A 72,089-nucleotide genomic window follows, 5' to 3' on the forward strand; every position below is an offset into this window, starting at 1 on the left:
GAACATCTCATCAGGACACTGTTCAGAGGAGCTAGTTATAATAACATAGAACATCTCATCAGGACACTGTTCAGAGGAGCTAGTAATAATAATATAGAACATCTCATCAGGACACTGTTCAGAGGAGCTAGTTATAATAACATAGAACATCTCATCAGGACACTGTTCAGAGGAGCTAGTAATAATAACATAGAACATGTCTCATCAGGACACTGTTCAAAGGAGCTAGTAATAATAACATAGAACATCTCATCAGGACACTGTTCAAAGGAGCTAGTAATAATAACATAGAACATCTCATCAGGACACTGTTCAAAGGAGCTAGTAATAATAACATAGAACATCTCATCAGGACACTGTTCAGAGGAGCTAGTAATAATAACATAGAACATGTCTCATCAGGACACTGTTCAAAGGAGCTAGTAATAATAATATAGAACATCTCATCAGGACACTGTTCAAAGGAGCTAGTAATAATAACATAGAACATCTCATCAGGACACTGTTCAAAGGAGCTAGTAATAATAACATAGAACATCTCATCAGGACACTGTTCAAAGGAGCTAGTAATAATAACATAGAACATCTCATCAGGACACTGTTCAGAGGAGCTAGTAATAATAACATAGAACATCTCATCAGGACACTGTTCAGAGGAGCTAGTAATAATAACATAGAACATGTCTCATCAGGACACTGTTCAAAGGAGCTAGTAATAATAACATAGAACATCTCATCAGGACACTGTTCAAAGGAGCTAGTAATAATAACATAGAACATCTCATCAGGACACTGTTCAGAGGAGCTAGTAATAATAACATAGAACATGTCTCATCAGGACACTGTTCAGAGGAGCTAGTAATAATAACATAGAACATCTCATCAGGACACTGTTCAGAGGAGCTAGTTATAATAACATAGAACATCTCATCAGGACACTGTTCAGAGGAGCTAGTAATAATAACATAGAACATCTCATCAGGACACTGTTCAAAGGAGCTAGTAATAATAACATAGAACATCTCATCAGGACACTGTTCAGAGGAGCTAGTAATAATAATATAGAACATGTCTCATCAGGACACTGTTCAGAGGAGCTAGTAATAATAACATAGAACATGTCTCATCAGGACACTGTTCAGAGGAGCTAGTAATAATAACATAGAACATCTCATCAGGACACTGTTCAAAGGAGCTAGTAATAATAACATAGAACATCTCATCAGGACACTGTTCAGAGGAGCTAGTAATAATAACATAGAACATCTCATCAGGACACTGTTCAGAGGAGCTAGTTATAATAACATAGAACATCTCATCAGGACACTGTTCAGAGGAGCTAGTAATAATAACATAGAACATGTCTCATCAGGACACTGTTCAGAGGAGATAGTAATAATAACATAGAACATCTCATCAGGACACTGTTCAGAGGAGCTAGTAATAATAACATAGAACATCTCATCAGGACACTGGTCAAAGGAGCTAGTAATAATAACATAGAACATCTCATCAGGACACTGTTCAGAGGAGCTAGTTATAATAACATAGAACATCTCATCAGGACACTGTTCAGAGGAGCTAGTAATAATAACATAGAACATGTCTCATCAGGACACTGTTCAGAGGAGATAGTAATAATAACATAGAACATCTCATCAGGACACTGTTCAGAGGAGCTAGTAATAATAATATAGAACATGTCTCATCAGGACACTGTTCAAAGGAGCTAGTAATAATAACATAGAACATCTCATCAGGACACTGTTCAGAGGAGCTAGTAATAATAATATAGAACATGTCTCATCAGGACACTGTTCAGAGGAGCTAGTAATAATAACATAGAACATCTCATCAGGACACTGTTCAGAGGAGCTAGTAATAATAACATAGAACATCTCATCAGGACACTGTTCAGAGGAGCTAGTAATAATAATATAGAACATGTCTCATCAGGACACTGTTCAAAGGAGCTAGTAATAATAATATAGAACATCTCATCAGGACACTGTTCAGAGGAGCTAGTAATAATAACATAGAACATCTCATCAGGACACTGTTCAAAGGAGCTAGTTATAATAATATAGAACATCTCATCAGGACACTGTTCAGAGGAGCTAGTAATAATAACATAGAACATGTCTCATCAGGACACTGTTCAGAGGAGCTAGTAATAATAATATAGAACATCTCATCAGGACACTGTTCAGAGGAGCTAGTAATAATAATATAGAACATCTCATCAGGACACTGTTCAAAGGAGCTAGTAATAATAACATAGAACATCTCATCAGGACACTGTTCAAAGGAGCTAGTTATAATAATATAGAACATCTCATCAGGACACTGTTCAAAGGAGCTAGTTATAATAACATAGAACATCTCATCAGGACACTGTTCAAAGGAGCTAGTAATAATAACATAGAACATCTCATCAGGACACTGTTCAAAGGAGCTAGTTATAATAATATAGAACATCTCATCAGGACACTGTTCAAAGGAGCTAGTTATAATAACATAGAACATCTCATCAGGACACTGTTCAAAGGAGCTAGTTATAATAATATAACAATAACACAGCAACACAATAACTTCAAACTGAAGCAGGAAAGACTGCAAACAAGATGCACTTAGTTTCGTTTGACCTTTTTCAAATTTACATTTCTTTGTATATATATATATATCCATAAAAGTTATACCAGCTGATTAATGATTTTGACTGGCTGAGAAACGCTACCTGCCTCTCGTCCCGAGTCCCGACCCCGACACAAACAATGTTGCAAATGTCGGAGAGACGGACAGCAAGGTTTATTATAATCTCTGCTGTTGGAAACTAAATGTTAGTCTAAAAGGAATGAGAGATGATGTCTAGATGCTTTTTATAGTGGAGATCAAGTTTATAAATTGCCTGGCTGGGCTGATGAGACAGTGGATTGGGCAGGCAGATGGGACAGAGTAAACAGGCATTTCAACATCATAGATACAGATGTGTGATAATGTCTAGATGCTTTTCATAGTGTTATAAAGGCTGATGAGACAGTGGATTGTGCAGTCAGATGGAACAGAGTAAATAGGCATTTTAAAGTCATAGATTTAGCCGGTGGTAACTTGTGGAATAGACACCAGCTGGAATGCGGTTTTAACCAATCAGCATTCAGGATTAGACCCACCTGTTGTATACATTTCTCCAGTCCCATTCTTCAGTTTATTAGCAAAATGCTTTATCGTTTCAGCTGCAGATTCCTATCCGAGATTTAATCAGTAACAAAATGGCCGCTCTGACGCAAGGAATGTCCAGAATATTTGTAGACATCTAGTAGTAAGACAGTTATCCTCCATGTTGGATCTAATATCTCTAGTAATGAGACAGTTATCCTCCATGTTGGATCTAATATCTCTAGTAATGAGACAGTTATCCTCCATGTTGGATCTAATATCTCTAGTAGTAAGACAGTTATCCTCCATGTTGGATCTAATATCTCTAGTAGTAAGACAGTTATCCTCCATGTTGGATCTAATATCTCTAGTAGTAAGACAGTTATCCTCCATGTTGGATCTAATATCTCTAGTAGTGAGACAGTTATCCTCCATGTTGGATCTAATATCTCTAGTAGTGAGACAGTTATCCTCCATGTTGGATCTAATATCTCTAGTAGTAAGACAGTTATCCTCCATGTTGGATCTAATATCTCTAGTAATGAGACAGTTATCCTCCATGTTGGATCTAATATCTCTAGTAGTAAGACAGTTATCCTCCATGTTGGATCTAATATCTCTAGTAGTGAGACAGTTATCCTCCATGTTGGATCTAATATCTCTAGTAGTAAGACAGTTATCCTCCATGTTGGATCTAATATCTCTAGTAGTAAGACAGTTATCCTCCATGTTGGATCTAATATCTCTAGTAATGAGACAGTTATCCTCCATGTTGGATCTAATATCTCTAGTAGTGAGACAGTTATCCTCCATGTTGGATCTAATATCTCTAGTAGTAAGACAGTTATCCTCCATGTTGGATCTAATATCTCTAGTAATGAGACAGTTATCCTCCATGTTGGATCTAATATCTCTAGTAGTAAGACAGTTATCCTCCATGTTGGATCTAATATCTCTAGTGGTAAGACAGTTATCCTCCATGTTGGATCTAATATCTCTAGTAGTAAGACAGTTATCCTCCATGTTGGATCTAATATCTCTAGTAATGAGACAGTTATCCTCCATGTTGGATCTAATATCTCTAGTAGTAAGACAGTTATCCTCCATGTTGGATCTAATATCTCTAGTAATAAGACAGTTATCCTCCATGTTGGATCTAATATCTCTAGTAGTAAGACAGTTATCCTCCATGTTGGATCTAATATCTCTAGTAATAAGACAGTTATCCTCCATGTTGGATCTAATATCTCTAGTAATAAGACAGTTATCCTCCATGTTGGATCTAATATCTCTAGTAGTAAGACAGTTATCCTCCATGTTGGATCTAATATCTCTAGTAATGAGACAGTTATCCTCCATGTTGGATCTAATATCTCTAGTAGTAAGACAGTTATCCTCCATGTTGGATCTAATATCTCTAGTAGTAAGACAGTTATCCTCCATGTTGGATCTAATATCTCTAGTAGTGAGACAGTTATCCTCCATGTTGGATCTAATATCTCTAGTAATAAGACAGTTATCCTCCATGTTGGATCTAATATCTCTAGTAGTGAGACAGTTATCCTCCATGTTGGATCTAATATATCTAGTAATAAGACAGTTATCCTCCATGTTGGATCTAATATCTCTAGTAGTGAGACAGTTATCCTCCATGTTGGATCTAATATCTCTAGTAGTAAGACAGTTATCCTCCATGTTGGATCTAATATCTCTAGTAATAAGACAGTTATCCTCCATGTTGGATCTAATATCTCTAGTAATAAGACAGTTATCCTCCATGTTGGATCTAATATCTCTAGTAGTAAGACAGTTATCCTCCATGTTGGATCTAATATCTCTAGTAGTGAGACAGTTATCCTCCATGTTGGATCTAATATCTCTAGTAGTAAGACAGTTATCCTCCATGTTGGATCTAATATCTCTAGTAGTAAGACAGTTATCCTCCATGTTGGATCTAATATCTCTAGTAGTAAGACAGTTATCCTCCATGTTGGATCTAATATCTCTAGTAGTAAAACAGTTATCCTCCATGTTGGATCTAATATCTCTAGTAGTAAGACAGTTATCCTCCATGTTGGATCTAATATCTCTAGTAGTAAGACAGTTATCCTCCATGTTGGATCTAATATCTCTAGTAGTGAGACAGTTATCCTCCATGTTGGATCTAATATCTCTAGTAGTAAGACAGTTATCCTCCATGTTGGATCTAATATCTCTAGTAATAAGACAGTTATCCTCCATGTTGGATCTAATATCTCTAGTAGTAAGACAGTTATCCTCCATGTTGGATCTAATATCTCTAGTAGTAAGACAGTTATCCTCCATGTTGGATCTAATATCTCTAGTAGTAAGACAGTTATCCTCCATGTTGGATCTAATATCTCTAGTAGTAAGACAGTTATCCTCCATGTTGGATCTAATATCTCTAGTAGTAAGACAGTTATCCTCCATGTTGGATCTAATATCTCTAGTAGTAAGACAGTTATCCTCCATGTTGGATCTAATATCTCTAGTAGTAAGACAGTTATCCTCCATGTTGGATCTAATATCTCTAGTAGTAAGACAGTTATCCTCCATGTTGGATCTAATATCTCTAGTAGTGAGACAGTTATCCTCCATGTTGGATCTAATATCTCTAGTAATAAGACAGTTATCCTCCATGTTGGATCTAATATCTCTAGTAGTAAGACAGTTATCATCCATGTTGGATCTAATATCTCTAGTAGTAAGACAGTTATCCTCAATGTTGGATCTAATATCTCTAGTAGTAAGACAGTTATCCTCCATGTTGGATCTAATATCTCTAGTAGTAAAACAGTTATCCTCCATGTTGGATCTAATATCTCTAGTAGTAAAACAGTTATCCTCCATGTTGGATCTAATATCTCTAGTAATAAGACAGTTATGCTCCATGTTGGATCATCATCATCAGGATTATTGTTGACAATTAGATACTGTACGACTGTGGAGTTTAACAGCGGTGCCTAAAGACTCCATCTTTCATCTTTTTTCTTTATTAAGATGACAAGAGACCGAGGTCGCAATAGAAGGTCATGAGTTAACCTTTCTAGCCCGGGGTTCCGCTAGCGGAACATCCACAACATTCCACTGAAAAGGCAGCAAGCGAAATTCAAAAATATATATTTTTAAATATTTAACTTTCACACATTAACAAGTCCAATACAGCAAATGAAAGATAAACATCTTGTTAATCTACCCATGGTGTCCGATTTCAAAAATGATTTACAGTGAAAGCACAACATATGACTATGTTAGGTCAGAGCCAAGTCACAAACACACACAGCCATTTTTTCAGCCAACAATAGGAGTTAGAAAAAGCAGAAAAATAGTTAAAATGAATCACTAACCTTCGATTATCTTCATCAGATGACAGTCATAGGACATCATGTTATACATGTATTGTGTGTTTTGTTCGATAATGTGCATATGTATATTAAAACAAATCTCAGTTTACATTGTCGCGTTACGTGCAGTAATGTTTTGATTCCAAAATATCCTGTGATTTTGCAGAAATACTCATAATAAACATTGACAAAAGATGCAAGTGTTATTCACAACATTAAAGATAAACTTATCCTCTATGCAACCGCTGTGTCAGATTTCAAAATAAACTTTACGGAAAAAGATTAATCTGAGAACGGCACTCAGAGCACAATCCAGCCAAAGAAATAGTCGCCATTTTGGCGTCAACAAAAACACTATAAATATGCACTTACCTTCGAATAACTTCATCAGAAGGCACTCCCAGGATTCCCAGTTCGACAATAAAGCCCATCATTTAGCCACATGTTCAGCCCACAATCCATTTTCATGACGCACGAGCAATCCCTCCAGACAAAAACCCAAAAAGTTCCGTTACAGGTCGTAGAAACAAGTCAAATGATGTATGCAATCCATATTTAGGATGTGTTTTACATTAATCATCAATAAGGATCCAACCTGAGAATTTCATTGTCTGAAGAAAGAGCATTGGAACGAGAGCACTCTCTCTCGCGCGCAAAATGAGACTGAGATTTCTGAAGACCACTCACTAAAATAGCTCCTATGAGCCCCTCCTTTATAGTAGAATCATATAACCAAAATCTAAAGACGGTGACATCTAGTGGAAGCCCTAGGAAGTGTTTGCTTATCCATAACTATATGGGGTATTATTTGGCACTGTTTTGAAAATCGAGTTCTCACTTCCTGTGTGGAAGTCTTCTCAGGTTTTTGTCTGCCAAATGAGTTCTGTTCTACTTACAGACATAATTCAAACAGTTTTAGAAACTTCAGAGTGTTTTCTATACAATAGTAATAATAATATGCATGTATTACCTTCTGGGGCAGAGTAGGAGGAAATTCCGTTTGGGTACGCAATTCGTTCAAAGTGGAAACACTGCCCCCTGTCCATAACAGGTTTTAAACCGTCTGACTTTGTCGTTCACACAGGAGAGACATGTGACAATCGTGGATCCTCTGGGGAGCCTCAACGACATCATGATGCTGACGAGGCAGAGAAGAGTCTCTCCACATCAGAACACCTCAAGAAACACCAGCGGAGACCCACAAGGAAGAGAACTCACTGCTGCTCTGACTGTGGGAAAGGTTACAAATATTCATCAGCTCTTAAAAAACACCAGAGATTCCACACTGGAGAGACAATATACCACTGCTCAGACTGTGGGAGGAGGTTTACTTCCTCAGTCGGAATGCAATTACATCAGAGAACCCACACCGGAGAGAAACCATACCACTGCTCAGATTGTGGGATGGGTTTTACAACCTCATGTAGACTGGTATCACATCAGAGAATCCACACCGGAGAGAAACCATACCACTGCTCTGACTGTGGGATGAGTTTTACTACCTCAGGTGGAATGATATCACACCAGAGAGTACACACTGAGAAGAGTTTTGCTGCCCGGACAGCCCTGGCTACACACAAACGAATCCACACTAGGGAGAAACCGTTTCACTGCTCCGACTGTGAAATGAGCTATATTACCTTCAGCGGCCTGAAAACACACCAGTCTAAACATACCGGAGAGAAACCGTATAGCTGTGATGTATGTGGGGATAGTTTTTCTCTCTCCACAACCCTATCTATCCATAAACGAACACACACAGGTGAGAAACCTTACCACTGCTCTGACTGTGGAATTAGCTTTTCTGCCTCAAGCGGCCTGAGAAGACACCAGAGAAAACATACAGGAGAGAAGCCTTATCGCTGTGATCAGTGTGGGAAGAGCTTTCTTCGAGCAGATTCCCTGGCAAAACACAAGGCAAGAACCACAGAGTGTGGAATGATCTCCAACACCAGACCTGAGTAGTAGAACACAGAGTGTGGAATGATCTCCAACACCAGACCTGAGTAGTAGAACACAGAGTAGAATGATTTCCAACACCAGACCTGAGTAGTAGAACACAGAGTGTGGAATGATTTATTTGTGACTTTTGATGTGTTTGTGTTCAACTTGTTTCACATTAATGTATTTAAAAATCCTACCACTTTTGATTGATCGAATGTCAAATTATCACATTTTTAATTTTGTAAATGATGGAACATTTATAGAGAATGTTCTAGGAGCATCAGGACAATACATGTGATGTTTGGAGCTTTCACATTCCAGATGTTGCTGTATATAACCTGGGACCCTAACCCTGGGACCCTAACCCTGGGACCCTAACCCTGGAACCCTAACCCTGGGACCCTGGGACCCTAACCCTGGAACCCTAACCCTGGAACCCTAACCCTGGAACCCTAACCCTGGAACCCTAACCCTGGAACCCTAACCCTGGGACCCTAACCCTGGAACCCTAACCCTGGAACCCTAACCCTGGGACCCTAACCCAGGGACCCTAACCCTGGGACCCTAACCCTGGGACCCTGGGACCCTAACCCTGGAACCCTAACCCTGGAACCCTAACCCTGGAACCCTAACCCTGGAACCCTAACCCTGGGACCCTAACCCTGGAACCCTGACCCTGGGACCCTAACCCTGGAACCCTAACCCTGGAACCCTAACCCTGGGACCCTAACCCTGGAACCCTAACCCTGGGACCCTAACCCTGGGACCCTAACCCTGGAACCCTAACCCTGGGACCCTGACCCTGGGACCCTGACCCTGGGACCCTGACCCTGGGACCCTGACCCTGGGACCCTAACCCTGGGACCCTAACCCTGGAACCCTAACCCTGGGACCCTAACCCTGGAACCCTAACCCTGGGACCCTAACCCTGGGACCCTAACCCTGGAACCCTGACCCTGGAACCCTGACCCTGGGACCCTAACCCTGGAACCCTAACCCTGGAACCCTAACCATGGGACCCTAACCCTGGAACCCTAACCCTGGGACCCTAACCCTGGGACCCTAACCCTGGAACCCTAACCCTGGGACCCTGACCCTGGGACCCTGACCCTGGGACCCTAACCCTGGGACCCTGACCCTGGGACCCTGACCCTGGGACCCTAACCCTGGGACCCTAACCCTGGAACCCTAACCCTGGGACCCTAACCCTGGAACCCTAACCCTGGGACCCTAACCCTGGAACCCTAACCCTGGGATTGAGTCTTATTTTCCAGAACCCTAACCCTGGGACACTAACCCTGGGACCCTAACCCTGGGACCCTAACCCTGGAACCCTAACCCTGGAACCCTAACCCTGGAACCCTAACCCTGGAACCCTAACCCTGGAACCCTAACCCTGGGACCCTAACCCTGGAACCCTAACCCTGGAACCCTAACCCTGGGACCCTAACCCAGGGACCCTAACCCTGGGACCCTAACCCTGGAACCCTAACCCTGGAACCCTAACCCTGGAACCCTAACCCTGGGACCCTAACCCTGGGACCCTGACCCTGGAACCCTAACCCTGGAACCCTAACCCTGGGACCCTAACCCTGGAACCCTAACCCTGGGACCCTGACCCTGGGACCCTAACCCTGGAACCCTAACCCTGGAACCCTAACCCTGGGACCCTAACCCTGGAACCCTAACCCTGGGACCCTAACCCTGGGACCCTAACCCTGGAACCCTAACCCTGGAACCCTGACCCTGGGACCCTGACCCTGGGACCCTGACCCTGGGACCCTAACCCTGGGACCCTGACCCTGGGACCCTGACCCTGGGACCCTAACCCTGGGACCCTAACCCTGGAACCCTAACCCTGGGACCCTAACCCTGGAACCGTAACCCTGGGACCCTAACCCTGGGACCCTAACCCTGGAACCCTAACCCTGGGATTGAGTCTTATTTTCCAGAACCCTAACCCTGGGACACTAACCCTGGGACCCTAACCCTGGGACCCTAACCCTGGAACCCTAACCCTGGAACCCTAACCCTGGGACCCTAACCCTGGAACCCTAACCCTGGGATTGAGTCTTATTTTCCAGAACCCTAACCCTGGGACACTAACCCTGGGACCCTAACCCAGGGACCCTAACCCTGAGACCCTAACCCTGGGACCCTAACCCTGGGATTGAGTCTTATTTTCCAGAACCCTAACCCTGGGACCCTAACCCTGGAACCCTAACCCTGGGATTGAGTCTTATTTTCCAGAACCCTAACCCTGGGACCCTAACCCAGGGACCCTAACCCAGGGACCCTAACCCTGGGACCCTAACCCAGGGACCCTAACCCAGGGACCCTAACCCAGGGACCCTAACCCTGGGACACTGACCCTGGGACCCTAACCCTGGGACCCTGACCCTGGGACCCTAACCCTGGGACCCTGACCCCGGGACCCTAACCCTGGGACCCTAACCTTGAAACCCTAACCCTGGGACCCTAAACCCTGGGACCCTGGAACCCTAACCCTGGGACCCTAACCCTGGGACCCTGACCCTGGGACCCTGACCCTGGGACCCTAACCCTGGAACCCTAACCCTGGAACCCTAACCCTGGAACCCTAACCCTGGGACCCTAACCCTGGAACCCTAACCCTGGAACCCTGACCCTGGGACCCTAACCCTGGAACCCTAACCCTGGAACCCTAACCCTGGAACCCTAACCCTGGGACCCTAACCCTGGGACCCTAACCCTGGGACCCTAACCCTGGAACCCTAACCCTGGGACCCTGACCCTGGGACCCTGACCCTGGGACCCTAACCCTGGGACCCTGGGACCCTGACCCTGGGACCCTAACCCTGGGACCCTAACCCTGGAACCCTAACCCTGGGACCCTAACCCTGGAACCCTAACCCTGGGACCCTAACCCTGGGACCCTAACCCTGGAACCCTAACCCTGGGATTGAGTCTTATTTTCCAGAACCCTAACCCTGGGACCCTAACCCTGGGACCCTAACCCTGGAACCCTAACCCTGGAACCCTAACCCTGGAACCCTAACCCTGGGACCCTAACCCTGGGACCCTAACCCTGGAACCCTAACCCTGGGATTGAGTCTTATTTTCTAGAACCCTAACCCTGGGACACTAACCCTGGGACCCTAACCCAGGGACCCTAACCCTGAGACCCTAACCCTGGGACCCTAACCCTGGGATTGAGTCTTATTTTCCAGAACCCTAACCCTGGGACCCTAACCCTGGAACCCTAACCCTGGGATTGAGTCTTATTTTCCAGAACCCTAACCCTGGGACCCTAACCCAGGGACCCTAACCCTGGGACCCTAACCCAGGGACCCTAACCCAGGGACCCTAACCCAGGGACCCTAACCCTGGGACACTGACCCTGGGACCCTAACCCTGGGACCCTGACCCTGGGACCCTAACCCTGGGACCCTGACCCTGGGACCCTAACCCTGGAACCCTAACCCTGGGACCCTGACCCCGGGACCCTAACCCTGGGACCCTAACCTTGAAACCCTAACCCTGGGACCCTAACCCTGGGACCCTGACCCTGGGACCCTAACCCTGGGACCCTGACCCTGGGACCCTAACCCTGGGACCCTGACCCTGGGACCCTAACCCTGGGACCCTAACCCAGGGACCCTAACCCTGGGACACTGACCCTGGGACCCTAACCCTGGGACCCTGACCCTGGGACCCTGACCCTGGGACCCTAACCCTGGGACCCTAACCCTGGAACCCTAACCCTGGGACCCTGACCCCGGGACCCTAACCCTGGGACCCTAACCTTGAAACCCTAACCCTGGGACCCTAACCCTGGGACCCTGACCCTGGGACCCTAACCCTGGGACCCTGACCCTGGGACCCTGACCCTGGGACCCTAACCCTGGGACCCTGACCCTGGGACCCTGACCCTGGGACCCTGACCCTGGGACCCTAACCCTGGGACCCTAACCCTGGGACCCTGACCCTGGGACCCTAACCCTGGGACCCTGACCCTGGGACCCTAACCCTGAGATTGAGTCTTACTTTCCAATGGGGACAATGACACATTTAAATGCCAAACACACACCAGAATGTCTTTCCAATAGGTGTTGAGTGTTCCTGACTGGTCCAGTCTCAGTCCTGATTTATATCTACCTGAAAAGGTTTACATATTGAAGAGGTGTTGTGTGTTCCTGACTGGTCCAGTCTTAGTCCTGACTTATATCAGAGATCAGAGACCTGGTGTTGGATTCTGGGTAAACTCTGACCATTGTTATACGCAAAAGCATAGTAAATACAGGAGTGGAAGAGACTGGTTTTTATGTCAGAGGTTAATGGTTCTCTGTAGAAAGACAGATGGCTTTGGAATGTGTTGGCTGAACGGGAGGAGATCACAGGATTGCTTTAGGGGAAGCGGATGGACATCTGTGGATTAGGCGAAAAGAGGGGTTGAGGTCAGGTCAGATCCCCTGAAGGGAGAAATTATGGTTCATTATCCTATTAGCCTCTTCCTGTCGAACCAGAAGATGTAAGGATTGGAGAGGAGGAGTGTCCCAAGTGGTGTATATACTTGTGATGATGGAAACATGTTTTTGTCTGAATTACAGCTGTAACGACCCTTTGGGAAGAATTAAACCTGGTTCAGCTTCTCTAGTGTCCGTGAGTTATTTACTCTGAACAATGTGAACCTAACAGATGGTTTGAATGTTCCAGTCCATCCATGATTCCCAAAACAGATTTACTGAGCTTGAGCAATTGTCAGAAAAAACAATGAATACATGAGTTGTGCAAGTAGAGTCTTATTCAAAACCCAACCAACCAATCAAAAGAGACTCAGGAAACCTAAGCTCATGCCAGTGGCTTGTGACTATCAAGAATGAAGCAGTGACCAAAAGATTATCAGAGGGATTTTCAGGCTGAACTGATGGTGAGTCCATTTTGACGACAGCTGAGAAGTGATGCGATACCATAGATTTTTTCCCCCCTTCACAACAAATCAGAAGATTCGTAACTTTAGTTAGCTTGCTAGCCTAGCTGGGTAAGTTAGCTAGCTAGCCTGGCTGGGTAAGTTAGCTAGCTAGCCAGGCTGGGTTAGTTAGCTTGCTAACCTAGCTGGTCCTGTATTGAACTCTGATTGCCATCAGCTAAATCATACAGATATTTACACATATTTAATCAATTTCACTTACGCCACAGTACTGGTAGTCACTGCTAGACTGGTAGCTACCTTCCGCAGAGTAAACATGTTTGTTCATTCTATCTTTGACTGACGTTAGCTAAAGTAAGCTAGCTAATGTTAGCCATCTATTCCACCCTCGTCTGGAAAACACTCCGTTACTAAAAATTAAATTGTCTTTATAGCTACCTCACACTGTGTGTTGGTAGTGATGGGTTCTGACTTATAAACTTGAAACATCCTTAATCATGTCACAGAGGGAGAACGAGGAATGCAGGAATTGTACATACGGTCAGAATATGTTCTTGTTAGACATCAGGGATCCTATGGGAAGGAGCCACAGACCACAGACTGGTACAAGTCAACAGGACAGCACTGAGGTAGGAGAGGATTAAGGGAATTTGTGCCGAGGTCAGATGAAGTGAGAAAGAACAGTCATCACTAAAGTCCTGTCTAGCAGACTGTCGAGACGTGTGAGGAGGAGACTCAGCATAGGACGGTTTAAATACCAGGGCTTGTGTGAATATGTCTATTCAGCTGGTTGACCCTTTGGGTTTAATAAAGGTACCTGGTTTGAGCTTTTCTCAAGTAGTCCGTGCGTTCACAAACACAAACAGACCTCACAGAGCCCTCACCTACAGAGAGATGAACCTGGAGAAGAGTCCTCTCAGCCAGCTGGTTCTGGGGCTCTGTTCACAAATACAAACAGACCCCACAAAGCCCCAGGACAGCAACACAATTAGACCCAACCAAATCATGAGAAAACAAAAAGATAATTACTTGACACATTGGAAAGAATCAACAAAAAAACAGAGCAAACTAGAATGCTATTTGGCCCTAAACAGAGAGTACACAGTGGCAGAATACCTGACCACTGTGACTGACCCAAACTTAAGGAAAGCTTTGACTCTGTACAGACTCAGTGAGCATAGTCTTGCTATTTCCATAGGCAGACGTGGCTCTCGAGAGATGACCCACTGCCCACAAAATGAGGTGGAAACTGAGCTGCACTTCCTGACCTCCTGCCTCCTCCTGTATGACCACGTTAGAGACATATTTCCCACAGATCACAGAGAATTAGAAAACAAATCAAACATCAATAAACACCCATATCTGTGTGATCAAAATACAGTGGTGTAAAGTACTTAAGTAAAACTACTTTAAAGTACTACTTAAGTACTTTTTTAGGGGTATCTGTACTTTACTTTACTATTTATATTTTTTTCCCAACTTTTACTTTTACTTCACTACATTCCTAAAGTAAATAATGTACTTTTTACTACATACATTTTCCCTGAAACCCAAAAGTACTCGTTACATTTTGACAGGAAAATGGTCCAATTCACACACTTATCAAGAGAACATCCCGTAAGGGTAAGGGAACGTAAGGGTAATGGCGGACTGAAGGGATTTATGTAGAGCACCTCAAGATAAAACATAATATTCGAATTATCTGCTAAATTAGACTAAAATATTAGCACTAAATAATCTGGTGGGTGATAACCTTCAATCTGGACAATAACACAAAACAAATCCTAAAACTAGAGACATTTATCGACAAATATTACGAAAACAGGCAACAACCAAACATGACGGAGAGTAAGACAGGGGAACCGATTACAAAACGAAAACGTGACTCTTCTACAGACACTGATGATTTAATATTCTCACCAACGGGAATGGTAAAGGTCGAAACCGATCTGTTAAAATCAATAAATGACAAACTGGGTATACTTGAATTAGTTAGTAAGGATATAAAAGAGTTGAAGGCAAGCCTAGAGATGAGTGATGAAAAAGCTGCGACATTGGAGAAGGAAACACACAAGCTAAAAGGGACAGTCAATAAGATTGAAACCGAAATGAATGGAATTAAAAAGGAGAACACCGTTCTGAAGGAAGCCTTACTGGACATACAAACTAGATCCATGAGAGAGAATTTGGTACTTACAGGTATCCAAGAAAAAGAAGGAGAAGTTCCTGAATCTATAGTTAGAGAGTTCCTCCTTACAGCGCTTCAGATTCCACGCGAAGTTATCGACAAAATCCAACTTGAACGCGTTCACCGCTTCGGACAGAGAGGGCAGAGGTACGAACGCCCAATCGTTGCCAAATTTGCTTCATTTAAAGATAAAATAATGGTTAAAAGCCTGGGTAAAAGACTTGCTGGGACCAAAATTGGCATGAATGATCAGTTTCCGAAGGAAATTGCAGAACGGCGCAAAGTTCTGTATCCAATTTTCAAAGAAAATAGATTAAAAGCGAAACGAGTAGCTCTCGTCGTTGATAAACTATATATTGATAACCAGTTGTTCAGAGACACAAAGACGACTCCATGGTTATTTTAAAAATTACAAAGTTCTCATAGATGAGGAAAATAAACACAATTCAAGCCCGGTTACTGATTGTAACAATACAATAAAAAATATAGCTTTTCTATAAATCTTCACATATAAGTAATTGAACACACAAGCACTAATTCAACATAGTGAAGATAAAAACTAAGTAAACAGAAGGCACAGTATGTGTGGATGGTATGGTTTGTGTTTATTTTTTATTTTATTTGTTATGTTTGGAAAGTTGAGTGAGTGAGTAATGAAATGGTTGCATATCCCAGAGCCAATGTATTGCTGTGAGCCGGGTATGAGAGGGCTTTCAATGTTGTTCAGATGATGGATATACTTTTATAATGAATTATACGTCTTATTTATTTATTGTCCTATCATGGAGAACTACATTTTTTTAATTTTTTAAAATAAATTATATCTAATTATTTATTATCCTATTTTAATGGTACGGTCCATGGCACTATACCCTAGACACCCACCTGAATGACCCAGATACTAAGGAGAAGTCCCTAACTGTTTTATGTGCTCGCTGTAAGCGGTCTGTATGCAGCTAAAATGAGGTCAGAGACCAAGAGCAGCACTGCCCCCTCAAGATTCTGAGCCTGCTTGGCAGGGTTGGTCCTGCAAAGCCAAAGCCCCCTAAAGGGAGAGCATAATATACAAGGAAATTCTCAAAGCTGCTAATGAGAACCTTGACGACCTTGTACCTAGCCAGTGGGGATTCCGGTGGGGTGCCCCCACCCAGGCAGTGGCAGTGCTGGCAACACTAGCTGCAGTAACCCATGGGGAGGGGGTCACACTCGGACATTCAGAGAGGGGGTATATTATTGTGGCCCTGGCGGCACAAAATCAAAGTCGGACTGCATGGAGATGCGTGGGGACATGGTCATGACGGGTGGCCGTATTGTGGGTGTTTCAGGAATAAGGTGTACATTTGACCTCCATTATCTAGGATGTGACAATGGTAAATAAATCTCTCAATTTTTGCTCATTTTTTGTGCGGTCTTGCAGGCCTTCTCATGCAGCTGCAACTGCAAGTGCATTTGTAAATCATGACCCATCTTGAGTTGGGCTCTGGGATGGTGCAATTGTTGAGAAAGTGAGCTTATGGTTGTGTGGGGGTAAGGGCTGAGTGTGTGTGGGTGTATGTGTGTATCCCACAACTGTTGCGAAGGAAGAAGTAAAAGATGTTAGGGACAATAGAGGATGATCCACAGATATATATAATACAAATCGAGGTGAGGGCAATGGAAATGCATATGGCAATTGATCTACTTCAATTCGGTAAATGGCACTGTATGCTCTTTTCAAAGAATGGATCCCAGTCGGTTCAGGGCTATGGGATACAGGGGGTCGAGGGTGGTCTGCCGGGCATTGGGATGACAAGCCATCTCGAGATGAGGCCTTTTAGCGGGTGGAATAGTAGGGACCAATTGGAGGTTTACTTAGTAGAAATGCAAATATCATGGTACAACTATATAGACACTCAATCATTATGTTACTTTTTAATAGTACGTTTACAAAAATATATTCTGATTAAAAGAATGAAAGGTGTGTCTCATTATGGTAAGTGGTGAAATAAGTATAGCCAGTTACAATTGTAATGGCTTAGCAGATAATAAGAAAAGACGATCAGTATTTACCTGGCTAAAAGAGAAGGATTATAATATCTATTGTTTACAGGAAACCCATTCAACAGTTTTAGATGAAGTTTTGTGGAAAAAGAACTGGGGGGGCAAAATATATTTCTCCCATGGGCAAAGAAATTCAAAATGGGTGATGGTTTTAATTAACAATAATTTTGATCCAAATGTGCAAATTGTCCAAACAGATCCTCAAGGTAGATGGATTATTTTAAATATGTTATTGGACAATAAACAAATATGGCTTGTTAACCTATACGGTCCGAATAATGATGATCCAAGCTTCTTTGAAAATATATATAAGAATTTATCAACTCTACAAGCAACACTAGACTCTATTATTATAGTGGGAGATTTTAATACGGTCTTAAATACCTCTATAGACCGGAAAGGAAATCACACTACAAACTATCACCCTCAGGCACTTAAGGAAATCATGAATGTCATGGATATATTGGAATTAGTGGATATATGGAGACTTAAATACCCTGATTTAGTGAGATATACATGGCGGAGGCTGAATCAAGCTAGTCGTCTTGACTACTTTCTTATACCATTCTCTCTGGCACCAAAAGTTTAAAAAGTGTTGATAGGGGACAGAATGCGGTCGGATCATCACATAATTGGCATATATATTTCTCTTACAGAATTTCCACGTGGGCGAGGATATTGGAAATTTAATCAAAGTCTACTAGATGATAAATTGTTTAGAACTAGGACAGAAGATTTTATAACTGACTTTTTCAGACATAACATAGGTACAGCAGATCCCCTTATTGTATGGGACACTTTTAAGTGTGCCTTTAGAGGCCATGCAATTCAGTACTCATCTATAAAACAAAGGGAATTTAGATCAAAAGAGTCCATATTAACAAAGGAAATTGAAGGACTAACAGTACAGTTAGATAGCAATAAAAACGGTACCATAGAGGCACAGAATAAGTTAGAGGAAAAACAAAAAGAAATGGAGGAACTTATTCAAGAAAGATCCAGTGTAATATATTATAAAAATAAAGCGAACTGGATGGAATATGGGGAAAAATGCACCAAATTATTTTTCAATCTTCAATATGGAAATGCTACCAAAAAAAATGTATTAAAACTTGTTACAAATGATGGAGTCACGCATGATTCACCAAATGATATTTTGAAAGAGGAAGTAAAGTACTTTAAGAATATGTTTTCGTTTCAGGCTCCTCCTCCACTAACTGAAACTAATTGTATGGATTTTTTTCCTATTAATAATGTAAAATTAACATCTGTACAGAAAGACTCATGTGAAGGCCAAATTACAGAGGAGGAACTGCTTGATGCAATTGGGGCCTTTAAGGATGGGAAAACTCCAGGGCTGGATGGCATACCAGTGGAAGTATACAAAACTTTTTTTGATATACTCAAAGGACCATTATTAGCTTGTTTTAACCACTCCTATATGAATGGTAGATTATCAGACACGCAACAAGAAGGTCTGATATCGTTATTACTGAAACAGGACCCAAGTGGTATATATAAAGATCCAGTCCAATTAAAAAATTGGAGACCTCTTACACTTCAGTGTTGTGATGCAAAAATCCTAGCAAAATGCTTGGCGCATAGAATAAAAAAAGTTTTGTCAGATATTATTCATCCTAATCAGACAGGTTTTTTACATGGACGATACATTGGAGATAATATAAGGCAAGTACTGGAAACAATAGAACACTATGAAATATCGGGGACACCAGGTCTGGTTTTCATAGCTGATTTTGAAAAGGCTTTTGATAAAGTACGACTGGAGTTTATATATAAATGCCTAGAATATTTCAATTTTGGGGAATCTCTTATAAAATGGGTTAAAATTATGTATAGTAACCCTAGGTGTAAAATAGTAAATAATGGCTACATCTCAGAAAATTTTAAACTATCTAGAGGAGTAAAACAAGGTTGTCCACTATCGGCATATCTATTTATTATTGCCATCGAAATGTTAGCTGTTAAAATTAGATTAAACATTAATATTAATGGATTAGAAATCCGTGGCTTAAAAACTAAGGTGTCATTGTACGCTGATGATTCATGTTTTCTTTTAAAACCACAACTAGAGTCTCTCCACGGCCTCATAGAGGATCTAGATACCTTTGCTATCCTCTCTGGATTAAAACCAAATTATGATAAATGTACCATATTACGTATTGGATCACTAAAAAATACACATTTTATATTGCCATGTAGTTTACCAATTAAATGGTCTGACGGAGATGTGGACATACTCGGTATAAAAATCCCAAAAGAAAGAAATGATCTCACTCCAATAAATTTTTATAGAAAGTTAGCAAAAATAGATAAGATCTTGCTACCATGGAAAGGAAAATACCTGTCTATTTGTGGAAAAATCACCCTGATTAACTCTTTAGTCATATCACAGTTTACCTATTTGCTTATGGTTTTGCCTACACCTAGTGACCTGCTTTTTAAATTATATGAACAAAAAATATTCCATTTTATTTGGAACGGCAAGCCAGATAAAATTAAAAGGGCCTATTTATATAACGAATATGAATTCGGAGGGCAGAAATTATTAAATATTAAAGCATTAGACCTCTCACTAAAGGCATCAGTCATACAAAAGTTATACTTAAATCCAAACTGGTTCTCTAGTAAATTGGTACGAATGTCTCATCCTATGTTCAAGAAGGGCCTTTTTCCCTTTATTCAGATTACACCTGCTCATTTTCGGTTGTTTGAAAAGGAAATAATCTCCAAAATATCCTTATTTTTTAAACAAGCCTTAGAAAGTTGGTTGCAATTTCAGTTTAATCCACCTGAAAGGACGGAACAAATAGTACAACAAATATTGTGGTTAAATTCAAATATAGTAATTGATAAAAAAACTGTATTTATCGAAGAAATGTTTAAAAAAGGTATAATTTTTGTGAATGATATCATAAATAGGACTGGTGGAGTTATGTCACACATGCAGCTAACACAGACATATGGAAATGTCTGCTCTACCCAAAATTACAACCAATTAATTGCAGCATTACCACAAAAATGGAAGAGGCAAGTAGAAGGGGAAAAAAGTAAGGAACTTGTATGTCGGCCCTGTATTAAAGAACATAAATGGTTAAAGAAAAGTGTGATAAATAAAAACATTTACCAATTTCATTTAAGGACCAAAAAACTGACAGCTGTGCCATATAAATTGCAAAATAGTTGGGAAGAGATTTTCGATGTACCCATTCCATGGCACATGGTTTATGAATTGATACGCAAAACAACGCCGGATTCAAAACTTCGAATTTTTCAATTTAAATTACTGTACAAAATTCTTGCAACCAATAGAATGTTATATATATGGGGTATACAATCTTCCCAGCTCTGCAGATTCTGTTGTGAGGAGGCAGAGTCATTAGATCATTTATTTTGGTATTGTCCATATGTAGCTCGTTTTTGGTCACAGGTCCAGGAATGGCTGAAGAATTGCAACATTTGCCTAGAACTAACGTTACAGATAGCAATACTGGGGGATTTGAAAAGCCATAGTCAATCAATCAATAATATAATAATTATTTTAGCAAAAATGTTTATTTTTAATTTACAATCTGTAGAAGCTATGAGAATAGGAAGGTTCAAATCTTTTGTGAAGCATCACAGCACAGTTGAAAAATATATGGCAAATAAAAATCCGAAATGGATGATGTTGGAAGATAGATGGGAAGGGTTGAGTGGAACTGAAGGGTGGGACTAATAACAAGATAAACAATGTAGGGCATACGGGATCTGTGAAATGTGTATAGGTGCGGAGCTTTTGTGAAATAGCACAGTTACAAGTGGAAATAAAATTGGATGGACAACAGAAATAGAGGAAGGACTAAGAACAAACAAGAGAGAACTATTATAAAGTAGACTGTGTCTGTAAAATAGGTATAAGATGTATAAATTGAAGGTAAAAGCAGAAGTGTTTATTAGTTTACTCCAATTGGGGGAGCGGTGGTAGGGTTGCGGGGAATAATAATAAAGGTATATTCTTTAAAAAAGTATGTATGTCTATATAGGTATGTGTATGTATATATGTGTATATGTATGCATACGTGAATGGATATATATATTTACCCCAAAAAATATGGGGGATTGGAAATGATGCAGACAATTACATTGGAAGCAACATTCTTTCCGCAATATTAAGCTGATCCACCCCCCCTAGAAAAAAAGAAAAAAAAGAAAAAGAGAACATCCCTGGTCATCCCTAATGCCTCTGATCTTATAGACTCATTAAACACAAATGCTTTGTTTGTAAACCGTGTCTGAGTGTTTGAGTGTGCCCCTGGCTAGCTGCCTGGCTATCATTAATAAAAATCAAAATGGTGCCATCTGGTTTGTTTAATATAAGGAATTTTAAATGATTTATATTTTTTTACTTTTGATACTTAAGTATATTTAAAACCAAATACTTTTAGACTTTTACTCAAGTAGTATGTTACTGGGTGACTTTCACTTTTACTTGAGTCGTTTTCTATTAAGGTATCTTTACTTTTTCTCAAGTATGACAATTGAGTACTTTTTCCACTATTGTCAAAATATCTGCAGTGTGAAATCACAGCAGCAAGATTTGTGGCCCGTTGCCATGAGAACAGGGCAACCAGTGGAACACAAACAACATTGTAAATACCACCTATATTTATATGTTTATTTATCTACCTACTATTCATACTACAACTATTTGCACATTGCTAAAACACTGATAATATAACACTTGAAAAGTATTTTAGATGTTTCAGTTTGTTGTTTGTTGTTTTGTCTTCTCAATTTTGTTTCCATGCCAATAAAGTCCATTTGAAATTAATTCCCTTTATGTACGTTTCATATAATGTTATAATATTATGATTGAAATCAAATTAAAACATTCGCTAAAAGTGATTCACTTTTTGCATCAAAATAAAATAAACGTTTCCGTCAACCGCGTTGCCCACTCCAGTCAGCAGAGAGCGGTCTGGGTATTTCAGGTTATGCTACTAGTGTGACGTGTTATTTAGTGGACGGAACGCTTCTTTCAACGGCAGCAACAGTTTGTCAGCACCCCGGTAGCTTGCTAGCCAAAATAATAAAGCTCTTTAGACTCTTTCGTGTATATTAGCCACTGTGTTTTGAAGACATTTATGTCATCTAGCTAGTTATCCCACTTAATTTCCTATTTACGTTGTTGTTGGTCAGCTAGCTGTCTCGTTAAGTTAGCATTAGCCTAGCTAGCTAACTGTTAGCTAACATCCCCGACCATGAGTTCACCAAGCTACTCGCCTCCTGTTGAAGAAGAGGAGGTCTGCTTGACGGAGAAAGAGGGTCTGTGGCTGAACGTTGTCGTGAAAGAGGAGAAGGAAGAAGAGGATATCACAGCAATTAAAGAAGTAACAGAGGAGGAGGAGGATGTTACAGTGAAAGAAGAAGAGATGGACGTTACAGTTAAAGAAGAGGCCATAGCGACCAGAGTGAAAGACGAGGAAGATGTTACAGTGAAGGAAGAGGAGGGAGAGATAACTGTCATATTGGAGGAAGAAGAGGCGGAGGTTGGAGAACTGATTAACACCAGTAAGTCATATCTTGATAACAGAAGCACACACTGAATGTCTCATGCTCCTGGTACCTACTACAATACCCCGTTCGAAGGCACTTAAATATGTTGTCTTGCCCATTTACCCACCCTCTGAATAGGCACACATACACAATCCATGTCTCAATTGTATCAAGGCTTTTAAAAAAATCCTTCTTTTAACCTGTCTCTGCCTTTTCATCTACACTGATTTTGAAGTGGATTTAACAAGTGAAATCAATGAGGGTCAGTCTGTCATGGTAAGAGACGGTGTTTCCTGATGTTTTGTCTCCTGACGTCATCACCATACTCCGTGTATATAAGGCGTTTATCAGTAATATTCTTCAAGAATCAATAGCTATATATGGATCTTTCTGTAACGTCGAGTGTCAGTGAGGATTTCCTGTGATGGACATCTTGTTACAGCTGTTTAATAAGTCATGGATCGTAGAGTGTCAGTGAGGATTTCCTGTGATGGACATCTTGTTACAGCTGTTTAATAAGTCATGGATCGTCGAGTGTCAGTGAGGATTTCCTGTGATGGACATCTTGTTACAGCTGTTTAATAAGTCATGGATCGTAGAGTGTCAGTGAGGATTTCCTGTGATGGACATCTTGTTACAGCTGTTTAATAAGTCATGGATCGTAGAGTGTCAGTGAGGATTTCCTGTGATGGACATCTTGTTACAGCTGTTTAATAAGTCATGGATCGTAGAGTGTCAGTGAGGATTTCCTGTGATGGACATCTTGTTACAGCTGTTTAATAAGTCATGGATCGTAGAGTGTCAGTGGGGATTTCCTGTGATGGACATCTTGTTACAGCTGTTTAATAAGTCATGGATCGTAGAGTGTCAGTGAGGATTTCCTGTGATGGACATCTTGTTACAGCTGTTTAATAAGTCATGGATCGTAGAGTGTCAGTGAGGATTTCCTGTGATGGACATCTTGTTACAGCTGTTTAATAAGTCATGGATCGTAGAGTGTCAGTGAGGATTTCCTGTGATGGACATCTTGTTACAGCTGTTTAATAAGTCATGGATCGTAGAGTGTCAGTGAGGATTTCCTGTGATGGACATCTTGTTATAGCTGTTTAATAAGTCATGGATCGTAAAGTGTCAGTGAGGATTTCCTGTGATGGACATCTTGTTACAGCTGTTTAATAAGTCATGGATCGTAGAGTGTCAGTGAGGATTTCCTGTGATGGACATCTTGTTACAGCTGTTTAATAAGTCATGGATCGTAGAGTGTCAGTGAGGATTTCCTGTGATGGACATCTTGTTACAGCTGTTTAATAAGTCATGGATCGTAGAGTGTCAGTGAGGATTTCCTGTGATGGACATCTTGTTACAGCTGTTTAATAAGTCATGGATCGTAGAGTGTCAGTGAGGATTTCCTGTGATGGACATCTTGTTACAGCTGTTTAATAAGTCATGGATCGTAGAGTGTCAGTGAGGATTTCCTGTGATGGACATCTTGTTACAGCTGTTTAATAAGTCATGGATCGTAGAGTGTCAGTGAGGATTTCCTGTGATGGACATCTTGTTACAGCTGTTTAATAAGTCATGGATCGTAGAGTGTCAGTGAGGATTTCCTGTGATGGACATCTTGTTACAGCTGTTTAATAAGTCATGGATCGTAGAGTGTCAGTGAGGATTTCCTGTGATGGACATCTTGTTACAGCTGTTTAATAAGTCATGGATCGTAGAGTGTCAGTGAGGATTTCCTGTGATGGACATCTTGTTACAGCTGTTTAATAAGTCATGGATCGTAGAGTGTCAGTGAGGATTTCCTGTGATGGACATCTTGTTACAGCTGTTTAATAAGTCATGGATCGTAGAGTGTCAGTGAGGATTTCCTGTGATGGACATCTTGTTACAGCTGTTTAATAAGTCATGGATCGTAGAGTGTCAGTGAGGATTTCCTGTGATGGACATCTTGTTACTGTTTAATAAGTCATTCATAATAATCTGCCATTTTGTCATGTCATTATTTAAAAATATAAAAATCATTTAAAAATGAACCTGTATATAGTCACCTTACCCCTACACATATCTACCTCCATCACTCCAGTATCCCTGTACATTGTTAATATGGTACTGACCCTGTATATAGTCACCTTACCCCTATACATATCTACCTCCATCACTCCAGTATCCCTGTACATTGTTAATATGGTACTGACCCTGTATATAGTCACCTTTACCCCTATACATATCTACCTCCATCACTCCAGTATCCCTGTACATTGTTAATATGGTACTGACCCTGTATATAGTCACCTTACCCCTATACATATCTACCTCCATCACTCCAGTATCCCTGTACATTGTTAATATGGTACTGACCCTGTATATAGTCACCTTTACCCCTATACATATCTACCTCCATCACTCCAGTATCCCTGTACATTGTTAATATGGTACTGACCCTGTATATAGTCACCTTACACCTATACATATCTACCTCCATCACTCCAGTATCCCTGTACATTGTTAATATGGTACTGACCCTGTATATAGTCACCTTTACCCCTATACATATCTACCTCCATCACTCCAGTATCCCTGTACATTGTTAATATGGTACTGACCCTGTATATAGTCACCTTACCCCTATACATATCTACAGACTTAATTATTGTGTTTTTCTTATATCTGGTGTTTTCTACCTTGTTATTTTCTAGTATTACATTGAATTAATTAATTAAAAGTAATTTCACGTGAAACTAACGCTCATTGTCAGGCTGATGGAAAAGCCAAATAGCATTTTACTGATTTGAAGTGGTTTTAAAAAAAGTATAAAGCAGTTGATTTGCGACGATGACACAAACATTATATTAAGCAGGACATTCAATTAAGCCTTACAATTGGGGCGGCAGGTAGCCTAGTGTTTAGAGTGTTGGGCCAGTGACCGAAAGGTTGCTAGATCGAATCCCTGAGCTGACAAGGTAAAAAATCTGGCGTTCTGCCTCTGAACAAGGCAGTTAACTCACTGTTCCCCGGTAGGCCGTCATTGTAAATAAGAATTTGTTCTTAACTGACTTGCCTAGTTAAATAAAATGTAAAAAATATTATCCAAAAGTGATGTGAAATGCACTCATAAGCAACCTGTAAAGGGAGGCTATATTTGCTGTCAGCCTATGAGAACTCCCCTGAGTTTTCCCCCACGGTGGTGAATTAGTAAATAGACACAGAGCTTAATGTGAGTTTCCTTTAGTAGCACTCCTGATCTTGCACTGATAGTGCGCTGTAATATTCAGAATATATTGTGAATTAGTAGATAATGCACTGTGAAAAATTCAGATATAAACTCAGCAAAACAATATACGTCCTCTCACTGTCAACTGAGTTTATTTTCAGCAAACTTAACATGTGTAAATATTTGTATGAACATAACAAGATTCAACAACTGAGACATAAAATGAACAAGTTCCACAGACATGTGACTAACAGAAATGGAATAATGTGTCCCTGAACAAGGGGGGGTCAAAATCAAAAGCAACAGTCAGTATCTGGTGTGGCCACCAGCTGCATTAAGTACTGCTGTGCATCTCCTCCTCATGGACTGCACCGGATTTGCCAGTTCTTCCACCAAGTCATCTGCAAGTTCCCGGACATTTCTGGGGGAAATGGCCCTAGCCCTCACCCTCCGATTCATCAGGTCCCAGACGTGCTCAATGGGATTGAGATCCGGGCTCTTCGCTTGCCATTGCAGAACACTAACATTCCTGTCTTGCAGGACATCACCCACAGAACGAACAGTATGGCTGGTGGTATTGTCATGCTGAAGGGTCATGTCAGGATGAGCCTGCAGGAAGGGTACCACATGAGGGAGGAGGAAGTCTTCCCTGTAACGCACAGCGTTTGAGATTGCCTGCAATGACATCAAGCTCAGTCCGATGATGCTGTGACACACCGCCCCAGACCATGACAGACCCTCCACCTCCAAATCGATCCCGCTCCAGAGTACAGGCCTCGGTGTAACGCTCATTCCTTCGACGATAAACGCGACTCGTCACTTTTTGCCAGTCCTGTCTGGTCCAGTGACGGTGGGTTTGTGCCCATAGGCGACATTGTTGCCAGTGATGTCTGTTGTAGAGGTCGACCGATTATGATTTTTCAACTCCGATACCGATTATTGGAGGACCAAAAAAAGCCGATACCGATTAATCGGCCAATTCAAATCTTTGTTTTATTTAATTGTAATAATGACAATTACAACAATACTAAATTAACACTTATTTTAACTTAATATAATACATCAATAAAATCAATTTAGCCTCAAATAAATAATGAAACATGTTCAATTTGGTTTAAATAATGCAAAAACAAAGTGTTGGAGAAGAAAGTAAAAGTGCAATATGTGCCATGTAAGAACGTTTTAGTTCCTTGCTCAGAACATGAGAACATATGAAAGCTGATGGTTCCTTTTAACATGAGTCTTCAATATTCCCAAGTAAGAAGTTTTAGGTTGTAGTTATTATAGGAATTATAGGACTATTTCTCTCTATACGATATGTATTTCATATACCTTTGACTATTGGATGTTCTTATAGGCACTTTAGTATTGCCAGTGTAACAGTATAGCTTCCATCCCTCTCCTCGCCGCTACCTGGGCTTGAACCAGGAACACGACCAGGAACACATTGACAACAGCCACCCTCGAAGCAGCGTTACCCATGCAGAGCAAGGGGAACAACTACTCCAAGCCTCAGAGCGAGTGACATTGGAAACGCTATTAGCGCGCACCCCGCTAACTAGCTAGCCATTTCACATCGGTTACACCAGCCTAATCTCGGGAGTTGATAGGCTTGAAGTCATAAACAGCGCAATGCTTGAAGCATTGCGAAGAGCTGCTGGCAAAACACATGAAAGTGCTGTTTGAATGAATGCTTACGAGACTGCTGCTGCCTACCACCGGTCAGTCAGACTGCTCTATCAAATCATAGACTTAATTATAACATAATAACACACAGAAATATGAGCCTTTGGTCATTAATATGGTCAAATCCAGAAACTATCATCTCGAAAACAAAACATTTATTCTTTAAGTGAAATACGGAACCGTTCCGTATTTTATCTAACGGGTGGCATCCATCAGTCTAAATATTCCTGTTACATTGCACAACCTTCAATGTTATGTCATAATTGCATAAAATCCTGGCAAATTAGGCGGCCCAAACTGTTGCATATACACTGACTCTGCGTGCAATGAACGCAAGAGAAGTGACACAATTTCACCTGGTTAATATTGCCTGCTAACCTGGATTTCTTTTAGCTAAATATGCAGGTTTAAAAATATATACTTCTGTGTATTGATTTTAAGAAAGGCATTGATGTTTATGGTTAGGTACACGTTGGAGCAACGACAGTCCTTTTTCGCAAATGCGCACTGCATCGATTATATGCAACACAGGACACGCTAGATAAACTAGTAATATCATCAACCGTGTGTAGTTAACTAATGATTATGATTGATTGATTGATTGTTTTTTATAAGATAAGTTTAATGCTAGCTAGCAACTTACCTTGGCTTCTTACTGCATTCGCGTAACAGGCGGGCTCCTCGTGAGGCAGGTGGTTAGAGCGTTGGACTAGTTAACCGTAAGGTTGCAAGATTGAATCCCTGAGCTGAGAAGGTAAAAATCTGTCATTCTGCCCCTGAACAAGATAGTTAACCAACTGTTCCTAGGCCGTCATTGAAAATAAGAATGTGTTCTTAACTGACTTGCCTAGTTAAATAAAGGTGTAAAAAAAAATCTGCTAAATCGGTGTCCAAAATTACCGATTTCCGATTGTTATGAAAACTTGAAATCGGCCCTAATTAATCGGCCATCCCGATTAATCGGTCGACCTCTAGTCTGGTGAGGATCTGCCTTACAACAGGCCTACAAGCCCTCAGTCCAGCCTCTCTGACTATTGCGGCCAGTCTGAGCACTGATGGAGGGATTGTGCGTTCCTGGTGTAACTCGGGCAGTTGTTATTGCCATCCTGTACCTGTCCCGCAGGTGTGATGTTCCGATGTACCGATCCTGTGCAGGTGTTGTTACACGTGGTCTGCCACTGCGAGGACAATCAGCTGTCCGTCCTGTCTCTCTGTAGCGCTGTCTTAGGCGTCTCACAGTACGGACATTGCAATTTATTGCCCTGGCCACATCTGCAGTCCTCATGCCTCCTTGCAGCATGCCTAAGGCACGTTCATGCAGATGAGCAGGGACCCTGGGCATCTTTCTTTTGGTGTTTTTCAGAGTCAGTAGAAAGGCCTCTTTAGTGTCCTAAGTTTTCATAACTGTGACCTTATTTGCCAACCGTCTGTAAGCTGTTAGTGTCTTAACGACCGTTCCACAGGTGCATGTTCATTAATTGTTTATGGTTCATTGAACAAGCATGGGAAACAGTGTTTAAACCCCTTACAATGAAGATCTGTGAAGTTATTTGGATTTTTACGAATTATTATCTTTGAAAGACAGGGTCCTTTGCTGAGTTTACTATGAAATCAAATCAAAGTTTATTTGTCATTTTTCTGCTGTTGTGGGCCTTTAACCATCTGTCTGACTTTGTTGTTCACACAGGAGAGAGACAAGACTATCGTGGATCCTCTGGCGAGCCTCAACAACCTCATGATGCTGAGGAGGCAGAGAAGAGTCTCTCCAGAGCAGAAAACCTCAAGAAACCCCAGCAGAAACCCACAGGGAAGAAATCTCACCACTGCCCTGACTGTGGGAAGAGTTACTCAAGATCAGATTCACTAAAAGTACACCTGAGAATTCACACAGGAGAGAAACCTCACTGCTGCTCTGACTGTGGGAAGAGATTTACCTCTTCCGCAGACCTTAAAAGACATGAGAGAATCCATACAGGAGAAAAACCTTATAGCTGTAATCAATGTGGGAAGAGTTTCACAACATCTAGCCAGCTGACTATACACCAGAGAACGCACACAGGAGAGAAACCGTACCACTGCTCTGACTGTGGAAAGAGTTTTCTTAAGTCAGGACATTTAAAATCACACCAGAGAACACACACAGTAGAGAAACCTTATAGCTGTGATCAATGTGGGAAGAGTTTTACTCACTCAAGCTGCCTGATAGTACACCAGAGAACACACACAGGAGAGAAACCTTATAGCTGTGATCATTGTGGGAAGAGTTTTGTTACATCTAGCCGCCTGACTATACACCGGAGAACACACACAGGAGAGAAACCTTACAGCTGTGATCAATGCGGGAAGTGTTTTGTGACATCTAGCAGTCTGATTATACACCAGCGGACACACAGGAGTAAAATCAATGTGGCAAGAGATACTCTGGTAAAAGATCTCTGATTAAGCATCAGAAAATACGGCCTCCCGAGTGGCGCAGTGGTCTAAGGCATCGTAGTGCTAGCTGTGCCACTAGAGATCCTGGTTCGAGGCTCTGGACTGGTGGAATAGATTCCCAGTGTGGAAAGAGGGTTCAGTCAGTTTGTGTTGTGTTAATCGTTCTCCGGGTTAGAGGAGGGTTTGGCCCAGCGTTCTCCGGGTTAGGGGAGGGTTTGGCCCAGCGTTCTCCGGGTTAGAGGAGGGTTTGGCCCAGCGTTCTCCGGGTTAGAGGAGGGTTTGGCCCAGCGTTCTCCGGGTTAGAGGAGGGTTTGGCCCAGCGTTCTCCGGGTTAGAGGAGGGTTTGGCCCAGCGTTCTCCGGGTTAGAGGAGGGTTTGGCCCAGCGTTCTCCGGGTTAGAGGAGGGTTTGGCCCAGCGTTCTCCGGGTTAGAGGAGGGTTTGGCCCAGCGTTCTCCGGGTTAGAGGAGTGTTTGGCCCAGCGTTCTCCGGGTTAGAGGAGGGTTTGGCCCAGCGTTCTCCGGGTTAGGGGAGGGTTTGGCCCAGCGTTCTCCGGGTTAGAGGAGGGTTTGGCCCAGCGTTCTCCGGGTTAGAGGAGGGTTTGGCCCAGCGTTCTCCGGGTTAGAGGAGGGTTTGGCCCAGCGTTCTCTGGGTTAGAGGAGGGTTTGGCCCAGCGTTCTCCGGGTTAGGGGAGGGTTTGGCCCAGCGTTCTCCTGGTTAGAGGAGGGTTTGGCCCAGCGTTCTCCGGGTTAGAGGAGGGTTTGGCCCAGCGTTCTCCGGGTTAGAGGAGGGTTTGGCCCAGCGTTCTCCGGGTTAGAGGAGGGTTTGGCCCAGCGTTCTCCGGGTTAGGGGAGGGTTTGGCCCAGCGTTCTCCGGGTTAGAGGAGGGTTTGGCCCAGCGTTCTCCGGGTTAGAGGAGGGTTTGGTCCAGCGTTCTCCGGGTTAGAGGAGGGTTTGGCCCAGCGTTCTCCGGGTTAGGGGAGGGTTTGTGGAAAGATATTTTCTATGACACAGGACCTAAAATAAGACAATATAGATGCTATGTTCTGACAAGTTTTTGACTGAGAATGTTGTTGATGCCTGAAAACACATGAGAGGGAACACACAGGGGAAAAGCCTTTCCAATGTTCCACTATGAGAATGTTGTTGATGCCATGTGAAATCATGTTTGTATGAAAATCGTACTTTTAAAAAAAATAGGCCTTTTTTTTTCTTTCTCTCGAGACATGATCATGTCTAAAATCAGATTATCATTGTAAAATGTGTATTTCATTTTGATTGTAAAAAGCAGTTGATTAATTTAACATATTTTTGTCTCAATAATAATAGGCTAGGTGAAGGAAGAGTCTTGGTGGTTCCAATTGTTATTTTCCCTCATCAACCTACACACAATACCCCATAATGACATCATAATGACATCACAATACCCTATCACAATACCCCATAATGACATCACAATACCCCATCACAATTCCCCATAATGACAAAGCGATAACAGGTTTTTATAAATGTTTGCAAATGTATTAAAAACAGAAATACCTTATTTGCATTAGTATTCAGGTGCATCCTGTTTCCATTGATCATCCTTGAGATGTTTCTACAACTTGATTGGAGTCCACCTGTGGTAAACTCAATTAATTGGACATGATTTGGAAAGGCACACACCTGTCTATATAAGGTCCCACAGTTGACAGTGCATGTCAGAGCAAAAACCAAGCCATGAGGTCGAAGGAATTATCTGTAGAGCGCCAAGACAGGATTGTGTCGAGGCACAGATCTGGGGAAGGGTACCAAAACATTTCTGCAGCATTGAAGGTCCCCAAGAACACAGTGGCCTCCATCATTCTTGAATGGAACCACCAAGACTCTTCCTTGACCTCGCCGCCCGGCCAAACTGAGAAACTGGGGGAGAAGGGCCTTGGTCAGGGAGGTGACCAAGAACCCGATGGTCACTCTGACAGAGCTCTAGAGTTCCTCTGTTGAACCTTCCAGAAGGACAACCATCTCTGCAGCACTCCCCATAATTCAGTCCTTTATGGTAGAGTCGTAAGAGGGAAGCCACTCCTCAGTAAGAGGCACATCACAGCCCGCTTGGAGTTTGCCAGAAGGCACCTGAAGGACTAAATGATAAATAAGATTCTCTGGTCTGATTAAACCAAGATTGAACTCTTTGGCCTGAATGCCAAGTGTCATGTCTGGAGGAAACCAGGCACCATCCCTACGCTGAAGCATGGTGGTGGAAGCATCATGCTGTGGGGATGTTTTTCAGGGGCAGGGACTGGGAGACTAGTCAGGATCAAGGGAAAGGTGAACGGATCAAAGTACAGAGAGATCCTTGATGAAAACCTGCTCTAGAGCGCTCAGGACCTCAGACTGGGGCGACGGTTCACCTTCCAACAGGACAACGCAGGAGTGGCTTCGGGATTACTCTTGGAATGTCCATGAGTGGTCCAGCCAGAGCCTGGACTTGAACTTGATCGAACATCTCTGGAGAGATGTGAAAATAGCTGTGCAGCAACGCTCCCCATCCAACCTGACAGAGCTTGAGAGGATCTGCAGAGAAGAATGGGAGAATCTCCCCAAATACAGGTGTGCCAAGCTTGTAGCGTCATACCCAAGAAGACTCGAAGCCGTAATCGCTGCCAAAAGGTGCTTCAACAAAGTACTGAGTAAAGGGTCTGAATATGTGAAAATAGCTGTGCAGCAACGCTATTAGCCAATAGAAACACATTGAATAACAGATAGTCCTTACTGCTATTAGCCAATAGAAACACATGGAACAACAGATAGTCCTTACTGCTATTAGCCAATAGAAACACATTGAATAACAGATAGTCCTTACTGCTATTAGCCAATAGAAACACATTGAATAACAGATAGTCCTTACTGCTATTAGCCAATAGAAACACATTGAATAACAGACAGTCCTTACTGCTATTAGCCAATAGAAACACATGGAACAACAGATAGTCCTTACTGCTATTAGCCAATAAAAACACATTGAATGACAGATAGTCCTTACTGCTATTAGCCAATAAAAACACATTGAATAACAGTCCCTACTGCTATTAGCCAATAGAAACACATTGAATAACAGTCCCTACTGCTATTAGCCAATAGAAACACATTGAATAACAGATAGTCCTTACTGCTATTAGCCAATAGAAACACATTGAATAACAGATAGTCCTTACTGCTATTAGCCAATAGAAACACATTGAATAACAGACAGTCCTTACTGCTATTAGCCAATAGAAACACATTGAATAACAGACAGTCCTTACTGCTATTAGCCAATAGAAACACATTGAATAACAGACAGTCCTTACTGCTATTAGCCAATAGAAACACATTGAATAACAGACAGTCCTTACTGCTATTAGCCAATAGAAACACATTGTATAACAGATAGTCCTTACTGCTATTAGCCAATAGAAACACATTGAATAACAGACAGTCCTTACTGCTATTAGCCAATAGAAACACATTGAATAACAGATAGTCCTTACTGCTATTAACCAATAAAAATACATTGAACAACAGATAGTCCCCCCCCCCCAAAATATCAAAAAGAAGTTTGTTCTTAAGTGTCTGTCCTTTTGAGACGAGATACAATTTCATTTACACAGATTTTCTGTCTTCCTCTGCTCATTATTCACTTTGTTGAAATGTGAATATTGTAAATGTTGTAAACTGAATGTATATAACATTAGGATCACCTGCTCTTTCCATGAGAGATATAATAAAGATCAGGGAACGTATATTTATCTATATATATATTTTTTTTTTTTACATGTATTGAACCCCATGTTTTTGTCATTAAATAGTCTCCATATACTTCCCTTCATGTTTTCAAGTGGTACTGAGGGACCTTCAGGCGAGTCTTGTGAGGCCTGTGGGCGTCCTACAGCAAAACAACTGACATGCACATATTCCTGAGAGTGTTAGTGTGTAGCCCAAACGGGTCGGACGCTACAGACGGAAGCTGGCAGATCGGCTGTACCAACTTCAAAAGATTCTCCTGACACTTGTTTGTCTCATAGTCTGAAAAAACACTGCTCTACCTCTGTCGCCTTTCACCGCAGATGCGGAAGTGGGACATATGGGAATGCGGTGGATCGAGACATATCAAATGCAACAACAAAAAACATATCTCTAGCTTAAATTGACTGATTTATTAAGCTAATTAGATTTCCTGGCGCGGACATCGACTTTAGAGATTTTACAGGGGGAGGTTGTCCTTCGGTGCTGGGTAAGGACAGCCGGCGACGAAACCCGGTAGTGAAAGGGGAATTTGAGGAACCAGATATGATAGTGGGGTTTCTAGAAGTCCTAGCCATCTCCCCGGCTTTGGAACAGACAATACTGGGTTTTGTCGCTTGTTCTTGGACATACCAATTAATTAGATACGCGTTATTAGTGTTTGTAAACAGAACTCGTTCCCCGTTTCTACGTAATTAATCGGGCTCAAATCTACGGTGATCAACCTGAATCCGGAATATAACCTAGTTGTTTTTCCTGTCCAGTTTGTCGCCAGTGCACCGTGGATACTATCCACTGCTGGGTCAACAAAAATAGCACATAACACAAGGCATTTAATGGAAAATGACAGCCAACCCCTAGCTACTTTCCTAGTCTGAGTACTAGTCTCTTTAGGTAACATACCACTCCTTGTCGTTGCCAAAGTCTCAACGTTCAAGACGTGCTGAATTTACGACGAAGTTGCTCTTCGGTTGTTGGAAATAACATTAGTATTTCCATGACAACATGTGGAGCCTCAAAAAAAAATGTCATTCGAATTTATAACAAAATCAACAACTATTATTAAACTGTTAACAATGTAAAGTTTAATTGTGAAGATTAAAAAATCAAGACTATGATGTTTTGTGGTTGGAAATGCAGTGGTTAGTTTGAGAATTTTAGACGTGAGCTAGCAACTTTTGACAGACCGGTTGCTTAGTAACCGGATACCAACATGTTCCGTGGAGATAAAGTCATCCTTCCAATATTTGCAATATTTGCATAATCATTGTTATTAATATATAAAATAATAATATATAATTAATAATAGAAAGTTCACATTTGAAGATGTCAGAAAGGCCAGTCTCTTTCTCTTTGGCACATGATGACGTGGAGTACCGGAAGTGGATTAGCTAAAGAGGCAGAGAGGTTCATCACAACAGCAGCTCTGTGAATTATAGCCCCTCATTAAACCCTTCTTGAAACATTCCAGAACACTGTTTACATTGCTCAAAGCAAAGCAGTGTGTGACTTGGACTGAAATAGGTGCTGGTACTCATTTTGGGTGCTGGTACTGTTTATATATAGATGCAGGAGCTCCACAATACTATTGAGCTGATATTCTATAAGAGGAACAGGAAATGGAGCAGTAGAACAGTTGAGTGTTCAGTGCCTCTTTGTATGCAGTCTGGTGGTATACCAGGGCCTGGGCATGCAGTTATGTCTGTATGTAGTCTGATGATATGCCTGGGCATGCAGTTAGGTTTGTTTACCTCCATCATCACTCATCACTCATTACACATCAGCACCAATCAATCAACACATGCTTTCCTTTGTACGTCTCAATACATTAATATTATTTAATTAATGAAATTAAATGAACGTTTTGTATGAAAAAAATATATATATTTTTTATCTCAACTGCGTTTCCCACTCCACTCAGCAGTTGGCGATGTGCGTCTTTCAGGAGGATGCTACCGTTGTGACGTATATTCTAGTGGACGGGACGTTTCTTCAACAATAACAACAGTTAGCCAGCCAGCCTCCTCGGTAGCTTGTTAGCCAACATAGCGGAGATATTGGAGCTCTTTAGAAGCTTTCAGCGTATATATATGTTTTAAAGACATTTATGTCGTCTAGCTGTTACCCCGTTTAATTTCATATCGACGTTGTTAGACATCTAGCTAGCTGGTTAACTTAGCAATAACACTAAGGTAGTTGCTGATGCTAGTGAGGTAGCAAGCTAACACCCCATGACAGGAGGTCACTAAGCTAACTCTCCTCCTGCTAATGAAGAGGAGGTCTGCTGGACGGAGAAAGAAAGAAGAGAAGGCTGTTACAGTAATTAAAAACAAGTAGAGGGGGAGGATGTTACAGTAAAAGAGGAAGACGTAATAAGAGAAATACGCTTTCAGAGTGAAAGAGGAGGATGTTGACTACCGTGAAAGAAGATGAGGAGGAGAAGGAAGAGAAAGAGGAGGATGCAGTTTTTGGAATGAAGGAGGGCGAGATGACTGTTACAGTGAAAGAAGAGGAAGACGTTTTTGGAGTGAAGGAGGAGGAGGAGGAGGAGATGACTGTTACAGTGAAAGAAGAGGAAGACGTTTTTGGAGTGAAGGAGGAGGAGGAGGTAATGACTGTCACATTGGAGGACGAAGACGAAGAACAGAAGACTGGAGATCTGATTAACACCAGTAAATACAGTGAGTACTATCTTATAAAACAGGGACATTGATCTGATTAACACCAGTAAATACAGTGAGTACTATCTTATAAAACAGGGACATTGATCTGATTAACACCAGTAAATACAGTGAGTACTCTCTTAACGGGCACAAACTGCAGTTGTTCAACTAGTGTGTGGTTTTAAAAGGGCATTCTACTCTTGGATTAGGTAAAAAAAAAAAAGCTACAAAGAGTGGCGTCAGTCAAGAAAACGTTAATGGATCAAATGCTTCATTTTATTTTGTAGAACATTTTAAAACTTTGCTGAATACCTCTCTGTAGTGCTTTGCTCAGTCTCTATACTCGACATCACATGAGAGTAAGGTATTTATATATTTTTTAAACATGATTAAATATCAATGGTGTTATTATTAGCGCCTTCGTTTGTTGTTGTTGTAAGTTTGACAGACTGATCTGACTGAAATATCTATGATATCATGTATTACAGCCAACTCTGTTTTCAAAGGATGAAGAGGACAGAATCAAGACAAGGAAGGATCATTTTGATCTGGAATGTTCTAAAATAAAACAATAAGGCAGGAAAACAGGTTGTAATTGATGTTGATTGCAGAACAGGTTGTAATTGATATTGATTGTAAAACAGGTTGTAATTGTTATTGATGGTGAAACAGGTTGTAATTGATATTGATGGTGAAACAGGTTGTAATTGATATTGATGGTGAAACAGGTTGTAATTGATGTTGATGGTAAAACAGGTTGTAATTGATATTGATGGTAGAACAGGTTGTAATTGATATTGATGGTAGAACAGGTTGTAATTGATATTGATGGTAAAACAGGTTGTAATTGATATTGATGGTAGAACAGGTTGTAATTGATATTGATGGTAGAACAGGTTGTAATTGATATTGATGGTAGAACAGGTTGTAATTGATATTGATGGTAGAACAGGTTGTAATTGATATTGATGGTAGAACAGGTTGTAATTGATATTGATGGTAGAACAGGTTGTAATTGATATTGATGGTAGAACAGGTTGTAATTGATATTGATGGTAGAACAGGTTGTAATTGATATTGATGGTAAAACAGGTTGTAATTGATATTGATGGTAGAACAGGTTGTAATTGATATTGATGGTAGAACAGGTTGTAATTGATATTGATGGTAGAACAGGTTGTAATTGATATTGATGGTAGAACAGGTTGTAATTGATATTGATGGTAGAACAGGTTGTAATTGATATTGATGGTAGAACAGGTTGTAATTGATATTGATGGTAAAACAGGTTGTAATTGATATTGATGGTAAAACAGGTTGTAATTGATATTGATGGTAGAACAGGTTGTAATTGATATTGATGGTAGAACAGGTTGTAATTGATATTGATGGTAGAACAGGTTGTAATTGATTTTGATGGTAGAACAGGTTGTAATTGATTTTGATGGTAGAACAGGTTGTAATTGATTTTGATGGTAGAACAGGTTGTAATTGATATTGATGGTAGAACAGGTTGTAATTGATTTTGATGGTAGAACAGGTTGTAATTGATATTGATGGTAGAACAGGTTGTAATTGATATTTGTCACGATCGACTTGGGAATAAGTGGACCAAAGCGTACATGCTTATTTAATATAAGAATTTGCCAACAATAAACATCAAACGAAACGTGACGCCAACGTAGTGCTCACAGGCAACTACACATGGACAACTACCCACACAGACAGGTGGGAAAAGGCAACCTAAGTATGGTAGATAGACAGCTGCCTCTGATTGAGAACCACACCCGGCCAAACACACAGAAATAGAAAACATAGAACACAAAACATAGAATGCCCACCCCAACTCACGCCCTGACCAACCAAAATAGAGACATAAAAAGGATCTCTACGGTCAGGGTGTGGCACCGGATACACTGGGCCGTGGAGGCGCACTGGAGGTCCTGCACAACCCGTCCTGGCTGGATGGTGACTTTGGACCTGCACGTGTGGGGCGCAGGCACAGGACGCACCGGGCTGTGCAGACGCACTGGAGACACAGTGCACAGAGCCGGCGCAGGATATCCTGGGCCGTAGAGACGTACTGGAGGTCTGGAGAGCAGGGCTGGCACACTCCTTCCTGGCTGGATGCTCACCCTAGCCCGGCAGATGCGAGGAGCTGGAATATATAGCGCACCGGGCTATGAATGCGCACTGGGGACACCAATCATCATGAGTAACTAACAGCCATTACCCAGGGATCATCATGAGTAACTAACAGCCATTACCCAGGGATCATCATGAGTAACTAACAGCCATTACCCAGGGATCATCATGAATAACTAACAGCCATTACCCAGGGATCATCATGAATAACTAACAGCCATTACCCAGGGATCATCATGAGTAACTAACAGCCATTACCCAGGGATCATCATGAATAACTAACAGCCATTACCCAGGGATCATCATGAATAACTAACAGCCATTACCCAGGGATCATCATGAATAACTAACAGCCATTACCCAGGGATCATCATGAATAACTAACAGCCATTACCCAGGGATCATCAGGAATAACTAACAGCCATTACCCAGGGATCATCATGAGTAACTAACAGCCATTACCCAGGGATCATCATGAGTAACTAACGGCCATTACCCAGGGATCATCATGAATAACTAACAGCCATTACTCGGGCTGCAGCGTTCTGGATAAGTTTCAGGGGTTTCATGGCACAAGCGGGGAGCCCAGCCAACAGCGAGTTCCTGTAGTCCAGACGGGAGAGGACAAGTGCCTGGATTACGACCTGCGCCTCTTCCTGTGTGAGGTAGGGTCGTACTCTACGGATGTTGTAGAGCATGAACCTGCAGGAGCGAGTCACTGCTTTGACGTTTGCAGAGAACGAGAGGGTGTTGTCAAAGGGTCACGTCAACGTTATTTGCACTCGGAGGGGTGACACTGTGGAGTTGTCAACCGTGATGGAGAGGTCTTTGAACCGGGCAGGCCTTCCCCGGGAGGAAGAGCAGCTCTGACTTCTCGAGGTTGAATTTGAAGTGGTGGGCCGGCAGCTCTGACTTCTCGAGGTTGAATTTGAGGTGGTGGGCCGACATCCAAGTTTCCAGGCACGCAGTGATACATGTCTTCATCTGGGTGTCAGAAGGGGGGAAGGAGAAAAGTAATTGAGTTTCATCCTCATAGCAGTGATAGGAGAGACCATGTGAGGATATGACAGAACTGAGTGACTCGGTGTATAGACAGAAGAAGCGCGGGCCTAGAACCAAGCCCTGGGGGACACCAGTAGCGAGAGTACGTAGTGCAGACACAGATCCTCTCAACGTCACCTGGTATGAGCGGCCTGTCAGGTAGGATTCAAGAGTGTTTCAGAGTCTGAGACACCCAGCCCTGAGAGGATGGAGAGGAGGATCTGATAGAGTCTGAGACTCCCAGCCCTGAGAGGATGGAGAGGAGGATCTGATAGAGTCTGAGACACCCAGTCCTGAGAGGGTGGAGAGGAGGATCTGATAGAGTCTGAGACACCCAGCCCTGAGAGGGTGGAGAGGAGGATCTGATAGAGCCTGAGACTCCCAGCCCTGAGAGGATGGAGAGGAGGATCTGATAGAGTCTGAGACACCCAGCCCTGAGAAAGTGGAGAGGAGGATCTGATAGAGTCTGAGACACCCAGCCCTGAGAGGGTGGAGAGGAGGATCTGATAGAGTCTGAGACACACAGCCCTGAGAAGGTGGAGAGGAGGATCTGATAGAGTCTGAGACACCCAGCCCTGAGAAGGTGGAGAGGAGGATCTGATAGAGTCTGAGACACCCAGCCCTGAGAGGATGGAGAGGAGGATCTGATAGAGTCTGAGACACCCAGCCCTGAGAGGGTGGAGAGGAGGATCTGATAGAGTCTGAGACACCCAGCCCTGAGAGGGTGGAGAGGAGGATCTGATAGAGCCTGAGACACCCAGCCCTGAGAGGGTGGAGAGGAGGATCTGATAGAGTCTGAGACACCCAGCCCTGAGAGGGTGGAGAGGAGGATCTGATAGAGCCTGAGACTCCCAGCCCTGAGAGGGTGGAGAGGAGGATCTGATAGAGTCTGAGACACCCAGCCCTGAGAAGGTGGAGAGGAGGATCTGATAGAGCCTGAGACACCCAGCCCTGAGAGGGTGGAGAGGAGGATCTGATAGAGACTGAGACACCCAGCCCTGAGAGGGTGGAGAGGAGGATCTGATAGAGTCTGAGACACCCAGTCCTGAGAGGGTGGAGAGGAGGATCTGATAGAGCCTGAGACACCCAGCCCTGAGAGGATGGAGAGGAGGATCTGATAGAGCCTGAGACACCCAGCCCTGAGAGGATGGAGAGGAGGATCTGATAGAGTCTGAGACACCCAGTCCTGAGAGGGTGGAGAGGAAGATCTGATAGAGTCTGAGACACCCAGCCCTGAGAGGATGGAGAGGAGGATCTGATAGAGCCTGAGACGCCCAGCCCTGAGAGGATGGAGATGAGGATCTGATAGAGCCTGAGACGCCCAGTCCTGAGAGGATGGAGATGAGGATCTGATAGAGCCTGAGACGCCCAGCCCTGAGAGGATGGAGATGAGGATCTGATAGAGCCTGAGACGCCCAGTCCTGAGAGGGTGGAGAGGAGGATCTGATAGAGCCTGAGACACCCAGCCCTGAGAGGGTGGAGAGGAGGATCTGATAGAGCCTGAGACGCCCAGCCCTGAGAGGATGGAGATGAGGATCTGATAGAGCCTGAGACGCCCAGTCCTGAGAGGGTGGAGAGGAGGATCTGATAGAGCCTGAGACACCCAGCCCTGAGAGGGTGGAGAGGAGGATCTGATAGAGTCTGAGACACCCAGCCCTGAGACGGTGGAGAGGAAGATCTGATAGAGTCTGAGACACCCAGCCCTGAGAGGGTGGAGAGGAGGATCTGATAGAGCCTGAGACTCCCAGCCCTGAGAGGATGGAGAGGAGGATCTGATAGAGACTGAGACACACAGCCCTGAGAGGGTGGAGAGGAGGATCTGATAGAGTCTGAGACTCCCAGCCCTGAGAGGGTGGAGAGGAGGATCTGATAGAGCCTGAGACACCCAGCCCTGAGAGGGTGGAGAGGAGGATCTGATAGAGACTGAGACACACAGCCCTGAGAGGATGGAGAGGAGGATCTGAGACACACAGCCTTGAGAGGGTGGAGAGGAGGATCTGATAGAGTCTGAGAGGGTGGAGAGGAGGATCTGATAGAGCCTGAGACACCCAGCCCTGAGAGGGTGGAGAGGAGGATCTGATAGAGCCTGAGACACCCAGCCCTGAGAGGGTGGAGAGGAGGATCTGATAGTGCCTGAGACACCCAGCCCTGAGAGGGTGGAGAGGAGGATCTGATAGAGACTGAGACGCCCAGCCCTGAGAGGGTGGAGAGGAGGATCTGATAGAGTCTGAGACACCCAGCCCTGAGAGGGTGGAGAGGAGGATCTGATAGAGCCTGAGACGCCCAGCCCTGAGAGGGTGGAGAGGAGGATCTGATAGAGTCTGAGACACACAGCCCTGAGAGGGTGGAGAGGAGGATCTGATAGAGTCTGAGACGCCCTGCCTTGAGAGGGTGGAGAGGAGGATCTGATAGAGTCTGAGACGCCCAGCCCTGAGAGGATGGAGAGGAGGATCTGATAGAGCCTGAGACACCCAGCCCTGAGAGGGTGGAGAGGAGGATCTGATAGAGACTGAGACACCCAGCCCTGAGAGGGTGGAGAGGAGGATCTGATAGAGTCTGAGACACCCAGCCCTGAGAGGGTGGAGAGGAGGATCTGATAGAGCCTGAGACGCCCAGCCCTGAGAGGGTGGAGAGGAGGATCTGATAGAGCCTGAGACGCCCAGCCTTGAGAGAGTGGAGAGGAGGCAGAGACTGAGACACACAGCCCTGAGAGGGTGGAGAGGAGGATCTGATAGAGCCTGAGACACCCAGCCCTGAGAGGGTGGAGAGGAGGATCTGATAGAGTCTGAGACACCCAGTCCTGAGAGGATGGAGAGGAGGATCTGATAGAGACTGAGACACCCAGCCCTGAGAGGGTGGAGAGGAGGATCTGATAGAGCCTGAGACACCCAGCCCTGAGAGGGTGGAGAGGAGGATCTGATAGAGTCTGAGACACCCAGTCCTGAGAGGGTGGAGAGGAGGATCTGATAGAGCCTGAGACGCCCAGCCCTGAGAGGATGGAGAGGAGGATCTGATAGAGTCTGAGACGCCCAGCCCTGAGAGGGTGGAGAGGAGGATCTGATAGAGCCTTAGACACCCAGCCCTGAGAGGGTGGAGAGGAGGATCTGATAGAGTCTGAGAGGGTGGAGAGGAGGATCTGATAGAGCCTGAGACACCCAGCCCTGAGAGGGTGGAGAGGAGGATCTGATAGAGTCTGAGACACCCAGCCCTGAGAGGGTGGAGAGGAGGATCTGATAGAGTCTGAGACTCCCAGCCCTGAGAGGGTGGAGAGGAGGATCTGATAGAGCCTGAGACACCCAGTCCTGAGAGGGTGGAGAGGAGGATCTGATAGAGCCTGAGACACACAGCCCTGAGAGGGTGGAGAGGAGGATCTGATAGAGACTGAGACACCCAGCCTTGAGAGGGTGGAGAGGAGGATCTGATAGAGCCTGAGACACCCAGCCCTGAGAGGGTGGAGAGGAGGATCTGATAGAGTCTGAGACGCCCAGCCCTGAGAGGGTGGAGAGGAGGATCTGATAGAGCCTGAGACTCCCAGCCCTGAGAGGGTGGAGAGGAGGATCTGATAGAGCCTGAGACACCCAGTCCTGAGAGGATGGAGAGGAGGATCTGATAGAGCCTGAGACTCCCAGCCCTGAGAGGATGGAGAGGAGGATCTGATAGAGCCTGAGACACCCAGCCCTGAGAGGGTGGAGATGAGGATCTGATAGAGTCTGAGACACCCAGCCCTGAGAGGGTGGAGAGGAGGATCTGATAGAGTCTGAGACACCCAGCCCTGAGAGGGTGGAGAGGAGGATCTGATAGAGCCTGAGACTCCCAGCCCTGAGGGTGGAGAGGAGGATCTGATAGAGCCTGAGACTCCCAGCCCTGAGAGGGTGGAGATGAGGATCTGATAGAGTCTTAGACACCCAGCCCTGAGAGGGTGGAGATGAGGATCTGATAGAGTCTGAGAGGATGGAGAGGAGGATCTGATAGAGCCTGAGACTCCCAGCCCTGAGAGGATGGAGAGGAGGATCTGATAGAGCCTGAGACTCCCAGCCCTGAGAAGGTGGAAAAGAGTTTCCTAGGGTTAGAGGTAAAAGCTTGACATTTTGAGTGGTAGAAAGTGGCTTTAGCAGCAGATACAGAGGAAGATAAGGTAGAGAGGAGGGAGTGAAAGGATGATAGGTCCTCCGGAAGTTTAGTTTGTCTCCATTTTCGTTCAGCTGCCCGCAGCCCTGTTCTGTAAGCTCGGTCACGGAGCAGGATGGGAGGGCCAAGCTGGCCAGGAGGAAAGATGACAGTGCCAGTCATAGGATGTGGAAAGGAAGGAGACTAGGGTTTGAAGAGGCAGAATCGGGAGACAGGAGGGAGAAGGATTTAGCAGAAGAGGAGAGAGTAGTGTGAGAGAGAGAGAGCGAAGCTTGCGACGGTGTCTGACCATCTGGGTAGGGGCTGAGTGGTCAATCAACTACCGGTAATCAACAGAATCAACCAATCAACTTCCGGCAATCAACAAAATCAACCAATCAACTACCGGCAATCAACAAAATCAACCAATCAACTACCGGTAATCAACAGAATCAACCAATAAACTACCGGCAATCAACAGAATCAACCAATCAACTCCCGGCAATCAACAGAATCAACCAATCAACTACCGGTAATCAACAGAATCAACCAATCAACTACCGGCAATCAACAGAATCAACCAATCAACTACCGGCAATCAACAGAATCAACCAATCAACTACCGGCAATCAACAGAATCAACCAATGAACTACCGGTAATCAACAAAATCAACCAATCAACTACCGGCAATCAACAGAATCAACCAATCAACTACCGGCAATCAACAGAATCAACCAATCAACTACCGGCAATCAACAGAATCAACCAATCAACTACCGGCAATCAACAGAATCAACCAATCAAGTACCGGCAATCAACAGAATCAACCAATCAACTACCGGCAATCAACAGAATCAACCAATCAACTACCGGGCAATCAACAGAATCCAAATGTACAGTTTTATGTTGAGGGGTCTAGTACGGAGTAAACAGTTTTATAATTTAGATCTCTCTGTTTAACTTCTCTGGGGCAGGTGGGACGCAAACGTCCGGCCAATAGCCAGGGAAAATACAGCGCGCCATATTCAAATAACATGATATAAAAATCAAACTTTCATTAAATCACACATGTAAGATACCAAATTAAAGCTAAACTCGTTGTGAATCCAGCCAACATGTCAGATTTCAAAAAGGCTTTTCGGCGAAAGCATAAGATGCTATTATCTGATGATAGCACAACAGTAAACAAAGAGAGTAGCATAATTCAACACTGCAAGCACGACACAAAACGCAGAAATAAAATATAAATCATGCCTTACCTTTGACGAAATTATTTTGTTGGCACTCCAATATGTCCCATAAACATCACAAATGGTCCTTTTGTTCGATTAATTCCGTCGATATATATCCAAAATGTCAATTTATTTGGACCGTTTCATCCAGAAAAACACAGCTTCCAACTTTCGCCAAGTCACTACAAAATATATCAAAAGTTACATGTAAACTTTGCCAAAACATTTCAAACTCCTTTTGTAATACAACGTTAGGTATTTTTAAACGTTAATAATCGATCAATTTGAAGACGGGATGATCTGTGTTCAATACAAAAAGAAAACAAACTGACGCAACTTTTTTCGTAACGTGACTCTCTCAAAAAATGTACTTAATGTGACCCTCATTTACGATAGCCCTACTTCTTCACTACACAAAGGAATAACCTCAACCGATTTCCAAGGACTGGTGACATCCAGTGGAAGCGGTAGGAACTGCAAGCAAGTCCATTAGAAATCTGGTGTCTCTAAGAAAATTCATTGAAAAGACAGTGACATCAAAAAAATACACATTCTGAATGGTTTGTCCTCAGGGTTTTGCCTGCTACATAAGTTCTGTTATTTCTCACAGAAATGATTCAAACAGTTTTAGAAACTTCAGAGTGTTTTCTATCCAAATCTACTAATAATATGCATATCTTATATTCTGGGGATGAGTAGCAAGCAGTTGAATTTTGGCATGCTATTTTTCCGAAAGTGAAAATGCTGCCCCCTGCCCTCAAGAAGTTAACCAAATACTCTGTTTGTCTTTGGCAGGAGAGATACCAGACTCTCACTCTGACAGCGGGAAGAATCCTTCAGAGGAACCAGACTCAGAGACGCCCAAACCAGCGAGACGACACCGTTGCTCCCAGTGTAATAAGAGTTTTAAGTGGTTATGGAAGCTGAAAGAGCATGACGGAACACACACAGGAGAAAAGCCTTACCACTGCTCTCAGTGTGGAAAGGATTTTACCAACTTAGGGAACCTAAAAAAACATACAAAATTACACACAGGAGAGAAGCCTTTCCAATGCTCCCAGTGTGGGAAAGGTTTTACACGGTTAGGGAACCTGAAGGATCACATAAGAGTACACACAGGAGAGAAGCCTTTCCAATGCTCCCAGTGTGGAAGTGGTTTTACTCAATTAGGGAACCTGAAAAGGCATGAAAGAATGCACACAGGAGAGAGAACTTTCCAATGTTCCCAGTGTGGAAAGAGTTTTACACGGTTATGGAGCCTGAAAGAACATAACATAATACACACAGGAGAGAAGCCTTTCCAATGCTCCCAGTGTGGAAATAGTTTTACACAGTTAGGGAGCCTGAAAGCTCATGAAAGGACACACACAGGGGAGACATCTTACCATTGCTCTCTGTGTGGAAAGAATTTTACCAAGTTAAAGAACCTAAAAAAACATATAAAATTACACACAGGAGAGAAACCTTTCCAATGCACCCAATGTGGAAAGGATTTTACACGGTTAGAGAACCTGAAGGATCATAAAAGAATACACACAGGAGAGAAGCCGTTCCAATGTTCCCAATGTGGAAAGAGTTTTACACGGTTAGGGAACCTGAAGGACCATCAAATAATGCACACAGGAGAGAAGCCTTTCCAATGTTCCCAGTGTGGAAGTGGTTTTACCCAGTTAGGGAACCTGAAAAGGCATGAGAGAATACATACAGGAGAGAAGTCTTTCCAATGTTCCCAGTGTGGAAAGAGTTTTGCACAGTTAGGGAGCCTGAAAGAACATAAAATAGTACACACAGGAGAGAAGCCTTTCCAATGTTCCCAGTGTGGAAAGGGTTTTACCCTGTTAGGGAACCTGAAAAAGCATGAGAGAATACACACAGGAGAGAAACCTTTCCAATGTTCCCAGTGTGGAAATAGTTTTAAAAGCTTAGGGAGCATGAAGGAGCATGAAAGAACACACACAGGGGAGACATCTTACCATTGCTCTCTGTGTGGAAAAGATTTTACAAAGTTAGGGAACCTAAAAAAACATATAAAATTACACACAGGAGAGAAGCCTTTCCAATGCTCCCAGTGTGGGAAGGGTTTTACACGGTTAGGGAACCTGAAGGATCACAAAAGAGTACACACAGGAGAGAAGCCGTTCCAATGCTCCCAGTGTGGAAGTGGTTTTACTCAGATAGGGAACCTGAAAAGGCATGAGAGAACCCACACAGTCTTAACCCTAATGACCCCAGGAGTTGGAAACGGTTCGAAGAACAGAACAGAAAACCGCAAACATGTGTTTTATTGAGGAACAGAAACCGAACCGGGAAAGAAAGTGATCTCTACTGTTCTGGAACAGAAGCATTATTTTAAAAAGTATGGTAACCGGTTAATAACGTTCTTTTAAAGTAACTGTCTAACTTTTTAAGGTTAATCCTCTCTTAACCTCTTAAATCATATACAAATAATGTTGTTGACTCGTCTGATTCTCGTATTTGAGACCAAAGCATAAATTACAGAAGAAGAAGAAAAAACATATCAAACCTCTTTAGAACATCTCCCTGAGGAGGATGAACTGGCCAATCAGCGGTCTTGAGGAGAATGAGCTGGCCAATCAACGGTCTACTCGTGGGTATTTTTAATGACCGGATATACGCCCACACCATTCTATTAGGAAGGCGTTCTTAATGTTTTGTACACTCTGTGTGCCTCAATGTATTGTTACACCATGTAGGAGCAGTATGGACCTAGTCTGTTCATTATATACATCTACATGATGTATTGTTACACCATGTAGGAGCCGTATAGACCTAGTCTGTTCATTATATACATCTACATGATGTATTGTTACACCATGTAGGAGCAGTATAGACCTAGTCTGTTCATTATATACATCTACATGATGTATTGTTACACCATGTAGGAGCAGTATAGACCTAGTCTGTTCATTATGTACATCTATACAGTGGGGAGAACAAGTATTTGATACACTGCCGATTTTGCAGGTTTTCCTACTTACAAAGCATGTAGAGGTCTGTCATTTTTATCATAGGTACACTTCAACTGTGAGAGACGGAATCTAAAACAAAAGTCCAGAAAATCACATTGTATGATTTTTAAGTAATTAATTTGCATTTTATTGCATGACATAAGTATTTGATCACCTACCAACCAGTAAGAATTCCGGCTCTCACAGACCTGTTAGTTTTTCTTAAAGAAGCCCTCCTGTTCTCCACTCATTACCTGTATTAACTGCACCTGTTTGAACTCGTTACCTGTATAAAAGACACCTGTCCACACACTCAATCAAACAGACTCCAACCTCTCCACAATGGCCAAGACCAGAGAGCTGTGTAAGGACATAAGGGATAAATTGTAGACCTGTACAAGGCTGGGATGGGCTACAGGACAATAGGCAAGCAGCTTGGTGAGAAGGCAACAACTGTTGGCACAATTATTAGAAAATGGAAGAAGTTCAAGATGACGGTCAATCACCCTCGGTCTGGGGCTCCATGCAAGATCTCACCTCGTGGGGCATCAATGATCATGAGGAATGTGAGGGATCAGCCCAGAACTACACGGCAGGACTTGGTCAATGACCTGAAGAGAGCTGGGACCACAGTCTCAAAGAAAACCATTAGTAACACACTACGCCGTCATGGATTAAAATCCTGCAGCGCACGCAAGGTCCCCCTGCTCAAGCCAGCGCATGTCCAGGCCCGTCTGAAGTTTGCCAATGACCATCTGGATGATCCAGAGGAGGAATGGGAGAAGGTCATGTGGTCTGATGAGACAAAAATAGAGCTTTTTGCTCTAAACTCCACTCGCCGTGTTTGGAGGAATAGAAGGATGAGTACAACCCCAAGAACACCATCCCAACCGTGAAGCATGGAGGTGGAAACATCCTTCTTTGGGGATGCTTTTCTGCAAAGGGGACAGGACGACTGCACCGTATTGAGGGGAGGATGGATGGGGCCATGTATCGCGAGATCTACACCAACAACCTCCTTCCCTCAGTAAGAGCATTGAAGATGGGTCGTGGCTGGGTCTTCCAGCATGACAACGACCCGAAACACACAGCCAGGGCAACTAAGGAGTGGCTCCGTAAGAAGCATCTCAAGGTCCTGGAGTGGCCTAGCCAGTCTCCAGACCTGAACCCAATAGAAAATCTTTGGAGGGAGCCGAAAGTCCGTATTGCCCAGCGACAGCCCCGAAACCTGAAGGATCTGGAGAAGGTCTGTATGGAGGAGTGGGCCAAAATCCCTGCTGCAGTGTGTGCAAACCTGGTCAAGAACTACAGGAAACGTATGATCTCTGTAATTGCAAACTAAGGTTTCTGTACCAAATATTAAGTTCTGTTTTTCTGATGTATCAAATACTTATGTCATGCAATAAAATGCAAATTAATTACTTAAAAATCATACAATGTGATTTTCTGGATTTTTGTTTTAGATTCCGTCTCTCACAGTTGAAGTGTACCTATGATAAAAATTACAGACCTCTACATGCTTTGTAAGTAGGAAAACCTGCAAAATCATCAGTGTATCAAATACTTGTTCTCCCCACTGTATCATGTATTGTTACACCATGTAGGAGCAGTATGGACCTAGTCTGTTCATTATATACAGTGGGGAGAACAAGTATTTGATACACTGCCGATTTTGCAGGTTTTCCTACTTACAAAGCATGTAGAGGTCTGTCATTTTTATCATAGGTACACTTCAACTGTGAGAGACGGAATCTAAAACAAAAATCCAGAAAATCACATTGTATGATTTTTAAGTAATTAATTTGCATTTTATTGCATGACATAAGTATTTGATCACCTACCAACCAGTAAGAATTCCGGCTCTCACAGACCTGTTAGTTTTTCTTTAAGAAGCCCTCCTGTTCTCCACTCATTACCTGTATTAACTGCACCTGTTTGAACTCGTTACCTGTATAAAAGACACCTGTCCACACACTCAATCAAACAGACTCCAACCTCTCCACAATGGCCAAGACCAGAGAGCTGTGTAAGGACATCAGGGATAAATTGTAGACCTGTACAAGGCTGGGATGGGCTACAGGACAATAGCCAAGCAGCTTGGTGAGAAGGCAACAACTGTTGGCACAATTATTAGAAAATGGAAGAAGTTCAAGATGACGGTCAATCACCCTCGGTCTGGGGCTCCATGCAAGATCTCACCTCGTGGGGCATCAATGATCATGAGGAATGTGAGGGATCAGCCCAGAACTACACGGCAGGACCTGGTCAATGACCTGAAGAGAGCTGGGACCACAGTCTCAAAGAAAACCATTAGTAACACACTACGCCGTCATGGATTAAAATCCTGCAGCGCACGCAAGGTCCCCCTGCTCAAGCCAGCGCATGTCCAGGCCCGTCTGAAGTTTGCCAATGACCATCTGGATGATCCAGAGGAGGAATGGGAGAAGGTCATGTGGTCTGATGAGACAAAAATAGAGCTTTTTGCTCTAAACTCCACTCGCCGTGTTTGGAGGAATAGAAGGATGAGTACAACCCCAAGAACACCATCCCAACCGTGAAGCATGGAGGTGGAAACATCATTCTTTGGGGATGCTTTTCTGCAAAGGGGACAGGACGACTGCACCGTATTGAAGGGAGGATGGATGGGGCCATGTATCGCGAGATCTTGACCAACAACCTCCTTCCCTCAGTAAGAACATTGAAGATGGGTCGTGGCTGGGTCTTCCAGCATGACAACGACCCGAAACACACAGCCAGGGCAACTAAGGAGTGGCTCCGTAAGAAGCATCTCAAGGTCCTGGAGTGGCCTAGCCAGTCTCCAGACCTGAACCCAATAGAAAATCTTTGGAGGGAGCCGAAAGTCCGTATTGCCCAGCGACAGCCCCGAAACCTGAAGGATCTGGAGAAGGTCTGTATGGAGGAGTGGGCCAAAATCCCTGCTGCAGTGTGTGCAAACCTGGTCAAGAACTACAGGAAACGTATGATCTCTGTAATTGCAAACAAAGGTTTCTGTACCAAATATTTAAGTTCTGCTTTTCTGATGTATCAAATACTTATGTCATGCAATAAAATGCAAATTAATTAATTAAAAATCATACAATGTGATTTTCTGGATTTTTGTTTTAGATTCCTTCTCTCACAGTTGAAGTGTACCTATGATAAAAATTACAGACCTCTACATGCTTTGTAAGTAGGAAAACCTGCAAAATTGTCAGTGTATCAAATACTTGTTCTCCCCACTGTACATCTACATGATGTATTGTTAAACCATGTAGGAGCCGTATAGACCTAGTCTGTTCATTATATACATCTACATGATGTATTGTTAGTCTGTTCATTATATATTTGTTAATACTATCTGTTTGTTTGACTGAATCAATATTATTATTATTATTATTATTATTAATTATATATAAAATTAATAAGACATTGCCTTAAATGCAGATGTGTAGGAGACGTTTGTTTTAAATCATTAAAAATCTGCACTAATCAACAGTTGCTTCTCTTTTATATGTCTCAATATAATATTGTTAGCTAATGAATTAAATTAATGAAAAATAAACGTTTTTTGTCAACTTCCGGGTCAGTAGCATCAAACCTCACACACACACATTTTTTTTCTTTTGATTTTCCCATGATGTCAAGCGAAGAGGCAATGAGTTTGAAGGTAGGCCTTGAAATACATCCACATCCACATCCGCCTGCAATTGACTCAAATGATGTCAATTAGCCTATCAGAAGCTTCTAAAGCCATGACGTCATTTTCTGGAATGTTCCAAGCTGTTTAAAGGCACAGTCAACTTAGTGTATGTAAACTTCTGACCCACTGGAGCTGTGATACAGTGAATTATAAGTGAAATAATCTGTCTGTAAACAATTGTTGGAAAAATTGCTTGTGTCATGCACAAAGTAGATGTCCTAACCGACTTGCCAAAACTATAGTTTGTTAACAAGAAATGTGTGGAGTGGTTGAAAAACAAGTTTTAATGACTCCAACATAAGTGTCTGTAAACCTCCGACTTCAACTGTACATGTAGACTTAGGAATAAGGTTTATGAAATCAATAACTTGCTAACATCAGATAGCATTCATATGCTGGCCACCTCTGAGACTCACTTAGATATTTTCTTTGATACAGCAGGAGCAATACAGGGATAGAACATCTACAGAAAAGACAGGAATGCCTCTGGGGGAGGTGTTGCTGTATGTTCAGAGCCATATTCCTGTTTAGAGAGGATCTCACATTAAATACTGTTGAAGTAATATGACTAGAGGTGAATCTGTTTAGAGAGGCTCTCACATTAAATACTGTTGAAGTAATATGACTAGAGGTTAATCTGTTTAGGGATATAACATCTACAGAAAAGACAGGAATGCCTATGGGGGAGGTGTTGCTGTATGTTCAGAGCCATATTCCTGCTTAGAGAGGATCTCACATTAAATACTGTTGAAGTAATATGACTAGAGGTTAATCTGTTTAGGGATATAACATCTACAGAAAAGACAGGAATGCCTATGGGGGAGGTGTTGCTGTATGTTCAGAGCCATATTCCTGCTTAGAGAGGCTCTCACATTAAATACTGTTGAAGTAATATGACTAGAGGTTAATCTGTTTAGGGATATAACATCTACAGAAAAGACAGGAATGCCTATGGGGGAGGTGTTGCTGTATGTTCAGAGCCATATTCCTGCTTAGAGAGGATCTCACATTAAATATTGTTGAAGTGTTGTGGTTCACCTGTCTCATATAAAGCCTCTTTTGGGTGCTGCTATAGGCCACCAAGTGTTCACCTGTCTCATATAAAGCCTCTTTTGGGTGCTGCTATAGGCCACCAAGTGCTAACAAGTCAGTATTTGGATAATACAGCTCTGGAAAAAATTAAGAGACCACTGCAAAATTATCAGTTTCTCTGGTTTTACTATTTATAGGTTTGTGGTTTTGGGTAAAATTAAAATTTTTGTTTTATTCTATAAACGACTGACAACATTTCGTCCCCAAATTCCAAATACAAATATTGTCAATTAGAGCATTTATTTGTAGAAAATGACAACTGGTCAAATTAACAAAAAAGATGCAGTGTTGTCAGACCTCGAATAATAAAACAGAAAAGTTCCTATTCATTTTTTAACAAGACAATACTCATGTTTTAACTTAGGAAGAGTTCAGAAATCAATATTTGGTGAAACAACCCTGATTTTCAATCACAGCTTTCATGCGTCTTGGCGTCTCTCCACCAGTCTTTCACATTGATGTTGGGTGACTTTATGCCACTCCCGTGGCACAAACATTCAAGCAACCCCAGCTTTGTTTGATGACTTGTGACCATCCATCTTCATCTTGATCACATTCCAGAGGTTTTCAATGGCGTTCAGGTCTGGAGATTGGGCTAGCCATGACAGGGTCTTGATCTGGTGGTCCTCCATCCACACCTGGATTGACCTGGCTGTGTGGCATGTAACATTGTCCTGCTGGGAAAACCAATCCTCAGAGTTGGGGAACATTGTCCTGCTGGGAAAACCAATCCTCAGAGTTGGGGAACATTGTCCTGCTGGGAAAACCAATCCTCAGAGTTGGGGAACATTGTCCTGCTGGGAAAACCAATCCTCAGAGTTGGGGAACATTGTCAGAGCAGAAGGAAGCACGTTTTCTTCCAGGACAACCTTGTACGTGGCTTGATTCATGCGTCCTTCACAAAGACACATCTACCCGATTCCACCCTTGCGGAAGCACCCCCTGATCATCACCGATCCTCCACCAAAATGTCCAAGTGGACGCGAGACACTGTGGCTTGTAGGCCTCTTTTTTGATATTGGCAATCATTTCAATGACAATTTCACTTAGTAAAGTGGAAAAACTACAAAGTGAAAATGACAACATTGATCAGTGAAACATCATATTTTTGGATAAAAGATCTATTAATGAAACAGAAGGATTGCTGTTTTTTTGGTTAAGTTTAAACCTCTACAGGATTGGTGGGTCCCCCACGGTACAGTTGAGCTAACGTAGGCTAATGTGATTAGCATGAGGTTGTAAGTAACAAGAAAATGTCCCAGGATATAGACATATCTGATATTGTCAGAAAGCTTAAATTCTTGTTAATCTAACTGCACTGTCCAATTTACAGTAGCTATTACAGTGAAATAATACCATGCTATTGTTTGAGGAGAGTGCACAATTATGAACTTGAAAAGTTATTAATTAACCAATTAGGCACATTTGGGCAGTCTTGATACAACATTTTGAACAGAAATGCAATGGTTCATTGGATCAGTCTAAAACTTTGCACATACACTGCTGCCATCTAGTGGCCAAAATCTAAATTCCGCCTGGGATGGAATAATACATTATGGCCTTTCTCTTGCATTTCAAAGATGATGGTTCTGTAACAGTCGTCGTAATCCTCTTCCTCGGACGAGGAGGAGAGGCGAGAAGGATCAGACCAATATGCGTGAGTGGTTTGTGTCCATGATTATTTATTAACAAAATAAACGGAACACTAACGAAACAAAATTACAAAAGAGAAACGAACCGACAAACAGTCCCGTGTGGTACGAATACAGACACGAGATACAACCACCCACAAACACACACGTGAACCCCGGCTGCCTAAGTATGATTCTCAATCAGGGACAACGATTGACAGCTGCCTCTGATTGAGAATCATACCCGGCCGAACACAAACAACCCGACATAGAAAAATAACACATGGACAACCCACCCCAACTCACGCCTGACCAACTAAATAAATACAAGACAAAGGAAAAACAGGTCAGGAACGTGACAGGTTCAATATATTATATTTTTTTAACGGTTTTTCTTTTCTTTGTATTATCTTTTACCAGATCTAATGTGTCTCCTACATTCATTTCACATTTCTACAACTGCAAAGTGTTTCCTTTCAAATGGTATCAAGAAAATGCATTTCCTTAATTCAGGTCCTGAGCTACAGGCAGTTAGTTGGAAGGTTGAGTGACAGCTATAGAATGTAGCTACAACACAGACTGCTATGGAAGGTTGAGTGACAGCTATAGAATGTAGCTACAACACAGACTGCTATGGAAGGTTGAGTGACAGCTATAGAATGTAGCTACAACACAGACTGCTATGGAAGGTTGAGTGTAAAGCTATATAATGTAGCTACAACACAGACTGCTATGGAAGGTTGAGTGTAAAGCTATATAATGTAGCTACAACACAGACTGCTATGGAAGGTTGAGTGTAAAGCTATATAATGTAGCTACAGGACAGACTGCTATGGAAGGTTGAGTGTAAAGCTATATAATGTAGCTACAACACAGACTGCTATGGAAGGTTGAGTGTAAAGCTATATAATGTAGCTACAACACAGACTGCTATGGAAGGTTGAGTGTAAAGCTATATAATGTAGTTACAACACAGACTGTTATGGAAGGTTGAGTGTAAAGCTATAGAATGTAGTTACAACACAGACTGCTATGGAAGGTTGAGTGTAAAGCTATAGAATGTAGCTACAACACAGACTGCTATGGAAGGTTGAGTTAAAAGTTGAGTTAATGAACTAACTGTAGCTAGCTATATGGTGACAGCAGCTAGCTAAATCTAGCTAGCTAGCTAGATTACATTCAATTCGGCTCCATTGTGGCTTGCTAACTCTCTCTCACTAACGTTAGCTAGGTAGCTAGCTGTTTTAGATGCTAACCAGATGGGCCATTTTGCTTTTCTAGCTAACCTAGCTAGCTATATAGCGTGAGTGTGGCCCAGTGTCTTTCCCAGCCCATTCTAGTGACCAGCGTCCCCTGGTATCAGCCATGGGTATACGCATCACTGGGACAAGGTAATTACATTATCATTAACAGGGCGGCAGGTAGCCTAGTGGTTAGACCATTGGGCCAGTAACCGAAAGGTTGGTGGATTGAATCCCTGAGCTGACAAGGTAAAAATCTGTCGTTCTGCCCCTGAACAAGGCAGTTAACCCACTGTTCCCCTGAACAAGGCAGTTAACCCACTGTTCCTAGACCAGTTAACCCACTGTTCCTAGACCAGTTAACCCACTGTTCCTAGACCAGTTAACCCACTGTTCCTAGACCAGTTAACCCACTGTTCCTAGACCAGTTAACCCACTGTTCCTAGACCAGTTAACCCACTGTTCCTAGACCAGTTAACCCACTGTTCCTAGACCAGTTAACCCACTGTTCCTAGACCAGTTAACCCACTGTTCCTAGACCAGTTAACCCACTGTTCCTAGACCAGTTAACCCACTGTTCCTAGACCAGTTAACCCACTGTTCCTAGACCAGTTAACCCACTGTTCCTAGACCAGTTAACCCACTGTTCCTAGACCAGTTAACCCACTGTTCCTAGACCAGTTAACCCACTGTTCCTAGACCAGTTAACCCACTGTTCCTAGACCAGTTAACCCACTGTTCCTAGACCAGTTAACCCACTGTTCCTAGACCAGTTAACCCACTGTTCCTAGACCAGTTAACCCACTGTTCCTAGACCAGTTAACCCACTGTTCCTAGACCAGTTAACCCAGTGTTCCTAGACCAGTTAACCCAGTGTTCCTAGACCAGTTAACCCACTGTTCCTAGACCAGTTAACCCACTGTTCCTAGACCAGTTAACCCACTGTTCCTAGACCAGTTAACCCACTGTTCCTAGACCAGTTAACCCACTGTTCCTAGACCAGTTAACCCACTGTTCCTAGACCAGTTAACCCACTGTTCCTAGACCAGTTAACCCACTGTTCCTAGACCAGTTAACCCACTGTTCCTAGACCAGTTAACCCACTGTTCCTAGACCAGTTAACCCACTGTTCCTAGACCAGTTAACCCACTGTTCCTAGACCAGTTAACCCACTGTTCCTAGACCAGTTAACCCACTGTTCCTAGACCAGTTAACCCACTGTTCCTAGACCAGTTAACCCACTGTTCCTAGACCAGTTAACCCACTGTTCCTAGACCAGTTAACCCACTGTTCCTAGACCAGTTAACCCACTGTTCCTAGACCAGTTAACCCACTGTTCCTAGACCAGTTAACCCACTGTTCCTAGACCAGTTAACCCACTGTTCCTAGACCAGTTAACCCACTGTTCCTAGACCAGTTAACCCACTGTTCCTAGACCAGTTAACCCACTGTTCCTAGACCAGTTAACCCACTGTTCCTAGACCAGTTAACCCACTGTTCCTAGACCAGTTAACCCACTGTTCCTAGACCAGTTAACCCACTGTTCCTAGACCAGTTAACCCACTGTTCCTAGACCAGTTAACCCACTGTTCCTAGACCAGTTAACCCACTGTTCCTAGACCAGTTAACCCACTGTTCCTAGACCAGTTAACCCACTGTTCCTAGACCAGTTAACCCACTGTTCCTAGACCAGTTAACCCACTGTTCCTAGACCAGTTAACCCACTGTTCCTAGACCAAAATTGTAAAGAAGAATTTGTTTTTCATTCAAATCAAATCAAATGTATTTATAAAGCCCTTATTACATCAGCTGATATCACAAAGTGCTGTACAGAAACCCAGCCTAAAACCCCAAACAGCAAACAATGCAGGTGTAGAAGCACGGTGGCTAGGAAAAACTCCCTAGAAAGGCCAAAACCTAGGAAGAAACATAGAGAGGAACCAGGCTATGAGGGGTGGCCAGTCCTCTTCTGGCTGTGCCGGGTGGAGATTATAACAGAACATGGCCAAGATGTTCAAATGTTCATAGATGACCAGCAGGGTCAAATAATAATAATCACAGTGGTTGTCGAGAGTGCAACAGGTCAGCACCTCAGGAGTAAATGTCAGTTGGCTTTTAATAGCCGAATTAATTGACTTGACAAGTTAAATAAAGGTTAAAAAAAAACATAAAAACAGACATTACAGAATGTTAGTTGTCGACTGATCACATCCAAACCTTGATCATCATCTCTCCAGTGAAATCAACAGTGTGTCTTTCTCCATTAACAGACGTTTGTTTCTCCTGTAGAAAAATGGCCGTCATGTCGAACTCAGGGGGGGGGGGGTTCCATCTTCTCTGAAGCCACCTGTTCTCATGATGTCATCCTCACATGAGATCGCAGCGTATTAATCTGCTGCTACACAGATACAGACACAATCAGTCTGTTGATGTAGATGGAAATCAAGGTTTGTACTGAATAATCAGATGTGATCAAATCAACGTTTTATTGGTCACATGGGCAGGATACAGGATGTAGGCTAAATGGTGTAGTGAAATGTTTATTCATGGGCCCTTAACAGTGCAGTACACATCCACTATGTCCCAGTGATGTGTAAACCTGTCCGTTAATGATGATGTAATAATGTCTCAGTGATGTGTAAACCTGTATGTTAATGATGATGTAATAATGTCCCAGTGATGTGTAAACCTGTCCGTTAATGATGATGTAATAATGTCTCAGTGATGTGTAAACCTGTCTCTTAATGATGATGTAATAATGTCTCAGTGATGTGTAAACCTGTCTGTTAATGATGATGTAACAATGTCCCAGTGATGTGTAAATCTGTCTGTTAATGATGAGGTAATAATGTCCCAGTGATGTGTAAACCTGTATGTTAATGATGATGTAATAATGTCCCAGTGATGTGTAAACCTGTCTGTTAATGATGATGTAATAATGTCTCAGTGATGTGTAAACCTGTCTCTTAATGATGATGTAATAATGTCCCAGTGATGTGTAAACCTGTCTGTTAATGATGATGTAACAATGTCCCAGTGATGTGTAAACCTGTATGTTAATGATGATGTAATAATGTCCCAGTGATGTGTAAACCTGTATGTTAATGATGATGTAATAATGTCCCAGTGATGTGTAAACCTGTCCGTTAATGATGATGTAATAATGTCTCAGTGATGTGTAAACCTGTCTCTTAATGATGATGTAATAATGTCCCAGTGATGTGTAAACCTGTCTGTTAATGATGATGTAACAATGTCCCAGTGATGTGTAAACCTGTATGTTAATGATGATGTAATAATGTCCCAGTGATGTGTAAACCTGTCCGTTAATGATGATGTAATAATGTCTCAGTGATGTGTAAACCTGTCTCTTAATGATGATGTAATAATGTCCCAGTGATGTGTAAACCTGTCTGTTAATGATGATGTAACAATGTCCCAGTGATGTGTAAACCTGTCTGTTAATGATGATGTAACAATGTCCCAGTGATGTGTAAACCTGTCTGTTAATGATGATGTAATAACACTGTCCCAGTGATGTAAAAACCTGTCTGTTAATGATGATGTAATAATGTCCCAGTGATGTGTAAACCTGTCTCTTAATGATGATGTAATAATGTCCCAGTGATGTGTAAACCTGTCTGTTAATGATGATGTAATAATGTCCCAGTGATGTGTAAACCTGTCTGTTAATGATGATGTAATAATGTCCCAGTGATGTGTAAACCTGTCTGTTAATGATGATGTAATAATGTCCCAGTGATGTGTAAACCTGTCTCTTAATGATGATGTAATAATGTCCCAGTGATGTGTAAACCTGTCTGTTAATGATGATGTAATAATGTCTCAGTGATGTGTAAACCTGTCTGTTAATGATGAGGTAATAATGTCCCAGTGATGTGTAAACCTGTCTGTTAATGATGGTGTAATAATGTCTCAGTGATGTGTAAACCTGTCTGTTAATGATGATGTAACAATGTCTCAGTGATGTGTAAACCTGTCTGTTAATGATGATGTAATAATGACCCAGCGATGTATAAACCTGTCTGTTAATGATGATGTAATAATGTCCCAGTGATGTGTAAACCTGTCAATGTTGATGTAATAATGTCTCAGTGATGTTTAAACCTGTCTGTTAATGATGATATAACAATGTCTCAGTGATGTGTAAACCTGTCTGTTAATGATGATGTAATAATGACCCAGTGATGTGTAAACCTGTCTGTTAATGATGATATAACAATGTCTCAGTGATGTGTAAACCTGTCTGTTAATGATGATGTAATAATGACCCAGTGATGTGTAAACCTGTCTGTTAATGATGATGTAATAATGTCCCAGTGATTTGTAAACCTGTCTGTTAATGTTGATGTAATAATGTTGCAGTGATGTGTAAACCTGTCTGTTAATGATGATGCCATCTCTATTGCACTCCACACTGCCCTTTCCCACCTGGGCAAAAGGAACACCTATGTGAGAATGCTATTCATTGACTACAGCTCAGCGTTCAACACCATAGTACCCTCAAAGCTCATCACTAAGCTAAGGACCCTGGGACTAAACACCTGCCTCTGCAACTGGATCCTGGACTTCCTGATGGGCCGCCCCCAGGTGGTGAGGGTAGGTAACAACACATCCGCCACGCTGATCCTCAACACGGGGCGCCCCTCAGGGGTGCGTGCTCAGTCCCCTCCTGTACTCCCTGTTCACTCAATCATCTCCTTTGTGTTGATCACGTTGAGGGAGAGGTTGTTGTCCTGGCACCACACGGCCAGGTCTCTGACCTCCTCCCTATAGGCTGTCTCATCGTAGAGGGAGAGGTTGTTGTCCTGGCACCACACGGCCAGGTCTCTGACCTCCTCCCTATAGGCTGCCTCATCGTTGAGGGAGAGGTTGTTGTCCTGGTACCACACGGCCAGGTCTCTGACCTCCTCCCTATAGGCTGTCTCATCGTTGAGGGAGAGGTTGTTGTCCTGGCACCACACGGCCAGGTCTCTGACCTCCTCCCTATAGGCTGGCTCATCGTAGAGGGAGAGGTTGTTGTCCTGGCACCACACGGCCAGGTCTCTGACCTCCTCCCTATAGGTTGTCTCATCGTTGAGGGAGAGGTTGTTGTCCTGGCACCACACGGCCAGGTCTCTGACCTCCTCCCTATAGGCTGCCTCATCGTAGAGGGAGAGGTTGTTGTCCTGGCACCACACGGCCAGGTCTCTGACCTCCTCCCTATAGGCTGTCTCATCGTTGAGGGAGAGGTTGTTGTCCTGGCACCACACGGCCAGGTCTCTGACCTCCTCCCTATAGGCTGCCTCATCGTTGAGGGAGAGGTTGTTGTCCTGGCACCACACGGCCAGGTCTCTGACCTCCTCCCTATAGGCTGTCTCATCGTTGAGGGAGAGGTTGTTGTCCTGGCACCACACGGCCAGGTCTCTGACCTCCTCCCTATAGGCTGTCTCATCGTTGAGGGAGAGGTTGTTGTCCTGGTACCACACGGCCAGGTCTCTGACCTACTCCCTATAGGCTGTCTCGTCGTTGAGGGAGAGGTTGTTGTCCTGGTACCACACGGCCAGGTCTCTGACCTCCTCCCTATAGGCTGCCTCATCGTAGAGGGAGAGGTTGTTGTCCTGGCACCACACGGCCAGGTCTCTGACCTCCTCCCTATAGGCTGCCTCATCGTTGAGGGAGAGGTTGTTGTCCTGGTACCACACGGCCAGGTCTCTGACCTCCTCCCTATAGGCTGTCTCATCGTTGAGGGAGAGGTTGTTGTCCTGGCACCTAGGAACACAAGCATTTAGTTAGATAATACTGCACTGTTGGAGCTAGGAACACAAGCATTTAGTTAGATACTACTGCACTGTTGGAGCTAGAAACACAAGCATTTAGTTAGATATTACTGCACTGTTGGAGCTAGGAACCCCAGCATTTAGTTAGATATTACTGCACTGTTGGAGCTAGGAACACAAGCATTTAGTTAGACACTACTGCACTGTTGGAGCTAGGAACACAAGCATGTAGTTAGATATTACTGCACTGTTGGAGCTAGGAACACAAGCATTTAGTTAGATATTACTGCACTGTTGGAGCTAGGAACACAAGCATTTAGTTAGATACTACTGCACTGTTGGAGCAAGAAACACAAGCATTTAGTTAGATACTATTGCACTGTTGGAGCTAGGAACACAAGCATTTAGTTAGATACTACTGCACTGTTGGAGCTAGGAACACAAGCATTTAGTTAGATAATACTGCCCTGTTGGAGCTAGGAACACAAGCATTTAGTGAGATATTACTGTTGGAGCTAGAAACACAAGCATTTAGTTAGATACTACTGCACTGTTGGAGCTAGGAACACAAGCATTTAGTTAGATACTACTGCACTGTTGGAGCTAGGAACACAAGCATTTAGTTAGATAATACTGCCCTGTTGGAGCTAGGAACACAAGCATTTAGTGAGATATTACTGTTGGAGCTAGAAACACAAGCATTTAGTTAGATACTACTGCACTGTTGGAGCTAGGAACACAAGCATTTAGTTAGATACTACTGCACTGTTGGAGCTAGGAACACAAGCATTTAGTTAGATACTACTGCACTGTTGGAGCCAGGAACACAAGCATTTAGTTAGATATTACTGCACTGTTGGAGCTAGGAACACAAGCATTTAGTTAGATACTACTGTTGGAGCTAGGAACACAAGCATTTAGTTAGATACTACTGTTGGAGCTAGAAACACAAGCATTTAGTTAGATACTACTGCACTGTTGGAGCTAGGAACACAAGCATTTAGTTACAGACTACTGTTGGAGCTAGGAACACAAGCATTTAGTTAGATATTACTGCACTGTTGGAGCTAGGAACACAAGCATTTAGTGAGATATTACTGTTGGAGCTAGAAACACAAGCATTTAGTTAGATACTACTGTATTGTTGGAGCTAGGAACACAAGCATTTAGTTAGATACTACTGCACTGTTGGAGCTAGGAACACAAGCATTTAGTTAGATACTACTGCACTGTTGGAGCTAGGAACACAAGCATTTAGTTAGATACTACTGCACTGTTGGAGCTAGGAACACAAGCATTTAGTTAGATACTACTGCACTGTTGGAGCTAGGAACACAAGCATTTAGTTAGATACTACTGCACTGTTGGAGCTAGGAACACAAGCATTTAGTTAGATATTACTGCACTGTTGGAGCTAGGAACACAAGCATTTAGTTAGATATTACTGCACTGTTGGACCTAGGAACACAAGCATTTAGTTAGATACTACTGCACTTTTGGAGTTAGGAACACAAGCATTTAGTTAGATACTACTGCACTGTTGGAGCTAGGAACACAAGCATTTAGTTAGATATTACTGCACTGTTGGAGCTAGGAACACAAGCATTTAGTTAGATACTACTGCACTTTTGGAGTTAGGAACACAAGCATTTAGTTAGATACTACTGCACTGTTGGAGCTAGGAACACAAGCATTTAGTTAGATACTACTGCACTGTTGGAGCTAGGAACACAAGCATTTAGTTAGATACTACTGCACTGTTGGAGCTAGGAACACAAGAATTTAGTTAGATATTACTGCACTGTTGGAGCTAGGAACACAAGCATTTAGTTAGATATTACTGCACTGTTGGAGCTAGGAACACAAGCATTTAGTTAGATACTACTGCACTTTTGGAGTTAGGAACACAAGCATTTAGTTAGATACTACTGCACTGTTGGAGCTAGGAACACAAGCATTTAGTTAGATATTACTGCACTGTTGGAGCTAGGAACACAAGCATTTAGTTAGATATTACTGCACTGTTGGAGCTAGGAACACAAGAATTTAGTTAGATACTACTGCACTGTTGGAGCTAGGAACACAAGCATTTAGTTAGATATTACTGCACTGTTGGAGCTAGGAACACAAGAATTTAGTTAGATATTACTGCACTGTTGGAGCTAGGAACACATGAATTTAGTTAGATATTACTGCACTGTTGGAGCTAGGAACACAAGCATTTAGTTAGATATTACTGCACTGTTGGAGCTAGGAACACAAGCATTTAGTTAGATATTACTGCACTGTTGGAGCTAGGAACACAAGCATTTAGTTAGATATTACTGCACTGTTGGAGCTAGGAACACAAGCATTTAGTTAGATATTACTGCACTGTTGGAGCTAGGAACACAAGCATTTAGTTAGATACTACTGCACTGTTGGAGCTAGGAACACAAGCATTTAGTTAGATATTACTGCACTGTTGGAGCTAGGAACACAAGCATTTAGTTAGATATTACTGCACTGTTGGAGCTAGGAACACAAGCATTTAGTTAGATATTACTGCACTGTTGGAGCTAGGAACACAAGCATTTAGTTAGATATCAATCAATTTCAATCAATCAATCTAGCTAGGAACACAAGCATTTAGTTAGATATTACTGTTGGAGCTAGGAACACAAGCATTTAGTTAGATACTACTGTACTGTTGGAGTTAGGAACACAAGCATTTAGTTAGATATTACTGCACTGTTGGAGCTAGGAACACAAGCATTTAGTTAGATATTACTACACTGTTGGAGCTAGGAACACAAGCAGTTCGCTACACCTGAAATAACATCTGCTAAGTATGAGTATTTATAGTAGTAGTATGTGTATGTGACCCAATATAGTTTTGATTTTGATTTGAAACTCTCCCCCTCTACACCATTTAACAACATAATAATACATGGTCAACCATTTCCTCTACCATTCAGCCATTACCCACACAAATCTAAAAGTTAAATAATGGATTTAAAGAAATATATAAATACAAGGACAATCAATGTCAGAGTGGCATTGCCAAAACATACAGTAGAATAGAATACAGTGTGAATATTGACTTGCCTAGTTAAATAAAGGTTAAATAAAATAACAAATAACAAATATACATCTGAAATGAGAAAAGATTGTGTGGTGGTGATGGGAGTAGTTTAGTTAGAAATGCAGCGTTAGATAAGAGAAGAATAAAGCGGTATTAATGCCCGGCCTCACACTCCAGTACAGTAGGGGGCGGTGTTTACACCTCTCGGTCAGTTGCGATCCGCCGATAAAAACTCAAAGAAGAAAACCAACACCAGCTTGTCAGCCATCTCGGTAGCTTGCTAGCCAACATAGCGGAAACGTTCAAGCTCTTTAGACGCTTTCTGGTATATGAGCCACTGTGTTTTGAACACATTTCTGTCGTTTAGCTAATTATCCGATTTAATTTCCTATTTACGTTCAGCTAGCTGTCTCGTTAAGTTAGCATTAGCCTAGCTAGCTAGCTGTTAGCTAACATCCCCGACCATGAGTTCACCAAGCTACTCGCCTCCTGTTGAAGAAGAGGAGGTCTGCTGGACGGAGAAAGAGGGTCTGTGGCTGAACGTTGTCGTGAAAGAGGAGGACGAAGAAGAAGATGTCACAGTAAAACAAGAGGTAGAGGGTGAGGCTGTTACAGTGAAAGAAGAAGAGAAAGACGTTACAGTGAAAGAAGAGGAAGACGCGTTCAGAGTGAAAGAGGAGGAGGCTGTTACAGTGAAAGAAGAAGAGAAAGACGTTACAGTGAAAGAAGAGGAAGACGCGTTCAGAGTGAAAGAGGAGGAGGATGTTACAGTGAAAGAAGAAGAGAAAGACGTTTCAGTGAAAGAAGAGGAAGACGCGTTCAGAGTGAAAGAGGAGGAGGATGTTACAGTAAAAGGAGAGGAGAAAGACGTTTCAGTGAAAGAAGAGGAAGATGCGTTCAGAGTGAAAGAGGAGGAGGATGTTACAGTAAAAGAAGAGGAGGCAGAGAAAGAGGAGGATGTGGTTTTTGGAGTGAAGGAGGAGAAGGAGGGGGAGATTACTGTCACATTGAAAGACGAGGACACAGGCGATCTGATTAACACCAGTAAGTACTGTCCTAAAAACAGGGGCATTTACTCCGCAGTTGTTCAACTGATGTGACAAAAGCTATGAAAAGTACCCAGATTTTTAATTGGCAAGAAATAGTCATTCATATCCACAAAATATACTATCAAATCAAACTATTTGTCACATGCGTCGAATACAACAAGTATAGACCTTACCATGAAATGCTTACTTACAAGCCCTTAACCAACATTGAATTGTACCTTTATTTAACTATTTAACTCAGTTTTAGAACAAATTCTTATTTTCAATGACGGCCTTCCGGGGGGAACAGTGTGTTAATTGTCTTGTTCAGGGGGAAGAACGACAGATTTTTACCTTGTCAGCTCAGGGATTCGATCCAGCAACCTTTTGTTTACTAGTCCAACGCTCTAACCACTAGGCTACCTGCCACCCCAATACATTGCAGTTCAAGAAGAGTTGAGAAAATATTTAGCAAATAAGCTAAAGTAACACAATAAAATACCAATAACTAGGCTATATACAGGTGGTACTGCGTCAGTGTGGAGGCTATATACAGGGGGTACAGAGTCAATGTGGAGGCTAAATACAGGGGGTACCGAGTCAGTGTGGAGGCTATATACAGGGGATACCGAGTCAATGTGGAGGCTATATACAGGGGATACCGAGTCAGTGTGGAGGCTATATACAGGGGATACCGAGTCAGTGTGGAGGCTGTATACAGGGGGTACCGAGTCAATGTGGAGGCTATATACAGGGGGTACCGAGTCAATGTGCGGGGGTACAGGTTAGTTGAGGTAATATGTACATGGAGGTAGGGGTGAAGTGACTGTGCATAGATAATAAACAGTGAGTAGCAGCAGTGTACATGTGTACACCAAGTCAGTTCTGTCATTATCCTGGCTCTTCAATAAAGAGTCATTTTGAATTGATTCAGAACACCAGGTCAATACTGTCATTAACCTGGCTCTTCAATAAAGAGTCATTTTGAATTGATTCAGAAGACTAACATCAGTTCTCTCATTAACCTGGCTCTTCAATAAAGAGTCATTTTGAATTTATTCAGAACACTAACATCAATACTGTCATTAACCTGGCTCTTCAATAAAGAGTCATTTTGAATTGATTCAGAACACCAAGTCAATACTGTCATTTACCTGGCTCTTCAATAAAGAGTCATTTTGAATTGATTCAGAACACCACCATCAATACTGTCATTAACCTGGCTCTTCAATAAAGAGTCATTTTGAATTGATTCAGAACACCAACATCAGTTCTGTCATTAACCTGGCTCTTCAATAAAGAGTCATTTTAAATTGATTCAGAACACCAAGTCAGTACTGTCATTAACCTGGCTCTTCAATAAAGAGTCATTTAGAATTGATTCAGAACACTAACATCAATACTGTCATTAACCTGGCTCTTCAATAAAGAGTCATTTTGAATTGATTCAGAACACTAACATCAGTACTGTCATTAACCTGGCTCTTCAATAAAGAGTCATTTTGAATTGATTCAGAACACTAACATCAGTACTGTCATTAACCTGGCTCTTCAATAAAGAGTCATTTTGAATTGATTCAGAACACCAAGTCAATACTGTCATTAACCTGGCTCTTCAATAAAGAGTCATTTTGAATTGATTCAGAACACCAACATCAATACTGTCATTAACCTGGCTCTTCAATAAAGAGTCATTTTGAATTGATTCAGAACACCAGGTCAATACTGTCATTAACCTGGCTCTTCAATAAAGAGTCATTTTGAATTGATTCAGAACACCAACATCAATACTGTCATCATTTACAGAAGGGTCCAGTCTGATTGATTTACAGCAGGGTCCAGTCTGATTGATTTACAGCAGGGTCCAGTCTGGTTGATTTACAGCAGGGTCCAGTCTGGTTGATTTACAGCAGGGTCCAGTCTGATTGATTTACAGCAGGGTCCAGTCTGATTGATTTACAGCAGGGTCTAGTTGGAATGATTTACAGCAGGGTCTAGTTGGAATGATTTACAGCAGGGTCTGGTTGATTTACAGCAGGGTGTAGTCTGGTTGATTTACAGCAGAGTCTAGTTGATTTACAGTAGAGTCTAGTTGATTTACAGTAGGTTCTAGTCTGATTTACAGCAGGGTCTGGTTGATTTACAGCAGGGTGTAGTCTGGTTGATTTACAGCAGAGTCTAGTTGATTTACAGTAGAGTCTAGTTGATTTACAGTAGGTTCTAGTCTGATTTACAGTAGGGTCTGGTTGATTTACAGCATGGTCTGGTTGATTTACAGCAGAGTCTAGTTGATTTACAGTAGAGTCTAGTTGATTTACAGTAGGTTCTAGTCTGATTTACAGCAGGGTCTGGTTGATTTACAGCAGGGTGTAGTCTGGTTGATTTACAGCAGAGTCTAGTTGATTTACAGTAGAGTCTAGTTGATTTACAGTAGGTTCTAGTCTGATTTACAGTAGGGTCTGGTTGATTTACAGCATGGTCTGGTTGATTTACAGCAGGGTCTTGTTGATTTACGGCAGGGTCTTGTTGATTTACGGCAGGGTGTAGTCTGGTTGATTTACAGCAGAGTCTGGTTGATTTACAGTAGGTTCTAGTCTGATTTATAGCAGAGTCTGGTTGATTTGCTAAACAGTTACCTCGACTAATCTGTACCTCCACATTGACTCTGTACCGGTACCCCCTGTATATAGCCTCCACATTGACTCGGTACCAGGAGCCCCTGTATATAGCCTCCACATTGACTCGGTACCAGTACCCCCTGTATATAGCCTCCACATTCACTCTGTACCGGTACCACCTGTATATAGCCTCCACATTGACTCTGTACCGTTACCCCCTGTATATAGCCTCCACATTGACTCTGTACCGGTACCACCTGTATATAGCCTCCACATTGACTCTGTACCAGTACCCCCTGTATATAGCCTCCACATTGACTCGGTACCAGTACCCCCTGTATATAGCCTCCACATTGACTCTGTACCGGTACCACCTGTATATAGCCTCCACATTGACTCTGTACCGGTACCCCCTGTATATAGCCTCCACATTGACTCTGTACCGGTACCACCTGTATATAGCCTCCACATTGACTCTGTACCAGTACCCCCTGTATATAGCCTCCACATTGACTCGGTACCAGTACCCCCTGTATATAGCCTCCACATTGACTCTGTACCGGTACCACCTGTATATAGCCTCCACATTGACTCTGTACCGTAACACCCTGTATATAGCCTACACATTGACTCTGTACCGGTACCCCCTGTATATAGCCCCCACGTTGACTCTGTACCGGTACCCCCTGTATATAGCCTCCACATTGACTCTGTACCGGTACCCCCTGTATATAGCCTCCACATTGACTCTGTACCATAACACCCTGTATATAGCCTCTACATTGACTCAGTACCGTAACACCCTGTATATACAGTGGGGAGAACAATTATTTGATACACTGCCGATTTTGCAGGTTTTCCTACTTACAAAGCATGTAGAGGTCTGTAATTTTAATCATAGGTACACTTCAACTGTGAGAGACGGAATCTAAAACAAAAATCCAGAAAATCACATTGTATGATTTTTAAGTAATTAATTTGCATTTTATTGCATGACATAAGTATTTGATACATCAGAAAAGGACAACTTAACATTTGGTACAGAAACCTTTGTTTGCAATTACAGAGATCATACGTTTCCTGTAGTTCTTGACCAGGTTTGCACACACTGCAGCAGGGATTTTGGCCCACTCCTCCATACAGACCTTCTCCAGATCCTTCAGGTTTCGGGGCTGTCGCTGGGCAATACGGACTTTCAGTTCCCTCCAAAGATTTCACTGTGAGTTCTACACCTGTCTACACCTGGTCTACACCTGTCAGTATTTCACTGTGAGGTCTACACCTGTTGGTTAAGGGCTGGTCAGTCAGCATTTCACTGTGAGGTCTACACCTGTTGGTTAAGGGCATGTCAGTCAGCATTTCACTGTGAGGTCTACACCTGTTGGTTAAGGGCTGGTCAGTCTGCATTTCACTGTGAGGTCTACACCTGTTGGTTAAGGGCTGGTCAGTCAGCATTTCACTGTGAGGTCTACACCTGTTGGTTAAGGGCTGGTCAGTCTGCATTTCACTGTGAGGTCTACACCTGTTGTATTCAGTATTTCACTGTGAGGTCTACACCTGTTGGTTAAGGGCTGGTCAGTCAGTATTTCACTGTGAGGTCTACACCTGTTGTATTCAGTATTTCACTGTGAGGTCTACACCTGTTGTTTAAGGGCTGGTCAGTCAGTATTTCACTGTGAGGTCTACACATGTTGGTTAAGGGCTGGTCAGTCAGCATTTCACTGTGAGGTCTACACCTGTTGTATTCAGCATTTCACTGTGAGGTCTACACCTGTTGGTTAAGGGCTGGTCAGTCAGTATTTCACTGTGAGGTCTACACCTGTTGGTTAAGGGGCTGGTCTGTCAGCATTTCACTGTGAGGTCTACACCTGTTGGTTAAGGGGCTGGACAGTCTGCATTTCACTGTGAGTTCTACACCTGTCTACACCTGGTCTACACCTGTTGGTTAAGGCCTGGTCAGTCAGTATTTCACTGTGAGGTCTACACCTGTTGGTTAAGGGCTGGTCAGTCACTATTTCACTGTGAGGTCTACACCTGTTGGTTAAGGGCTGGTCTGTCAGCATTTCACTGTGAGGTCTACACCTGTTGGTTAAGGGCTGGTCTGTCAGCATTTCACTGTGAGGTCTACACCTGTTGGTTAAGGGCTGGTCTGTCAGCATTTCACTGTGAGGTCTACTACACCTGTTGGTTAAGGGCTGGTCAGTCAGCATTTCACTGTGAGGTCTACACCTGTTGGTTAAGGGCTGGTCAGTCAGTATTTCACTGTGAGGTCTACACCTGTTGGTTAAGGGCTGGTCAGTCAGCATTTCACTGTGAGGTCTACACCTGTTGGTTAAGGGCTGGTCAGTCAGCATTTCACTGTGAGGTCTACACCTGTTGGTTAAGGGCTGGTCAGTCAGCATTTCACTGTGAGGTCTACACCTGTTGGTTAAGGGCTGGTCTCAGCATTTCACTGTGAGGTCTACACCTGTTGGTTAAGGGCTGGTCTCAGCATTTCACTGTGAGGTCTACACCTGTTGGTTAAGGGCTGGTCAGTCAGCATTTCACTGTGAGGTCTACACCTGTTGGTTAAGGGCTGGTCAGTCAGCATTTCACTGTGAGGTCTACACCTGTTGGTTAAGGGCTGGTCTCAGCATTTCACTGTGAGGTCTACACCTGTTGGTTAAGGGCTGGTCAGTCAGCATTTCACTGTGAGGTCTACACCTGTTGGTTAAGGGCTGGTCTCAGCATTTCACTGTGAGGTCTACACCTGTTGGTTAAGGGCTGGTCAGTCAGCATTTCACTGTGAGGTCTACACCTGTTGGTTAAGGGCTGGTCAGTCAGCATTTCACTGTGAGGTCTACACCTGTTGGTTAAGGGCTGGTCTCAGCATTTCACTGTGAGGTCTACACCTGTTGGTTAAGGGCTGGTCTCTCAGCATTTCACTGTGAGGTCTACACCTGTTGGTTAAGGGCTGGTCAGTCTGCATTTCACTGTGAGGTCTACACCTGTTGGTTAAGGGCTGGTCAGTCAGCATTTCACTGTGAGGTCTACACCTGTTGGTTAAGGGCTGGTCAGTCTGCATTTCACTGTGAGGTCTACACCTGTTGGTTAAGGGCTGGTCAGTCTGCATTTCACTGTGAGGTCTACACCTGTTGGTTAAGGGCTGGTCAGTCAGTATTTCACTGTGAGGGCTACTACACCTGTTGTATTCGGCGCATGTGACAAATAACATTTGATTTGATTCGCAGGGTCTAGTTAGATTTAACTGAGAAAACATGGTAGTGTGTTAATGTTTTCAAATGTTTCTGTGTCCGTTTGGACACACAGAGATACTTAGCTCATAATGTGTAGAGAACTGTTCCTTGATGGATAGGTGTTAGTGGAATTAAATTGTTTTAACTATTTATTAACAAAATTCCTAACAATAGGCTATTGTACAACACACAGAGCTATTTTACTTTATTCAGGACGTTTAGAATGACAACACATTACAGAGTAGCCTAGTGGGATTATTCACAAAATTATCTGGTGATCAGGTTATGAAA

The 72,089-nt window shown here is 42.8% G+C and overlaps 3 protein-coding genes across 3 annotated transcripts in view; all 3 read left to right on the forward strand.

The window, feature by feature from the left end:
* Positions 1-8,990, forward strand: part of LOC139548712 (zinc finger protein 79-like) — a 13,483-nt gene extending 4,493 nt beyond the window's left edge. Inside the window, exon 2 of the mRNA XM_071358459.1 lies at positions 7,606-8,990. Coding sequence (XP_071214560.1) covers positions 7,606-8,486 — 881 coding nt within the window. The 3' untranslated portion in view covers positions 8,487-8,990. The remainder of the gene's footprint in view (positions 1-7,605) is intronic.
* Positions 8,991-22,567: 13,577 nt separating this feature from the next.
* Positions 22,568-49,714, forward strand: LOC139542245 (zinc finger protein 585A-like). Its single transcript, XM_071347443.1, has 4 exons — positions 22,568-23,173; positions 29,746-30,485; positions 36,652-36,931; positions 46,235-49,714. The coding sequence occupies exons 1-4, from the start codon at positions 22,864-22,866 to the stop codon at positions 47,725-47,727; spliced, it is 2,823 nt and encodes a 940-aa protein (XP_071203544.1). The 5' UTR covers positions 22,568-22,863; the 3' UTR covers positions 47,728-49,714.
* Positions 49,715-65,131: 15,417 nt separating this feature from the next.
* The window catches only part of LOC139547910 (zinc finger protein ZFP2-like), a 10,774-nt gene continuing 3,816 nt past the window's right edge, over positions 65,132-72,089 (forward strand). Inside the window, exon 1 of the mRNA XM_071357093.1 lies at positions 65,132-65,960. Within this exon, the coding sequence (XP_071213194.1) occupies positions 65,381-65,960 (580 nt within the window). The 5' untranslated portion in view covers positions 65,132-65,380. The remainder of the gene's footprint in view (positions 65,961-72,089) is intronic.

Source organism: Salvelinus alpinus, chromosome 2, assembly GCF_045679555.1.
Source record: "Salvelinus alpinus chromosome 2, SLU_Salpinus.1, whole genome shotgun sequence".
NCBI classification, from domain to species: Eukaryota; Metazoa; Chordata; class Actinopteri; order Salmoniformes; family Salmonidae; genus Salvelinus; species Salvelinus alpinus.

Excerpts from the sequence above, each read along its gene's own strand:
- LOC139542245 (XM_071347443.1), top strand. The coding sequence starts at position 22,864 with ATGAGTTCACCAAGCTACTCGCCTCCTGTTGAAGAAGAGGAGGTCTGC. Across the intron at positions 30,486-36,651 it reads TGGCAAGAGATACTCTGGTA|AGGAGGATGTTGACTACCGT; the intron begins AAAGATCTCTGA and ends TCAGAGTGAAAG. Across the intron at positions 36,932-46,234 it reads GATTAACACCAGTAAATACA|GAGAGATACCAGACTCTCAC; the intron begins GTGAGTACTATC and ends TGTCTTTGGCAG.